At 35.3% G+C, this 72,089-nt stretch overlaps 1 protein-coding gene across 1 annotated transcript; it reads right to left on the bottom strand.

Moving 5' to 3' along the window:
• Positions 1–37,520: 37,520 nt before the first annotated feature.
• Positions 37,521–45,814, bottom strand: LOC129872415 (uncharacterized). Its single transcript, XM_055947407.1, has 6 exons — positions 45,530–45,814; positions 45,072–45,253; positions 40,059–40,109; positions 39,015–39,068; positions 38,256–38,307; positions 37,521–37,817 (listed from the first exon to the last, which is right to left on the bottom strand). Exons 1-6 carry the CDS (start codon positions 45,812–45,814, stop codon positions 37,521–37,523), a joined length of 921 nt encoding a protein of 306 aa, XP_055803382.1.
• Between the last annotated feature and the right edge of the window lie 26,275 nt (positions 45,815–72,089).

Raw genomic sequence — 72,089 nt, 5'->3', positions numbered from 1 at the left:
TAACAAACATGTCTAGGTACAGCTTGAACACTCAATTCATGTGGTCCATAAATGATGTAAGAGCATTTGTCAAACCGAAAGACATAACTAGGAACTCATAGTGACCATACTTGGTTCTGAAGATTGTATTTGGGATATCAAATTTCTTTACTTTCAAATGACGATAGCATGATCTGCGGTCGATCTTGGAGAAACAAGTGGCAACCTTAAGTTGGTTGAAAAGATCATTGATTCTTAGAAGGGGATACTTATTCTTTATGGTAACCTTATTCATGTGACAGTAGTCAATACACATCCTTGAAGAACCATCTTTCTTTTGCATGAATAGGACGGGAGCACCCTAAAGTGAAACACTCGGCCTAATAAACCCTTTATCTAAGAGATCTTTCAACTTCTCTTTTATCTCTTTTAACTCTATGATAGCCATTCTATATGGCGGAATAGAAATTTGCTAAGTCTCAAGAAGAATATCTATTCTGAAATCTATCTCCCTTTCAAGAGGGACTCCAGGCAAATCCTCAGGAAAGACTTCAGGAAACTCATTCATTATCAGAACTAACTGGAGGGATAGTGTCTCTAAACTATCATCTCTAACTCGGACAATGTGGTAGATACACCCTTTCGATACTAACTTTCTTGCCTTACGGTATAAAATGAATTGACCTTTAGGAAATGATGGACTATCCTTCAACTAAATAACTAGCTCAATCAAGAACTGAAACTTAACTAGTCAACCATGTCAAACTCAACTAAATATGCAGAAGTGTCTTTATGATAGACGTAGACTATAGAATTAATGTAGACTCTCTTAGCTAGAATAGACTCACCAATAGGAGTAGAAATGCTGAATTATTCTAAGAATCATTAAGGAATAATCCCAAAATTAATGGCTACATAAGGAGTCACAAAAAATAAGGTAGCACCTAGTTTAAGTAAAGCATAAACAACATGGAAAAAGACTCGAAGCATACTAGTGACAACATCTGGTGAATTATTTTGGTCGTGGTGATTAGCCATAGCCTACAAACAATTTGAACCTCCATATGTCCTCGAATTAGCATCCCTCTGATTACCTCAATTTGGCGATGCTGCTGAAGAAGATTGGTCTTTGTTGCCCCCATCACTTTGTCGCCTCATGGGACATTCTCTATAGAAGTGACCTTTCTGGACACACTTGTAACAACCCTTTAAGCCAGATAGACACTCTCCCAGTTGATCTTACCATACTTACAATAAGAAGATGCCCGCATAGGACCTTGGGCCATATTTTCTTGTGACTAAAAACCCTTTGCTTTGAAATTCTGTGACCTTTGATCATTTTTTGTGTTGGGTGCAGGTGAACTTGTTGCAGATGGTGTATAACTAGAAGACCTTTTCTGAAAGAAGAAACAATTACCATTACCTCCCTTCTGATGGTTAACTTCATTCCCCCACGAACTTAGCTTTCCTACTACGGTGTTCCTCTCTATCATTCTTCTTTTTATATTCAACTTGTTAGGCATACACCATGAGTCTTAAGGTGCCTATATCTGAGATCAACAAGGCTGTCTAATACTCTTTCTTTACATGTTTGCGTAAACCTAAAACAAATTTCCTCATTTAGGCTCTCATATCGGGAACCATTATTGGAGCATACCTGGACAATTGAATGAATTTGAGGCCATATTGCTTGACTGTCATCCCTTCCTGCTTTAATTTTATAAACTCCTCGACCTTTACCTCTCTCTGCTCTTGTGGAAAGAAGTGATCTAGGAACACATTCTCAAACTAATCCCAAACTGATGGCTCAAAATCCACACCTCTACTTTCCTCCCACTGGTTGTACTAGATGTTAGCAACATCCTTGAGTTGGTAGGAGACAAGTTAAACCTTTATTTCTGTGGCATGCATGGCTTTCAGAATCTTGCACTTGTCATCAATAAAGTTTTGAGGATCTTCCTAAACCTTGGATCCAATGAAAACTGGTGGGTTCACCTTAGGAAATCATGAATCCTATTAGCAAAAGATGGCTCTTGGGAATTGGAGCTCGAGACTGGGCATTCTGATGACCATTCTTGGACTCCATCAATTGGGTGAGCATAGATATAACTCGCCTAAATTCAGCCTCATAAGTCACCATGGGTTGCGTGGTCTGTGGAACTTTCTGAGTCCCATTCTCAACCTCATCCTCATTCTTATAAGCTGGAGCTTAGTTTTAGGTCTGCATTCCAGATGGTTGTGGAAAGTTCTCTTGGAAGACATGATCTAAAATTGTGAAATGCACAAATTAGAAGGACATTTCATAGATTTAAACTCTATAGCATGAACTGGAGTAAGAAATAAGTGAAACAATTCCTAAAGTCGTGTAGCCTTCCTACTATAGATGTGGAGCACTTCACACAATAAGAAGGACTCTACTAGGCTCAGCTTCATAGACACCCTATGACTCTTGAACTCTAGTCTTTGATACAAATTTTGTCGTGCCTCAAGCCTACATCCTTGATGTGGCTAGCACTTGGAGACTATTGCTAGTCCCAAGCGAACCACTTATCCTGACTAACTCATTTAGTGGAATATTTAACTCAATAAAAGAGTAAACTCGAGTGGGAACTCACATAACATGCTCATCAGTCCTCAAAATAATAAATTAAGGTACTCATTTAGAATATAAGACAATATTATCTCTCAATAATGAAAGTAGTATTTTGAGAATAGACTCTAAAAGACTCCAGTGACTCCACTCTACTCAGTTTATAAAACCTCTACTAATTGCTAAGAAGATGCCAAGACAAGCCTAAAGCTACCTCAATGAAACAATAAAATGACATAAAATTGACAAGAAAGAAGCTCCTCTAAATGGAAAGAGGTCTCACCAAAAGCTATGGAAGATAGATCATCAATGATGCGCCTATTGATGATCTCTAACACATGTATATGCATCATAAAATGATTCAGGTCGAATAATGTCAGTACATGGAATGTACGAGTGTGTAAAAATAGCAAAAAGAAACTTACATCAAGATACTAAACTCTGAAAATAGCTCAACTCAATAAAGCATACAATGTAATAAATAAGTGTTTTAAAAGATAAGCAATAATAAATACAACTCAGTATAATAAAATATAGTACTTTTAATTTATTTGGGAGATTCTCTAACCCACAATCATCACTTATGAGCTAGTGACGATACAATGAAGTGATGTCATTGCCATATCCGTCCAATACTTTACTAGGGTAAGGGACATCACATCATCTCTGGATCCATATAAAAGTTCCTCTTTTGAGATAATGAGGAGTCGTCTAAATGAACAGCATGATCCTATCCTATGTGAGTTACGTAGGTTATAGGGATTGAGTTATTTAAACTCTTATCTAAGTCGGTGCTCAATACTACTCCCAAATACATCATTATACTCATATACATATACATCAAGTGGGTGAAACACTCAAAATACATCTCATCTAGTCTCATTGGACTTTTACATCAATTTACATCAACTTCTTTTATCATCATCTCTTCTCTTAAATATAGGTAATATTCATCTCTTCAAATGCATTTAAAATATACATCGACTTCTCAAAATATGGCATGATGCTTGAAAATAGACATCAAAAGACTCATTCAAACTCAACATTATACTCAACTCATCATTCATTTAATATGGATAAAGCATCATTTTTTAACATCAATAATGCATAAATATGTAATGCAAACCTCAATTAGAGTTCATATGGATACACTACAACAAATGTGATATTTAACAAAAAAATTATTATTTACGATATAAAATTCATCACTAACTATTCTTTTTTGTGACAAAATTACATTTCATGCTTAAATACACGAGTCACATATTTTTAGTGATGAAACACAATATTTTGTAGAAAAAAAATTTTCTTATAAATTTTCCGTCAAAAAATAAGTTGGTGCCATTTATTGAGTAATATTAGCCACAAATATTAAGTTATCAGTGACATACACAAACACAAACCCATAAGCCTCGAACATCATCTCATCAAGTATAATATAATATACATACTAGAACTCAATAAAGCAGTACGTATAAATACAACAAGAAATCACTTTTTTGGGATAAGAAACTCGAATTCATGACTCAATTTGAGTTTATGAACATGTAGGTTAGGAGGACAAACTTAGTCCAATGTTCTGATAGCCTTACATGCCTGGAACAATGATTATCTAGTAAAAAATTGAAGACCTCGCTTGAAAACCTTAAACTCTATCTCTATTCTCTCTAATTCTTTCTCTCAAAAGTTGTGTTAATAAGAGGGAAAACCCTATTGGGTAAGATAAGGGACTAATTTTTGGTCCCAAAATGTATTGGGTTATATTGGGAAAAGGTGGGAAAAGATCGAAATATCCCTCATTAAAACTAGGCCGGGTAATTCACGAGAGGCCTTTCACGATCCATATAGCTCTTCACGGACCATGAAGGCATCCGTGAAGTGGTGTTTTAGAAAGTTCTTGAGGTTCAAGTCCCACAGAACACTTTCACAACTCGTGGAGACTTCCACGGCTCATGGAGGGTTACATGAAGGTAAGGGAAACTTGGCTCCTACAGGTTTCTTCCACGGAGCACTATACAGGTCGTATAGCCCTTCACAGACCGTATAGGTGGCTGTAAAGGTGGGGTCTATGATTCCTAGGGAAGGGTAGGTTCACGGATCAACTCTATAACTCATGAAAACACCATGGTCCATGGACCCTCCCTTGGAAAATTTCCAACTTGGCCTCAATTCCATGGCTCCCTTTATGGCTCGAGGTGCCTACCACGGTCCGTGAAAAGGTATTATGAAAAATCTCTGATCTACAACTTCACTTTTTTGATCTTTTTAGAGTTAGTTTAGGCTAGAAACTTCAGGGGTGTTACACCTTCATGGACCAAATGCTTGATAGTCTTGCAGGTCGCAGTTGGTATTATTTATTTGATGGCTATTCTGGTTATAATCAAATCTCCATTGCTTCAGAGGACTAAGAAAAGACAACCTTCACTTGTCCATATAGAACTTTTGTATTCATGCATATGCCCTTTGGTCATGCTCCTATGACATTTCAAAGGTGTATGTTGTATATTTTCACTGATATGGTAGAAGACACAATGAAGGTCTTCATGAATGACTTCTCAGTTTTGGGGGATACATTCAAATCTTGCCTTAAACATCTTGGGAGAGTTTTGCAAAGATGTGTTGAAATGAATCTTGTTCTCAATTGGGAGAAATACCACTTTATGGTAAAGGAAGGTATTGTGTTGGGCCATAAATTTCAGGAGATAGTATTCAGCTTGATCAAGCAAAGATTTAAGTTATTGCTCGATTGCCTCCTCCTCTTTTGGTCAAAGGTGTGCAAAGTTTCTTAGCACTAAGGTGAAACTAAGTACTGCATTCCATCTTCAAACCAAAGGGCTACGAATGGACAATTCAAACATTAGAGGATATGTTAAGGGCTTGTGTATTGGAGTTCAAAGGGAGTTGGGATAACCCCCTACCACTTATTGAGTTCGCTTACAACAATAGCTACCATTCAAGTATTCAGATGGCAGCGTTTGAAACTTTATATGGGAAGTGAAGTAGGTCTCTGATTGGTTGGTTTGAAGTGGGTGAGATGACCCTATTGGGTCCCAGTTTGGTGCTTGATGATTTGGAAAAAGTGAGAGTCATTAGAGAAAAGTTAAAGACGGCTCAAAGTCGCTAAAAATCCTATTCTGGTACTATGAGAAGGGATCTTTAGTTTAGTATAGATGAATGGGTATACTTGAAGGTTTCACCCATGAATGGTGTATTCAATTTAGTAAAAAGGAAATTTTGGACCGGCAAGTAAAGAGATTAATGAATAAGGAAGTTGCATCCGTCAAAGTGCTTTGGAGGAATCAACAAGTTGAAAGTTCTACATGGAAAGCGGAAGCAGATATGATGAAGAGATATCCTCACCTCTTTTATTCTAGTCAAGTCTAAGGTGCTAAGTTATTCATGCTCAATTGTTTAAGACTCCTACATTTCAGTTTTCCCAAGTATTTCATATGCATGCATGTTCATGAAGTTAAAAAATATTTAAAGTCATGTTTTATGCTAAGATTAAAGGTCTCATGTTTTATGCATATTTATGTGTCATTGAATTCATGTTGGATTACTAGTCCTATTCCGTGTTTGTTCTATGCTAGTGAATCTCATTCGAGGACAAATATTCCCAATGGGGAGATATTGTAAGACCCCGTAAGTTAAAAAGCTAAAATGAAGAAAGAATTTCAGGAAATAGAATACATCAGCCCCTATGACTCAACCTACAAGTCGTAGGTACTTCTACAAGTTGTAGGACTGACTCGTAGAAGAAATGTTGGGGTGGAGAATTGAACTAAGTAAAGAAGGAAATATACGAGCCAAGGTTATGAGTTGTAATATTTTTGACGAGTTATATCCACGACTCATGATGGAAGTATAGAGACTCAGTCCTTAAGGTCTCTCAAACCCTGTAGGACGAGTCCATTCTACGATTTGTAGAAGAGTCTACGACTAGTAGAAATGAGTCGTAGAGGAAGTCCCGAGGGTTAGATCTCAGGGTATTCTGAAACCCTACAAGATGATTCATTTTTATGACTCGTCAATCCTTCTACGATTCGTAGGGATGGATCATAGGGTTTGTCCGGCTCAATTTTAATAACGGCATTTTAGTCCTTTCCTATGTTTATCAGTGAAGTGTGGTCATTTTGGGACTGAAATCTACCCTACCTAAGGACCCTAATCCTTACCAAGTCTTTCATTTCTCACATTAACTCCCTCAAATAAAACCCTTTCCTCTCATGATTTCTCTCAAGGTCTCCTACATTCCCAAACAAAGTTCTAGGGTTTCCTCAAGAAAGATCAAGTGTCCATTTTCAAGCTTTCATTAGGACTTTATTCCCCAAATTATGTGGTTCATTATTCATGGGATTCTTCCAGTCTTGAAGCCCAAGTATTTGCTAACTTAGTAACTCAATTTCAATTGTAAAGTTTGTGGGTTTTCATATCATGATTCCAAATGCATATATTATTGAGTATTTGAAGTCAATTTACCTATCTTAGCTTATATTAGCTCTTACTTACATGAAATTGATGATTTTATCAAAGGTTCAATGTTTACAAAGGCCTATTTACTATGAATGTGAAGGTTCTTAAAGAATGATAAAATGATATGAATGAAGGATTCTTTATATGATAAGGACAATTCTTGCATAATTGAATCACTAAAGGCTTCAATGAGCTACCAAATGATGATTTGATGTCTCAAATCATATATATATATATATATATATATATATATATATATATATATTAATGTTACTATGATATGTATTATTCTATAGGATTTGACTTATCATCGAATGGGGCTTGAGGTTGGGTTCGATAAAGGAATCCTAGTAGCAACCTCTTTTCTCATTAACTATATGCCAACATAGAAGACCTTGTAGGCTTTTTAGGATAGTGGATCCACGTATAGCCATCTAAAGTTAAAGTTAAATAAATGAATGAAGTGATGGAGTTCTATCCGGTAAGTAGATTCCCCATTCCAACGTAGGGGGTTATGTTGGATTCCATGTAATAGATCCTATGGTCTTAAATGTCGGTTATGGTCCCATCCCACATATGTATACCTTAAACATTATTTATTGATTGATCATGCATGCATTGCATTATGTTCCATACTATATAATGTTCTAATATTTCTTCAATGTTAATGCATGCCTACATACTTAGTATATTCAAAGTACTAATGCATACTCTATTGCCTACATGATATCACCATGTAGGGACTGGTGTTGCTCCACACTCACCTCCGTATGGCTAGTTGGATTCGTTGAAGGCTACTATTTTTGTGAGTTCCCATGTTTCGGGAACAATATCCCTTTCTTTTCTAGCTTATGATATGTAAAGACTTTTATATACCTTTCATGGTACTTATTTCCATTTTAATTGAGGGTGATCTAGAGACATGTCTTAGCCCCCGCCAAGTCTATTAGTAGAGGTATGTTCGGACATAAATATATGATGATCTAAGGTTGACAATGGCTTTTACTTTTGGATGTTCTACCTTAGACCCTCTATCCCTTTTTACTTCCACTACTTATTTATTGTCATTACCTATGAAAAACTAAATGATTGCTAAGAGGCTTGGATGAGGTACCTCCGGGTCCCTAATTCATCGTGTTGCGTCTAGGCCCTAGGCTTAGGTTGTGACACTTAGTTGGATATTTTTATTGACAATGATCGCCTACACATTGAATCATAAAAAGTGTATTTGAGCGTTATCACCTTCCGGTAATGTCAATGATAACGTCCAAATATACATCTTGAAAAGAAATATAAATGGTCATTGGCAATATATTTACCCAACTATGAGTCAAGATCGATCCCAAAGAGAATATGGAAGAATATTATCAATAGCAAAATTTAACTTGATAGTCGTTATTTAAGATGGAGTGATTTAAACTAAAGGACAGCCTGCTGCACTAAAGCTCCCGCTATGCACAGGGTCCGAGGAAGGGCCCGACCATAAGGGTCTATTGTACGCAGCCTTACCTTGCATTTCTGCCAGAGGCTGTTTTCAAGCTTGAACCTGTGACCTCCTAGTCACATGACAGCAACTTTACCAGTTACTCCAAGGCTCCCCTTCAAGGGGTGATTTAAACTAAAACAAAAATAAAAAGAATAACAATAGCGCAAAACTAAATATTTTATTTGTATGTAGATTATTAGAAGTAATTAGGAATGTGTTTTCCATGATTTCATAACTCATCAAGAATATTGTATTAGTGATCTATTTTAGTTTTTAGCATGCAAGATCGGTAAGTTAAATTCACCTAAGTGGTAGTTCCCCTAAATGAGTGAATTCCACGCAACTTGGTCCATTTACGGGTGTATGCTTTATAATCCATACATTTGATCCCAAATTAGCTATCTCTTGATATGTTCAAGCTATTAAATGAGGATTGATAGCTTCAAATCTCCATTGTATAATCCACTTTCCCATTCGTTACCTCATTGGTCTTGCAAGTAAGAGTAAGCAGAGTTCTAACGTTTGCAATCATTAAAAAGCAATCAAAGTGAAGAAAGAAAAAACAATACATGCACAAAAATTATTTAAGAATCACTTTTTACATAAACTTACTTCAATAATTCATCATGATTCCCGCAAACCTAGTTATGCAATTTAGCTATTCGTAATTTGAAAATCACAATTTAGAAATTATAGAAAAAATCTTAATTATGAACTTGCAAATTGAATAGAATAATTCAGAATCTTGAATTCTTGAAGAAAATTTAATAAAAATAAAGAAGAAAAAAATAAACCAATTTTCTCCGGCCTTCACAGTGACTCTTTCAAAGTTCTCGAGCTATAAAATTCTAAGTCCTAGATTATGTGTTAGTTTTTGAAGAATTGTTTTTATTGACTATTTATATATGTAGAAAATCTTAAATAAAATAATTTAGTTCAAAACAAATTGGGAAACCCAATACTGAAAAGAAATTGGGTTTTGCATATTGTGCGATTGTTGGATGTTGTTGCTGAGCCGCCTTCAAAATTTGTAGATGTCTTCACTGATGGACACATGGAAATGAGAGAGTTTGCAATATGCTGCTAACCGCCTATATATAAATATATTATTATATTGAATTTAATCCATTAAGTTGTCTACTTGATTTCCTTTTATGATTTCTTGCTTTTAATTCATTTGTTCTCCAAATTTCTTCATCTTCATACTATTTTAATCTTAGAAATAAAATATTCTATATAATAATAATCCATAAAAATCATCCTAAAAACAATAATCAAAATATTAAATATAAGGAAAATAATAATTAAATATATATATTTTTGGCCTCACATCAACTCTCCACACTTAAACTTTTGCTCGTCTTCGAGCAAGCATTAAAGCTCATCTCAAACCTAACTAGGAATACCACCGCTTTGATTGATACAAACAATTAAGTCATGTAATAAATCACAATATCAAGTACACTTCCTTAACATTATGCAAGATAAAGAATAAAATAATAAACTTCTAACCTCATAACCTCAAATATGGACTCTACTCATCAAACTAGGTTTGCTCACCTGCCCCATCTAAGAAAGCTAATAAAATCACTTATCTATCATGAAACAAGTGCCCTCACAAGAAGAATTAGTCCACACACTCAATTTAAAGAATCGAATATAAATTAAGGACTAAGCATCAAAGAAAAAACTCTCACACTCACAAAAGAACTCACATGTATGCACAAAGAACCATAGACTTTCTCATTATGTACATCTCCACTAATTAACATACTTGAATAAAATCAAATAGGAACTTAACAGATTGTAATGTTGGCTAGGGGACAGGTAGGAAACTATATAATAGTGACATAAAACTTCCCTAAGCACTTTTTCCTCTTTTGAATTTCATCACCATTATTTTCTTCACTTTTCTTCAGACCTCTCTTTAATTATTTTCCAAAGTAATTCTCATCATATCAAGAATGATTTAATTTTTTTTCACAATTTCTTTTTCATGTCACAATCTTTCTAATAGGGTCTTCTTATCATTAGTAATCATTCTAATAGGGTCTTCTTATCATTAGTAATTTTTTTTACTCAACCATCCATTTTCTTCAAATTTAATAATTTTATCACAATTTATGCTAAAGACCTCAAGAAAGTAGTGTGCAAAAATTACGGATTCAAAAAAATGGATCAAGATAAATATAAGACTACCAAATGAAAGGCTACAGGCACAAAGGGGTTACTAGTGATATAATAGTTGAAAATGATAAAATTTACAACACAAATCAAATAAAACATATTATCATCTTCTAAACAAAGTAATTCTTTTTATTTCGCTTCAATAACATTTAGGGAAAGTTCTAGACTAAGATGCAAAACATGAAATATATACAAACAACCTCACCCCACATGACATAAGTCTTAATCAAGATGGATCAATTCTACTTCTAAGATAGACAAGATAATAGCAACCTATAAAATAAGAATAAGTTATATACAGAGTCACAACCATGAGCCTAGGTGTCAAAAAAGTCTATTTTTTTTATTTTATACTCAAGAACTCATAGAAAATTACTACTCAAACTCAAGCCAAAATTTCTAGTATCAAGCAAGTTAGAAAGCTCTTTTCTTTCCACTCCAAATAAACTAATTAAAATAAATTACTCTTTAAAAAATTATCCGGTTCAATGGTCCCCCCTTCGAAAAGAATGTAATGACTCTCCAAGTCATTTTTATATAAATGCCTCCTTCTCGTCATTTAAGAATTCTTATAACGACCTCAAGTCATATATGACTTGTTGGCACTTACTGCTCGATCGCCTGGTCGTTCATTTGAGATTTATGCTCATTTTTCTATTTTGGAGCTTTTAAAACTTGAATAGTTGATCAAAACATCAGATAAACGACCTCAGAATGGAATTTTGACAATTTCGTTGGCTCTAGAACGCTAACGAGTCACTGACGTATATATGTTTTAACTAACACTCTGTCAAATAATAGTATAGAAAGATGTATAACCCACAGAGATTGGTTTAACTATTCTACAGGCGTTTCTTATTTTAATTACTAATTGAGAAAATAAAAAATAAGTGAATGGTGAATTAATTAATTAATTAGTAATACAAAATCATAAAGTAGAGGAAATATTTTTTTTTTTTTTGGGGGGGAACAGACCCTACACGAGGCTCACACCTCTCGTGCACAGTCAGGGGTTAAGCAACACCCCCAAGCCTTAACATAAATAATCAAAAATAAAAATACAAGGAGGGGGACATAAACCTTACCTCCGATCCTATGGTGGTTCATAAGTCGGCTAACCTATTAAGGTCGGCTAACTCATCCCCGATACAAAGAAGAGACTAACTATAACTAGAAAGCAGTAAACCTGTGAGAGGACTCCTCCCGGTACAATTCAACTATGAAAGCATAAATGAGGAAATATTTTTTTAAAATACGTTAAAAGGTGTTGGGATCCTGACTTCACTTGATATTTTTATATAAAGCAAATTCTTTATTCCTCAATTTATATTTCTCATAAAAGCATAAATACCTCTCACGATTATATTATTATTTTATTACTTAAGTTGAACAATTAAATGCACACCTCTCGCCTATACAATTTAATCATCAAAATAGTAATAATTAAGAACTAGAAATTATGTACTTGAACTAAATCATACTCTTTTAAGTAAGTCCCTTTTGATTACCTTCCTTGTTATAACTAATTATTATACTATTCACCTCTCTCAATTATAAATAAGTGTGAATTTAATTATAACAGAAAATAGATATTAAAACATTAACAATCCATCAATACTCCAATTAACGCTACTACTTTTTCCGCCTCTCTCGATTACAAAATTAGTAATATGTTAATATGTAGTAAACAATAGATAGATGTTAATAAATAAATAACATTAACCTATAAAGCAGATAAAAATTAAATATACAGCTTAAGCTCAAGAAGTGAAATTAGGAATAATAATTACTATTAATTATTACGTTATTCACCTCTCTCGATTATAAATAAGTGTAAATTTAATTATGTATACTTTACCTAAATCCCATAGTGAAAAAGTCCAACTACAAATTATTCCTCATTTTTCTTAAATTACCCGATTTCCCTGATTTTTTTTTCCAGATTTCTGATACATTAGTGGTTCTTCTGATACATCATACTTTGGGTGTATAATAATTAATGTTGTTGATTTATTTATGGATAGTAATGTAATTTATGTTAGGATTGGTTGTTTCAATTAATTACCGTGCTAATTAAGGAAAATAATCCTTAAAAAATGTAACAGTTCTGAAGAGAAAGAAAATCTCAAAAAACAGAGCACAATTGTGAACAAAAAATTCAATCCAAAATTCGATTTTCATCAAGCGAATCGAGATGATATTCATCTCACTGATAAAACTTCAGACATAACAGCAAGAATATTGGACTCAAACAGGACCATTGATGCCATACCAGAACCACTATTGTACCATTCACAAGTGCAAGTCCTTCCTTAGGCTGCAACTCAAAAAATCCACCTCTAACTCCAACAACGCGGGACGCTTCCTCAGCATTAAGTTTCTCACCATTGGGTCCAACATCCTTGGAATTAGGCCTACCAGTTAGCAAACCAACAATGTAGGACAACGGGATAAGATCACCCGAGGCAGTGATCGTGCCACGTAGAGGCAAACACGGGGTTATGTTGTTATTGATCAACTTTGTAATTGCTTCTAAGATTTCAAATCAACAAGATATATCAAAAATATTAAAGCTTGACACATGAGAATCTATTACAAATATAAGATGTATCAGAATTATTAAATCTTGATACATGAGAATCTGATACATAAACTAGATGTATCAGAAGCAGTAAAGCTTGATAATGAGAATCTTATACATAAACATGATGTATCATAATCATTTCATCTTGATACATGAGAATCTGATACATAAACAAGATGTATCAGAAGAACTAAAGCTTGATACATGAGATTCTGATACATAAACAGGATGTATCTGTCACGACCCAAGCCTAGGGCCTAGACGTGACAAGGCGAATGAGGTACCCGAAAGTACCTCAATCAACCCTCTTAGCATTCTTTTAGCCTTTCATAGGTAATGATGATAAACAAGCAGAAATCATAATAGTAAATCTTCAACTTACATATGTCCAACAATACCTCTACCTATTAGATTTGATGGGGCTAAGACAAGTCCCTAGCTCACCCTCAATCATAATAGAAGAAATTCCATAGTAAAATATCTTAACATATCATAAACTAGAAAGATAAAGGAGTATTGTTCCCGGAACATGGGAACTCACCAAAAGTAGTATTCAATGGAATATCAACTAGCCACGTGGAGGAGAACGAGGAAGAGCACTGATCCCTATATGGTGATATCATGTAGGCAAAAGAGTATGCGTTAGTACTTTGAATGTACTAAGTATGTAAGGATGCATGAACATTGAGGAAACATTAAAAACATTTATGTAATATGGAACATAATTTAATGTATGCATAATAAATCATATAGATATCCTTTAAAACATTCATTTTGTGGGAAATTAACCATAATCGACATTTAAGACCATGCGAGCTATTACATGGAATCCAACATAACCCCCTACGTTGGCCAGGGAGACTACTTGCAAGGTAGAACTCCGTCAACTTCATTTATTTCTTTAACTTTAACTTTAAGGGCTATTTATGGATCTATTAGCCTAAGCCTACAAGGGCTCCTATGTTGGCACATAGTTAATGAGATAAGGGGTTGCTACTAGGATTCCCTTACCGAATCCCACCTCAATGCCTCATTCGGCGCTAAGTCAATCCCACGGAATAGTTTAATACTTCAAAATATTTATAGCATATAACTTGAGAATTCAAACATCATATTCGGTAGAATAGCTCATTAAAACATTTGATAATTCAAATATGCAAGAATTGTCCTTATTGCATAAAGAATCCATCATTAATATCATTTCATCATTCTTTCATTTCATAAGACTCCCTTTTTGATCATAGATATTGCTTTCATAAACATTTATTTGGAGTCAAAGCTTTCAAGTCAAACTTTATTAAAACCATAGTAAAACTAGGTGGGTTCAAATCACTTCAACTTGCAAATATGTATGTAAATAAATATTCATAAATACTTTGAAATCCATTAATTAAAAAATCATGCTTTAAACAACCCACCATGAATTTCAAGAGTCTTTAAATAGATAAATAGAGGAATTACTTGTAAACCATCAATTCATATATATGAAATTATGTTGCATCAAAATAGAGCAATAATCATTAGTTTAACCATGATTCATATTATTAAGTAAAAATAAGAATTTACCATAAGAAAATATTACTTAAAATCAAGAGACTTAATTGAAATAGTTTTTGGACTATATGGATGGAAGAACTCATGGATAAACATCTACATAACTTAAGAGTAAAGCTTAAAATAAATAAATATAATTTATCATATAATCAAAATGATTTAGACATGAGAGTGGAAGGAATACTCTCATTGAAGCCTTACATACCTGGAGACCGAAGCTTTAGTTGGTACCGAAAGACTTAATGAACACTCTTGAGTCCTAGCTTCTCTCCTCGCCGGAATGTTTTGTGTACTACCCGGAGTATATGAATCACTGGAATAGTATTTCTTCACTACTAAGAACTAAAACTATATTTGAGAATGTGTAAAGAAGTGTATAGAGAGAAGATTTGCTTGAGAAAGCTTGATGAATAAAATGAGGAAATAAGATGGGTATTTATAGGTGGGAAAGAGGGACCTAACAATAAATAAAATAATTATAAAGAAAACTCTGAAAATTTAGTGGAATATATTGATGTCATGGATGATGTTAAATGGAGGACAATTTATGTCATGAGTGATGTCAAATGTATCTAGATCTTTCTATGGTAGGTGAAATGAGTTATCTTTGACAGAATACTCTTTTTGGGAGCTGCGTTTGAATAAGATAAATTCCTTATTAGGATTTGGTGTCTTCATAAGAATTGTAGATATGAAAGGCAATTTTCATATCGTTCAGGAATCAACCAATTTGGATAAACTTACAGTGAGATATGATTTTTGCTTCTATAAACACTCATTTCCGTCACAGCATCCTACCTTATAAAATTTAATTTATTTGACCTACTTAACCTCCGTATCTTAAAATATGGTCCGCATAAAAGATGTAGGTAATGATCTTGTGGTTACTCAGAAATTTGAATCACTCAATTTGGATATTCCTATGAAAAGTTATGCCCAAAATACAGAGGCTATATCATGTTTAGGCGAAAATTGAAACATCGTATACAATGTTTTTAGGGGATGTTACATTATCTCCCCCTTGGGAACATTCGTCCTCGAATGAGAAAAGACTTAGATTGAGTAGAGTAGAGTGTTAACAAACAACCTATCATTAATGCAACAGTGTAATTTAAAATGTCATTTAAAATATATTTCATAATTTTGCAAGCATATGACAAGAAAAGTTGAGATGTAAAGATTTCAAGTAATTGAGCAAGGACAACTTAATACCTTAGGTTTGGGTAGAGGGGAAAAGATGAGGGTATCTCTTAATCATATCCGCTTCCGCTTCCCATGTTGAACTTTTTATTTGTTGATTCCTCCAAAGAACTTTAACAGATGCAACTTCTTTGTTCCTCAATCTCTTAACTTGCCGGTCCAAAATTTCCACAGGAACTTCTTCATAGGTCAAGTTTTCTTCAATATTCACTACTCCCATAGGTACAATAGAATTAGGATCACCCACATATTTTTTCAACATAGATACGTGAAACACCGGATGAACCATGGCCATTTCCAATGGTAATTCCAACTCATATGCAACCTTACCAACACGTCTCACGATTCTATAAGGCCCTACATATCTAGGGCTCAATTTCCCTTTCTTGCCAAATCGAACCACACCTTTCATGGGTGAAACCTTCAGATACACCCAATCATCCACATTAAACTCAAGATCCCTTCTTCTAGTGTCAGAATAGGACTTTTAACGACTTTGAACCGTCTTCAACCTTTCTCTAATGATCTTCACCTTCTTTAAAGCATCAAGTACCAAATCGGGGCCCAATAAGGTCATCTCGCCTACTTCGAACCAACCAACTGGTGATCTACATCGTCTCCCATACAAAGCCTCAAACGGCGCCATCTCAATACTTGAGTGGTAACTATTATTATAGGAAAACTCGATGAGAGGTAGATGATCATCCCAATTCCCTTTAAACTCCAACACACAAGCCCTTAACATATCCTCTAGTGTTTGAATCATCCTTTCGGCTTGCCCATCCGTTTGAAGATGGAATGTTGTGCTCAACTTTACCTTAGTACCGAGGCCTTTTTGAAATGATCTCCAGAAGTGTGAAGTAAATTGGGTACCACGATCTGAAATAATGGATAATGGCACACCATGCAACCTCACCAACTCTCGAATATACAACTTAGCATAGTCTTCAGCACTATAGGAAGTTTTAATCGGTAGGAAGTGAGCTGACTTAGTCATTCTATCAACAATTACCCAAATCGAGTCATGACACTTCCGGGTATGAGGCAAACCCACTACAAAATCCATATTCACATCTTCCCACTTCCAAGTAGGGATTTCAATGTCTTGAGCTAGTCCACCCGGCCTTTGATGTTCGGCCTTCACTTGTTGGCAATTTGTACATTCGGACACAAATCTTGCTATGTCCTTCTTCATGCCACCCCACCAATACAACTCCTTTAAGTCTCGGTACATTTTTCGTTGAACCAGGATGAATGGAGTATCTAGAATTATGAGCCTCCATTAAGATCAAACTCCTTAGGCCATCCACATATGGAACACATATCCGACCTTGGTAGTATAGAACCCCATCTCCCCCTTGGGAAAAGACCTCTATCTTCTTTTCCTATACCAACTTCTTTAACTCAATAAACTTTGGGTTAAGATCTTGCTTTGTTTTAACATCCACCACCAAAGAGGATTCAAACGTATTTTGAACAACCATACCCCCATCATTAGTACTACCCAAATTCACCCCTAATCTAGCCAATCGGTGAACATCTTCACCAACTCCCTCTTCCTTTCATCCACATGGGCCACACTCCCCATAGACACTCTACTAAGTGCATCAGCAACCACATTGGCTTTACCCGGATGATAGTGCACACTCATGTCATAGTCCTTAAGGAGTTCTAGCCACCTCCTTTGCCTTAGATTAAAGTCCTTTTGGGTGAACACATATTGAAGACTCTTATGATCAGTATACACATCCACATGCACCCCATAGAGATAATGTCTCCAAATCTTCAAAGCAAAAACAACGGCCGCTAATTCAAGGTCATGGGTAGGGTAGTTGCGCTCATGCACCTTTAATTTTCTAGAAGCATAGGCTATTACCTTGCCTTTTTGCATTAAGACACAACCTAAACCAATCTTTGAAGCATCACAATAAACTACAAACCCTTCTAATCCTTCTAGGAGAGTCAAAATAGGAGCAGAGGTAAGTCGATCTTTTAAGGTCTGGAAACTCTTCTCACACTCATCTGTCCATATGAATTTGGATTTCTTTTGGGTTAATTTTTTCATAGGAGATGAAATGGAAGAAAAGCCTTTGACGAACCTTCTATAGTACCCGGCTAGACCTAAGAAGCTCCTAATGTCTGAAGGAGATAATGGTCTAGGCCAATTTTTGACTGCCTCTATTTTCTTAGGATCAACCTTGATTCCATCACCGGACACTACGTGACCAAGAAATGCTACCTCCTTTAACCAAAATTCACACTTACTAAATTTTGCAAATAATTGTTTATCCCTCAATGTTTGAAGCACAACTCTCAAGTGATTTTTATGTTCTTCCTCACCTCGAGAGTAAATTAAAATATCATCAATGAAGACTACTACAAAGGTATCAAGGTAAGGTTTGAACACCCTATTCATCAAGTCCATAAACACCGCCGGTGCATTCGTCAATCCAAAACTCATCACCACAAACTCATAGTGACCATACCTTGTTCGGAAGGCTGTTTTGGGAATGTCACACTCCCTTACCCGTAGTTGGTGGTAGCCGAACCGAAGGTCGATCTTGGAGAAGTGACTTGCCCCTTGTAATTGATCAAACAAGTCATCTATTCTAGGGAGTGGGTACTTATTCTTAATGGTCATCTTATTTAATTGCCGGTAGTCTATGCACATTCAAAGTGACCCATCCTTCTTTCTTACAAATAGAACGGGAGCCCCCCATGGCGAAATACTTGGTCTTATGAACCCCTTCTCTAACAAGTCCTTTAATTGTTCCTTTAGCTCTTTCAATTCTACTGGGGCCATGCAGTAAGGAGGAATAGAGATAGGTTGGGTATCGAGGAGAAGATCGATACCAAAATTAACTTCCCTTTTAGGAGGGACACTAGGAAGGTCATTAGGAAAGACATCGGGGAATTCATTGACTATAGGAACTGACTCAAGAGAAGGACTTTTGGAGTTGACATCCCTAACCCTCATAATATGGTAAATACATCCCTTAGAAATCATTTTGCGAGCCTTAAGATAAGAAATAAACTGACCCTTCACCACCGAATCACGACCCTGCCATTCAATAACAGGCTCATTTGGAAATTGGAACTTGACTCGATGATTCCTACAATCTATGGAAGCATAAGATGCATGTAACCAATCCATCCCAAGAATGACATCGAAATCTATCATGTCAAGCTCAATGAGATCACAAGGAATAACTTTATGCAAGATAGACACAAGGCAACCCCTATAGACCTTTCTAGCAATAACTGACTCACCAACAGGGGTAGATACCAAATAAGGTTCTAATAACATTTCAGGTAAAACATCAAATCTATTAACAAGGAATGGAGTAACAAAAGATAAATTTGCACCTAGATCTAATAATGCATACACATCAAAAGAAAAGACCTTTAACATACCGGTAATGACATTGGGTGCATCCTCAACCTCTTGTCTCCCATACAAGGCGTAAAAGCGGTTGGTGCATTGGACACCTCCTTGGACTTGTTGACTATGAGCAATTTGTCCTTGAGTCCTACCACCACTATCTCTACAATCCTTAACATGGTGGTCCAGCTTGCCACACTTAAAGCATGCATTGGAGCCGGCTAAGCATTCCCCTTTGTGAGTCCTTCCACACTTCTTGCAAGTGGGGAAAGTTTGAGTAGCAACATTCTCTCTTGGAATCATTGGTTTACCACTCTTGTCCTTGTTGAACTTTGGAGGAGGAGTATTGGTGGAACCTTGTCCCACAAATCGTTGCCCATCTTGGCCTTTGCCATTGTTACCATGATCGGACCTTTGAGGGTTAAACCCTACACCATCCATTCTAGCCTTTTTGAACCCCCTTGATCTCTCTCTAAGCTTCTCTTCTTCGATTTGTTCTGCGTAAGTCATTAACCGAGAGATGTCCATCTCCTTGACCAACATGGCCGTTTTACACTCCTTGGACACCAAGCTTGAGACACCGGAAATAAACTTGCTCATCCTAGCTCTTGGGTCGGAGACCATGAAGGGAGCATACTTTGACAACTTAGTGAATTTGAGAGCATACTCCCTCACGCTCATACTTCCTTGACGGAGGTTGATGAACTCTTGGATTTTGGCCTCTCTTAGCTCCAATGGGAAGAAGCGGTCTAGAAAGGCACCTATTTCTTCATCCCTCTCAACAACCCATTGTTCATACCACACTCGAGCCACACCTTTGAGTTGATAGGCCACTAGCTCGGCCTTCTCATTTGGTGGCACACCCATGATAGCCATAATTCGGTACACCTCATTAATGAACTCCATAGGGTCCTCATCTAGTTTAGAACCATTGAACTTGGGCGGATTCATCCTTTGGAAATCCCGAATCCTAGAGGCTGGATTTTGCATTTGGGGAGGAGGAACACCTAGATTCCCTTGGTTGGCTACGACTTGAGCTAACAAAGTAATAACACTACGAAACTCAGCATGGGTTACCCCATCCTCATGATGTTGGGCGTTGGGAACCGGAGGAGTTTGGTCCTCATCGTCAACCCTTGCTCTTCGAGGTGGTCTTCCACGAGTATTTATCTAAAGAACACAAAATGGGTCGTTAGTTAAAAGAAAGCTTAGGATGCTCTAAGGCACGATATGAATTTGAAAGAAGTGAAAATTTTCCTAAACGCTTCATAGTCTCTTATTCATAATTGTGGCGCGCTTCACAACCATGAACAAGACTCTATTCGACGCGGTATGTTGGACTCCAAGGATTATTCAAAACCTCGAGCTCTGATACCAAGTTTGTCACGACTCAAGCCTAGGGCCTAGACGTGACATGGAGAATGAGGTATCCGAAATTACCTCAATCAAGCCTCTTAGCATTCTTTTAACCTTTCATAGGTAATGATGATAAACAAGCAGAAATCATAATAGTAAATCTTCAACTTACATATGTCCAACAATACCTCTAACTATTAGATTTGATGGGGCTAAGACAAGTCCCTAGCTCACCCTCAATCATAATAGAAAAAATTTCATAGTAAAATATCTTAACATATCATAAACTAGAAAGATAAAGGAGTATTATTCCCGGAACATGGGAACTCACCAAAAGTAGTCTTCAATAGAATATCAACTAGCCACGTGGAGGAGAACGAGGAAGAGCACTGATCCCTATATGGTGATATCATATAGGAAAAAGAGTATGCGTTAGTACTTTGAATGTACTAAGTATGTAAGGATGCATGAACATTGAGGAAACATTAAAAACATTTATGTAATATGGAACATAATTTAATGTATGCATAATAAATCATATAGATATCCTTTAAAATATTCATTTTGTGGGAAATTAACCATAATCGACATTTAAGACCATGCGAGCTATTACATGGAATCCAACATAACCCCCTACATTGACCGGGGAGACTACTTGTCAGGTAGAACTCCGTCAACTTCATTCATTTCTTTAACTTTAACTTTAAGGGCTATTTATGGATCTATTAGCCTAAGCCTACAAGGGCTCCTATGTTGGCACATAGTTAATGAGACAAGGGATTGCTACTAGGATTCCCTTACCGAATCCCACCTCAATGCCTCATTCGGCGCTAAGTCAATCCCACGGAATAGTTTAATACTTCAAAATATTCATAGCATATAACTTGAGAATTCAAATATCATATTCGGTAGAATAGCTCATTAAAACATTTGATAATTCAAATATGCAAGAATTGTCCTTATTGCATAAAGAATCCATCATTAATATCATTTCATCATTCTTTCATTTCATAAGACTCCCTTTTTTATCATAGATATTGCTTTCATAAATATTTATTTGGAGTCAAAGCTTTCAAGTCAAACTTTATTAAAACCATAGTAAAACTAGGTGGGTTCAAATCACTTCAACTTGCAAATATGTATGTAAATAAATATTCATAAATACTTTAAAATCCATTAATTAAAAAATCATGCTTTAAACAACCCACCATGAATTTCAAGAGTCTTTAAATAGATAAATAGAGGAATTACTTGTAAACCATCAATTCATATATATGAAATTATGTTGCATCAAAATAGAGCAATAATCATTAGTTTAACCATGATTCATATTATTAAGTAAAAATAAGAATTTACCATAAGAAAATATTACTTAAAATCAAGAGACTTAATTGAAATAGTTTTTGGACTATATGGATGGAAGAACTCATGGATAAACATCTACATAACTTAAGAGTAAAGCTTAAAATAAATAAATATAATTTATCATATAATCAAAATGATTTAGACATGAGAGTGGAAGGAATACTCTCATTGAAGCCTTACATACCTGGAGACCGAAGCTTTAGTTGGTACCGAAAGACTTAATGAACACTCTTGAGTCCTAGCTTCTCTCCTCCCCGAAACGTTTTGTGTACTACCCGGAGTATATGAATCACCGGAATAGTATTTCTTCACTACTAAGAACTAAAACTATATTTGAGAATGTGTAAAGAAGTGTATAGAGAGAAGATTTGCTTGAGAAAGCTTGATGAATAAAATGAGGAAATAAGGTGGGTATTTATAGGTGGGAAAGAGGGACCTAACAATAAATAAAATAATTATAAAGAAAACTCTGAAAATTTAGTGGAATATATTGATGTCATGGATGATGTTAAATGGAGGACAATTTATGTCATGAGTGATGTCAAATGTATCTAGATCTTTCTATGGTAGGTGAAATGAGTTATCTTTGACAGAATACTCTTTTTGGGAGCTACGTTTGAATAAGATAAATTCCTTATTAGGATTTGGTGTCTTCATAAGAATTGTAGATATGGAAGTCTAGTTTCAGATCGTTCAGAAATCAACCAATTTGGATAAACTTACAGTGAGATATGATTTTTCTTCTATAAACACTCATTTCCATCATAGCATCTTACCTTACAAAAATTAATTTATTTGACCTACTTAACCTCCGAATCTTAAAATATGGTCTTCATAAAAGTTGTAGGTAATGATCTTGTGGTTACTTAGAAATTTGAATCACTCAATTTGGATATTCCTATGAAAAGTTATGCCCAAAATACAGAGGCTGTATCATGTTTAGGCGAAAATTGAAACATCGTATACAACGTTTTTAGGGGATGTTACAGTATCAGAAGCACTAAAGCTTGATACATGATATTGTGATACATAAACAAGATGTATCAGAAGCAAACAAGTTTAATACATGAGAATATGATACAAAAACAAGATGTATCAGAAGCAGTGAGTCTTGATAAATGAGAATCTAATACATAAACAAGATGTATCAGAAGCAGTCAAGTTTGATAGATGAGAATATGATACATAGACTTTCATCTTATATTCGAGTTTGATACATGAGAAAAGATTAAAAGTATGCTAAATTGTTGAATAGCCAAATAAAAATGTTTACTATTAGTGCAAAAATATAATTATACACTCTACTACTACAAAATTCAAAAAAATACTACTCAACGTCCATTGGTTCTCCTTGACTAGATGAAATCTCTCTTAGCTTTTTTTGGATCATCGTTTTTGCTAACATAACCATCCTTGGCCTTCCGACAACCATAATTTTATAATAGTGCGGCATATCTTGAACGGAAGAATTCGGCATGTAGTGCAGTAGTTGGAATAGAAATTCTATCACTAAGATATTCAACAAAAATAGCCAGAAAAATACCACAATTCCTGCAAAAAAAGGAATACACAACTTTTTTTAAAAATAAAACTGACATATAAATGATTTAAATAGAACTTGAACTTGATACATAAACAGGATATATCAGAAGGATTAAAGCTTGATACATGAGAATTTAATACATAAACAAGATGTATCAGAAGCAGTAAAGCTTGATACATGAGAATTCGATATAAAAACACGATGTATCAGAAGCATTAAAGCTTGATACATAAACTAGATGTATCAGAAGCATTAAAACTTGATACATGAGAATCTGATACATAAACAAGATATATTAGAAGCAGTAAAGCTTGATACATGAGAATCCGATACAAAAGCACGATGTATCAGAAGTATTAAAGCTTGATACATAAGAATACGATACATAAACTAGATGTATCAGAAGCAGTGAATCTTCAGAAAAAACGACATTTAAAAAAAACACATCTTATATGAACTCATACCTTTGGGAGATTAAGGCGTGTTGTAACCCCTTTAATCTTCTTGTCTGCTTCTTTGGGTGTATGTTGAATAGGAGATTTCAACTTGAATTTCTCGCGTAGCTTATGCATCACTGCTGGATTATTACGACGTTTGGATCCAACCTCATCGTAATCTTCCCAAGATGAATCAGAATCTGGTGAAATAAGAATTTCTTGATTTTCATTCAACTGGTGAGACCAACATTAAAAGATGGAGCGGATTTCATATGTATCAGTGAAGAATATGAGTAAAAAAATAAAAAGTTACAAAAGAAAACAGAGGAAATCGAATGAGGTGAGATTCCAGATAAGAAAAAACTTGAATATACCTTACTTAGAAGCTTGAAATTGAGTAATAGATGGACTAAATTTGGAAAAAAAATTGCCGACAACGAAGCTATAGATTAGTCGTGAATTTAGGGTAGTTGAGTGAAGTAAAATGTGATGTATCTGTGAGATGGGGAGAGAGTTAAAAAAAGAGGGATTTTTGATATTTTTTCATATGGTAGAAAATATTAGTAAACATGGTATTATAATATACGTAAATAGATAATTTTCCCATTAATTATAACAGAAAATAGATAGGTGTTATTAAAACATTAACAATCCATCAATACTCCAATTAACGCTACTATTTCTTCCGCCTCTCTGGATTACATAATTAGTAATATATTAATATGTAGTAAACAATAGATAGATATTAATAAGCAAATAACATTAACCTATAAAGCGGACAAAAATTAAATATATAGCTTAAGCTCAAGCACGTGAAATTAGGAATAACAATTACTATTATATAGAAATATCAAGATTCATCCTTTTCCCAACACAAAGAAAAATTACTCCATAATAGAATTGGTACTACTAACGAAAATATTCTTCTCCATTAAATAAGAAAATAGAAGAAATATTCAAGAAGAATAATTCAACTATTTAATTAAAAGCAAGAACACCAATAATTTTCAACATCAATTAACTAATAAAGTAGTAGATGAGGAACTTAAAAATATTAGAAGTGTTGTGCTGCTCCACACTCCTCTTTGTAAAAATGAAAGCCTTTAGTTAAAGTTGAAGGTATGTCCCTTTTAACCAATCATATTTGGTTGTCACTATATTAAAAATTGCTTTCAGCAATTAGAAATTGTATTTTCCTTCTTTTTTTTTTATAATTTGTGGTTCCATGTAAGATTTCAACATTTCCTGCATATTCCCTTCTTTCTTTTTTGTTTTTTTTTTCCTTTTTAACTTGTGGGTCCCATGTAAATAGAGATTTTCTCAAATCTTTTCCATGTTTGCAATAGCTTCTCGTTCCTCTCTTTTACAAATCTTTATTTGTGTTGAATCTTTTCTTGTAAATCAGTACTTATATTTTTTTTGCCACATATTTCCTTAGTTGATGTTTTCTTATTAAATATTGGCATTTTCTGCAAGAACAAAAATAGAAATATTATTATTAAAATTAAATAACAACTTAATTTATATATGATATTTTTCTCTTCCCTCATACTTAAATATTTGCTTTTCCTCAAGCAAACAAAACTAATAATTTATAATGGCTAAAAGTAGCTTAAAATAAAATCTTAAAAACTCTAGAGAGAGGAATCGACTAACAAGTTCAACAACCTATAACCGTACTCATATTTACTAATTGAAAATTGAAATAACAATATTTTCTAATCCCATATGTGCCTTACCAAAAAGAGAGATGCCCATATCACACAATATATTGATAGAACAAAAAGTGCATATGTAGAAAACATTCACTCACTCTCGACAAAGAAGAATCTCATGTTATCAAAAATATCCATAAGCTTGACTATTATGTGGTTCTCCACTAATGTTGGAGTCTTTGAATTGAGATCATGTAGAGCTTTTATAAGATTGTAATGTAGGCTTAGAGACAGGTAGGATACATATAGATAATAGTGACTCAAAGGAAGCACTACATTTTTTTGGACTCAAATGACATTGCATTCCATTCCCTTTTGAATTTTTTTTCATTTTCCTCGTTGTCCTTTTCTATGGAGATGCAAACATTTTTTTTAGGAGAAAGAAAAACATTTGCTTTTCTTATAGTCTTCATGTTGCCGGATCAAAGAGTGATTTCTTTCACCATTTATACTTAATATAATGCATTTAAATCAATACTCAAAGTTCCTAAAAGAAAATGGGGTGAACATATAACAACAAAATGATTAAGGATTAAAGATGGGCGATCAACAAATAAGGGATAAATCAGTTAGGTCCAAAGGGGGATAGCTAGCGATGAAACTAAAAAAAGGTAGGTCTATTTAAGCAATGATTTAACAAGAAATGCTTACTTTCATTTCTAAACTCAAAATCTACCTAGAATTTCACCTCAAACCACATTCAAGGCAAGTTCTAGCCTTTCAAATTAGCATGAGAACTAGGTAATGTACATTAACCACACAATGCACTTGGGACTAGTGAACATCATAATTTCAATCACCAATAAGCAAGTATGAGTTTAGGAAAGGTAGTCATACAAGCCAAGAATCATGATCAATTAAATTGATCTTTCTCAAGTCTCATAATTTTAAAATCAAACCAAATTTAGCCAATTCATTTCTTAAAAGAAATCCTAAAAAGTGTTCGATTCAAAATACTACGATCATGGCAAAGAACCGAACCAAGAAATCCATGGAAGTACACAAAATAAGTTGCCTTACGAATATATATATATATATATATATATATATATATCTCGACCCCTATACTTAAATAATGTCATGTCCCCGTGACATAAAATTTTAGGAGTAAACGGAGATAAAAGAACTTCCCTAATTTATTTCTCAAGCGTTTGTGATAATTCGAAGGATGCACAGGACCTCTTCAATCTATCCCGCATGTGAGCTTGCTTGTATTATCGTACGTCTTTTTAATCTTGCTTTATGGCTGTAATTTTTTTTATCATCTTACCAAAGAAGTTTGAAAATAAAAGAAGATCTTTTCACTAGTGTTCCATCCTCTCGTCGAACATTTTCGCAAAATTTATTGTAGCAACCTCGACATTGCATTTTATTTAAGAAAAAGATATGTATATGTTTACACTTACCACTTTCTCAGCATAAATTTCTGCGGTATATAAGTAGAATATTTCAATATAGCATTTTGAGGTTTTAAACATAAAGTGTTGTCAAATTTTCTTTATATATTCCCTGCAACGCTACATATACAAGTGCACATTCAAAAAATAAAAGATAAAAGATGCCCTATTATCAGAATGTCACTCTTAAGTTGATGGAATAGGAAATAGTTCTGAATTCTGATGTAAGCATTTTTCTCAAGTAATACAAAAGTTTAGTTATCGAAAGCAAAAACAAATTCAAGAAAACCAACAATACTTGTTCAAACTTAGTAACATAATATGCATCAGTATATAGTAATTGTAGCTTATATGGACTCTATAGGAAAGGAGCAGCTAAAAAAAAAACAAAAAAAAACACAATCTTTTCCTCTACCCCTTTCACTTATAGTCCATATATATATATATATATATGGATTTTAACAAAAACTAACTTTCCGTAACTTAAGATTCAAGACCATATAAGGGATATCAGCAAAAAAAAATTGTTACCTCCCCCACACTTTAATCTCACATTGTCCCAAATGTAAGACTCAAGTTTGGAGGGTTTGTGGATTTCACTCTTTGTTTGTACTGCAACTGGCAGCATTTCCACTATTAGCACCTGCTTCCGACATTCCAATAATCTCTTCTAAATTCATTTCGATATCTGCAAATTCAGGATTAAAACCTCTAGGCGCAAATGCATGATTTCCCTTAATGCCCGTATGTGATACATTTTCAGCTACGATTCCTCCGTGTAAAGTGTGATTTCCCTGTAGTGGTGGCTGGAAATTTCTATGTCCTGCAAGAAAGTTGAAATCCATATTCTGAAATGCAAATGGAGGAATTGCAGGGACATTAGTTAGTTGCAATATAGCTATCACAGTATTTATCATATTCCCAAAATTTTGTAGGATAGTAGTAGTATGAAAACGTTGCTCTGTTTGTATTGCTCGTAGTGCAGCGAGTTCGTCCCTCATTTGTTGTTGTTGGTTGTAAATATTTTCCATTCGTTCCTCCAACCTGTAAAAGTATGAAGCAAATTCTTCCCTTCCTGGTTGTCGTCTTCCTGCCCCATTATTTGGTCCTGTTAGTTAGTGTGTGAACATTTTAACATTTTATTAAATTGCAATTTTAGCAATTATCCATTGATGACATTTAATGTCATCTTTATTATTCTTTCTTTAGTGCATAAAAATGTCTTTCATTATCATCTTTATTTAGTGCAAGACTAAATCATTCCATTATGTATTTTTAATCTAATTATCACTAATAAGTGGTGCACTAAATCATATTATTATGTATTTTTAATCTAATTATCACTAATAAGTGGTGCACTAAATCATAATGGTGCACTAAATCATAATGGTACACTAAATGATGATAATGATGGCATTCTATTATTTTTTCATCTTTGAATGATTTTCTCTCCTATAAATAGAGAGGTCTTCTTTGTTTTGAAAGGTAAGAAAAGGATAAGAAAAAATTGAGAGAGTTAAGTTTATATAAAAAAGAGAGTTCTTATTAGTTGAAGGGAGGTATTCTTTGTGAAGAGCTTTAAACTCAACTCTTGTCCAGAGTTTGTTGAGTTACATTTTTGTGATAAGGCTGTTGTATCCTGGAGGGGACAAGTCAAGAGGACTACTGCTGGACCAGTGAAAAGATTTACTGCAGTGGGCTTGAATCTCCTTAAAGAGAGCGAGATATCCGCACCTCAGCCAAGAAGTGAAGTTAATTTCTTCATTTTATTTTTCAATTGTAATTTGTAATCTTATAATTTCACCAACAATTTTAAGGAGATTCAATATGGCTACAATTGAAAAATCCGCGGATATCAAGATGGGAGATCTAAACAAACCATTTCGGTTTAATGGTAATCATTTCAAGAGATGGAAGGGTAAAGTACTTTTCTACTTAAGTCTTCTCAATGTTTCATATGTGTTAACTCAAAAAAATCCTAATAAAGTTGACATCCTCTCCATGGATAATGATGAACTTATTTCTCATCAAGAGAAAGTGGAAAAGTACAATAATGATTTCTACAAGTGTCGGTATTATATTCTGAATTGTCTATCTGATAATTTTTATGATTATTATGATAGAACTTACTCTAGTGCAAAGAAAATATGGAAAGCATTGCAGAGTAAATATGATACCGAAGAAGCTGGAGCGAAAAAATATGCTGCTAGTCGATTTTTTCGTTTCCAAATGGTGGATGATAAATCAGTGATAGACCAAGCTCAAGATTTTATAATGATCGTTGGAGAGCTCAGGTCCGAGGAAGTCAAAATTGGAGACAACCTTATTGTTTGTGGCATAATAGACAAACTTCCACCTTCATGGAAGGAGTTTCAAAAAACTATGCGCCACAAACAAAAGGAAACCTCTCTTGAGACTTTGATCATGAAAATCCGCATGGAAGAGGAGGCAAGGGGCCAAGATGCACTTTTACAAAATGAAGAGAGCAACATCACAACGAAGGTAAATTTAGTTACTTCAAAATATATTACTCCTGAATCTAACAAAAATACCTCTTTGAAGCCTAAGAAGAAAAAGTTCAAGAAAAATAATGGTAGACTTCCCAAGAAAAATAATGGTGAAAATAGCCAAACACAAAATCAACAAGTTTATGATAAAGGACCGTGCTTTGTCTGTGGCAAGAGTGGGCATATTGCTCGATTTTGCAGATACCGGAAACGTGGTCCTATACCTCAGGCAAACGTTACCGAAGAACCTTTTGTGGCAATGATTACAGACATAAACATGGTTGAGAATGTTGATGGATGGTGGGCTGATTCTGGTGCAAACCGTCATGTCTGTTATGACAAAGATTGGTTTAAAAAATATACTCCTTTTGGAGAGCCCAAAACCATCATGCTCGGTGATTCTCATACTACTCAAGTGCTTGGAACGAGAGATGTCGAATTGTGTTTTACCTCTGGAAGGATATTAACTTTGAAAGATGTACTTTATACTCCTTCCATGAGAAAAAACTTGATGTCTAGTTTTCTTCTTAATAAAGCAGGCTTTAAACAAATTATTGAATCTGATCAATATGTAATTGTGAAAAAAGGTATTTTTGTGGGAAAGGGGTATGCTTGTGATGGGATGTTTAAACTGAATGTTGAAATGAATAAAATTTCTACTTCTGTTTACATGCTTTCTTCTACTAATTTTTGGCATGCTCGTTTGTGTCATATTAATGATCGTTATGTTGGAATCATGAGTAATTTAGGATTAATCCCAGTGATTAAAAAGAATTTTGAAAAGTGTGAAGCTTGTAGTAAAGCAAAAATCACTAAAAGGCCTCATTTTAAAGTTGAAAGAAAAACTGATTTATTAGAATTAGTTCACACTGATATTTGTGAACTTGGAGGAATTTTAACTCGTGGAGGAAATAGATATTTTATCACTTTCATTGATGATTTTTCTAAGTTTACATATGTTTACTTAATGAAAAATAAAAGTGATGCTTTTGAAAATTTTAAATTTTTTCTCCATGAGGTTGAAAATCAGTTTGGGAAGAAAATAAAAAGAATTAGAAGTGATAGAGGTCGTGAATATGAGTCAAATGAGTTTAATTCTTTTGTTAAATCATTGGGAATAATTCATGAAACTACTCCTCCTTATTCACCTTCATCTAATGGTGTAGCGGAAAGGAAAAATAGAACTTTGGTTGAATTGACTAATGCCATGCTTATTGAGTCAAATGCACCTTTGAATTTTTGGGGTGAAGCTATTTTGACTGCGTGTTATGTGTTAAATCGAGTGCCTCATAAAAAGACTAAACTAACACCTTTTGAGTTGTGGAAAGGTCATAAGCCAAAATTGGGATATCTAAGAGTTTGGGGTTGTCTAGCCTTTGTGAGGCTAATGGATCCCAAAGTTACAAAATTGGGTAAGAAAGTTACTACTTGTGCTTTTCTTGGTTATGCTTCAAATAGTACAGCCTATAGATTTTTTAATCTTGAAGATAATATTGTAATAGAATCAGGTGATGCTATTTTTCATGAAAATAAATTTCCTTTTAATTCTAAAAATAGTGGGGGTCAAAGAATTGAACAAAATATTTTATCACTACCTAGTTCTTCTTCTTCCATTTTAAAAAATAAAGAAATTGATGATTTTGAGTTAAGAAGAAGTAAAAGAGCTAGAGTAGAAAAAGATTTTGGGCCTGATTTTTATGTTTTTAATGTTGGAGATGACCCTTTCACTTTACAAGAAGCTTTATCTTCGTATGATTCTATTTTTTGGAAAGAGGCTGTAAATGATGAAATGGAATCACTAATTTCTAATAAAACTTGGAAGTTAGTTGATTTACCACCAGGTTGTAAAACAATTGGTTGCAAATGGGTCTTACGAAAAAAGTTAAAACCAGATGGATCAATCGATAAATATAAGGCTAGACTAGTTGCTAAAGGGTTTAAGCAACTAGAAGGCCTAGAGTTTTTTGATACTTTTTCTCCGGTTACAAGAATTACATCCATTAGACTTTTAATTGCTATGGCTGCAATTTTTGATTTGCATATTCATCAAATGGATGTAAAAACTGTTTTTTTAAATGGAGAACTTAATGAAGAAATTTATATGGAACAACCTGAAGGTTTTGTTGAAGCAGGCCAAGAAAGCAAAGTATGTAAACTTACTAAATCCCTATATGGCTTGAAACAGGCACCAAAGCAATGGCATGAAAAATTTGATTCCTGCATGATTGAAAATGATTTTAAAACAAATGAGTGTGATAAGTGCATATATCATAAGTCTTGGAATAATACACATGTTATTATTTGCCTATATGTTGATGATTTATTGATCTTTGGCTCGAATATGAATGTTATTGATAATACTAAGAACATTCTTAGAAGCCATTTTGATATGAAAGATCTTGGTGAGGCAAATTTTATTCTGGGAATAAAAATTACTAGAACATGTGATGGAATTTTCCTTGACCAGTCACATTATGTTGAAAAAATTTTAAAAAAATATAACTTTCTTGATTGCAAGCATGTTTTAACTCCTTTTGATTCAAGTGTACACTTGTTTCCTGTTCAAAGTGAAATTGATGTGATAAATCAAAAGGAATATGCTAGCGTAATTGGAAGTTTGAGATATGTGACTGATTGCACTAGGCCTGATATTGCATATGCAGTAGGAGTACTTAGCAGGTTTACTAGCAAGCCAGGTAATGAACATTGGCATGCTATAACAAGAGTTATGAGATATTTAATTGGAACAAAAACTTGTGGTTTGTTCTATAAAAAATATCCTGCTGTACTTGAAGGCTTTTCTGATGCAGATTGGAACACTCTAGCAGGTGATTCCTGTTCTACCACTGGTTACATTTTTACATTGGGTGGTGGTGCTGTTTGTTGGAAATCAAAAAAAACAAACTATAATTGCTAACTCTACCATGGAGGCTGAACTAATTGCTTTAGCTTCAGCTAGTGAGGAAGCGAATTGGTTAAGAGATTTATTATTTCAAATACCTTATTTTGAAAAACCAATTCCTCCAATTTTAATTCATTGTGATAGCACTGCAGCAATTGGTAGAGTTCAAAATCGTTATTACAACGGTAAATCCAGACCTATAAGGAGGAAACACAGTAATGTAAGATCATATTTGACAAGTGGTACCATTAATGTTGATTATGTCAAATCTTGTGAAAATCTTGCAGATCCTCTTACTAAGGCCTTAACAAGAGAAAAGGTCTGGAACACATCGAGGGGGATGGGATTGAAGCCTATAAATACATGAGTCATATATGAGGAAACCCAACTTGGAGACTAGAGATCCTATAACCAGGTTCAATGGGAAAAACGAATCATATGATGACTTGTTGTGAAAAAATGCACTATTTTTATTCCCTCCATATGATGTGAGTGCATTGTTTCCTGTAGTAAATTGTGGAGGTTGAGTTTAAAAAAAAAACTCTTAATGAAAATCTGTAGCCCGTATGGGTGGAGTGTTAAATTTACAGGAGCACTCTCGACAGATTTCACCTATGTGAGTATGGAAGTAGGCCGCTTCCTATGAGAATTAGGCTTATTCTCAAAAGCACTCATAAAACCGGGATAGCACAAGGCCGTAATGTGCTGGCTTATAAAGCTCGTGACAATACCTTGATTATTATGTGTGAGCAGTAATATTTTATGTCCCTTAAGCAGTCATAGTTCAAGTCTGAGACCACTACGACTCTGGAGTAAAAGTTATTGTTTCACTAAGTGGAGGTTCAATGCAGAGCACACCTTCATTATGTATAGTAATCTTCCTTCAGCTGATAAACTCTCTTATACAATATTAAAATGAGTGGGGGATTGTTAGTGTGTGAACATTTTAACATTTTATTAAATTGCAATTTTAGCAATTGTCCATTGATGACATTTAATGTCATCTTTATTATTCTTTCTTTAGTGCATAAAAATGTCTTTCATTATCATCTTTATTTAGTGCAAGACTAAATCATTTCATTATGTATTTTTAATCTAATTATCACTAATAAGTGGTGCACTAAATCATATTATTATGTATTTTTAATCTAATTATCACTAATAAGTGGTGCACTAAATCATAATGGTGCACTAAATCATAATGGTACACTAAATGATGATAATGATGACATTCTATTATTTTTTCATCTTTGAATGATTTTCTCTCCTATAAATAGAGAGGTCTTCTTTGTTTTGAAAGGTAAGAAAAGGATAAGAAAAAATTGAGAGAGTTAAGTTTATATAAAAAAGAGAGTTCTTATTAGTTGAAGGGAGGTATTCTTTGTGAAGAGCTTTAAACTCAACTCTTGTCCAGAGTTTGTTGAGTTACATTTTTGTGATAAGGCTGTTGTATCCTGGAGGGGACAAGTCAAGAGGACTACTGCTGGACCAGCGAAAAGATTTACTGCAGTGGGCTTGAATCTCCTTAAAGAGAGCGAGATATCCGCGCCTCAGCCAAGAAGTGAAGTTAATTTCTTCATTTTATTTTTCAATTGTAATTTGTAATCTTATAATTTCACCAACAGGTCCAACACATGGGTCGAGTGCACGCAGACCAACGTTGATTAGGATAGCGCTTCATGATTGCATACAACCAACGAGCCCTCCTTGGTCGGATTTCATCGGTGTTTCGATTTGGTTCTAACCTGGAACTCAAAAATAGCATCCATACCTTGGCCACTAAACTGACATTTCTAGCCGGAAACGAATCTCTTTGATCATGTGAATCAACATGCCATTCAATTCCAAGCGGGCACAGATCAGGACCAATCTCATCCCACGTCAGATTGCGAAGTATAGTGTGCAAGTGCGTGTCATCCAGATGAGGGGTCTCATACAACCTATTAATAACACGTGCAGCAAAGAAAATGGTATGACCCCTAACAGTGGAAGTGTTAGTGGTGATATCCATGTTCGAGTAAAATTCTCGAACAAGCACTGACACTACAGGCCCGGGATTTTGAACAAACTAGTTCCAGTGAAGTGGTTCAATTGATGCAAGAACATGTCGAATTTGTTCGCTGTCTACTTCCATAAGTGCAATTCCGCGCTCTTCAACGAGATGACGACCATTTGCCTCTTTCTCCCATTCATTAGCATCATAAGAAATAAACCTACTCCTATCATATTTATTCAGAACTCTAGAGCACTGTGGGGCCATATTTAGGAGCAGAGGACCCTTTTTTATTTCTTTCTTGTTAATGTTAACATATAAAATTGTTTTTATATAACAAAAGAGTGAAGGTCGGTCTTTTTACTTTTTAAAATTGTAATACTAAGCATAAATAGTAAGCTCTGTAGATTACATGTGAAAAGCTTTAAAAGTAATGATTACTTTTACAAGATTTTTTTACAAAATCTTCCCTTAGAGCCCGTTTGGATTGGCTTTAAGTTTGTCAAAACCAACTTAAAGCCCCTTTTCAGTTTTTGGACGTGTTTGCCTAATGCTAACTTTAAGCCAGAAAGTTCTTAAAGTCAGTCAAAAATGAAAAGTTAGGATTCCTAACTTTTTTTTCCTAAGTGCTTAAAGTCATTTTCTTTGACCATGGAAATTACTTTTATATCCCTTATATTTTAACTAAATTCCCAAACTACCCATTTTATTCTTTTAATCCTAAAATTCACATAATTTTCCTCATTTAAGCACTTTTATCCAAACACTCAACTGCTTATTTATAAAAATAACTTTCAGCACTTTAAAGTTCTAAAAACACTTTATACATAAAAATTACTTTTTTAAGTCCATCCAAACGGGCTCTTGCTCTTAATAGGCAAGTACTTTTCTAGTTCTTTTTCCTTTTAGTGTAGGTTTAGTATTTTATATTATTTTATTTTGTATAATTATTATATGTATAGTAAGAATAATTGGTATACATGCATTCATACATACATACATACATATATATATAATGGAAAGACAACTTTTTTTTTTTGAAAATAAATAATATATAAAACTTAAAATTTTATTATATGGTAAAATAACATCACTCAAACTTACTTTTATATCATATTACTATATGCAAGTAGGAAAATATTTTATTAGTAAAGAAATGTTCTTAAGACTCCATGTAGATATGTATCAGTAGATAGCTATTACTATAGTTTTTCTACTTGACTTATAGAGATAAAAATAAAATAAAATATATTAACGTATAAAATTACCAAAGATGAAAATAATTCACATTAGAGGGGAAGAAGAAAATATATAGTTCTGAGTTTAACGTCGTCAACTCGACTTATTTGTATTCCCTTTTTAAGTACAAAGAATTGTCGAAGCTTGTTTGTCAAATATTTTGGTGACATAAGACTTTAAACGATGACCGTTTGCCTTAAATTTTTCACTGCCCTCTATATGTTGTATTTCGATTGCACCATAAGGGGTTACTTTGGTTATGATGTATGGCCCTGTCCATCGCGACTTGAATTTTCCTGAAAATAGTCTTAATCGACTATTGTATAATAGAACATGCTCTCCAACTTTTAATTCCTTATGGCGGATGAAATTATCATGCCAACTTTTTGTCTTTTCTTTTTATAGCTTAGCATTTTCATATGCTTCAAGTCTGAATTCCTCCAACTCATCAAGTTGTAACAAACGATTCTTACCTGCATCTGACAAATTTAGATTTAATAATTTTATAGCCCAATATGCTTTATGTTCTAATTCCACGAGTAAATGACAGGATTTTCCAAATACGAGTCTATAAGGAGATGTGCCTATAAATATTTTGAAAACAGTTCTGTATGCCCATAAAGCATCATCAAATTTTAGAGATCAATCTTTTCGAGAAGAACCAATAGTTGTTTCTAGAATTCTTTTCAATTCTCTATTGGATACTTGTACTTTTCCGCTTGTTTGAGCATGATATGGAGTTTCTGTTTTATGGGTCACTCCATATCATGATAACAAACTGGCAAATGTTTGTTTACAAAATGAGTTCCTCGGTCACTTATGATAACTCGCGGAGTTCCAAATCTAGAAAATATATATTTTTTATGAAAAGCACAAACATCACGAGCATCATTTTGTCTAGTTGCCATTGCTTCTACCCATTTTGAAACGTAGTCGACTACAACTAAAATGTATTCACAACCATTAGAAGGAGGAAAAGGGACCATAAAATCAATGTCATAAACATCAAATATTTCGCACACAAGAATAGAGTTAAGAGGTATCTCAACCCTTTTTGTAATGTTATCACTTTTCTGACAATTGTCACAAGTAGCAACATATTGTCGTGCATCTTTGAATAAAGAGGGCCAAACAAATCCAGCTTCTAGCACTTTGGCCGTTGGCTTTCTTCCTCCATAATGACCTCCCACAGCTCCATCATGACAGTGACTTAGGATGTTGTTCATTTTTATTTTCAGTATACATCGCCTTATCATGCCATCTGCACAAAATTTAAACAAGTAAGGGTCTTCCCAAAAATAATATCTTATCTCCTATTTTAACTTTTTTCATTGCTCATATGAAAAATCTTTTGGGATCCACCCTCCAACTAAATAATTGGCTATTTCGGCAAATCAAGGTGGTTGGTTTATATCTGTTGTGATTGTATAGATATGCTCATCGAGAAATTCCTCCTTGATGTATAATGTTTCAATTGGAGGATTTTCCAAACGTGACATATGATCATCTACCTGATTTTTTAACCCATTTTATCTTTTATTTCAAGATCAAATTCTTGCAAAAGAAGTATCCATCTTAGCAATCTAGGTCTAGCATTCTTTTTTGCTAAGATGTATTTTAAGGTTGCATGATCAGTAAATACTAGAACGAAATTTATCAAATGCAAATGCTACTGCCAATAATTCCTTCTCGATTGTTGCATAATTCTTTTGAGCTTCATTGAGGGTTCTACTGGCGTAGTAAATAGGTCTGAAAATTTTGTCTCTTTTTTGTCCCAATATAGCTCCAACTGCTGTAGCACTTGCATCACACATAATTTCAAAAGGTTGATTCCAATTGAGGGAGACAACTATTGGAGCATTCGATAGTTGTTCCTTGAGTATATCAAATGCTTTCCTACAATCATCTGAAAATTCAAACTTTACATCCTTCATTAGGAGGTTAGTTAATGGTTTCAATATTTTTTGAAAAATATTTTATAAATCGTCTGTAAAATCCTGCATGACTTAAGAAACTTCTAATGCCTTTAAAAGTGTTAGGAGAGGGAAATCCTGCTATAAGATCAATTTTTGCCTTATCGACTTCTATTCATTTACCTATGTTTTTATTTCCTAAAACAATTCCCTTTGTTACCATAAAATGACATTTTTCCCAATTAAGAACTAGATTTGTCTATTCACATCTTTTAAGTACCAAAGTTAAATATTAGAGACAATCTTCAAAGGTTTTACCAAAAAGTGTGAAATCATCCATGAAGATTTCAAGGAACTTTTCAGTCATAAATGAGAAAATAGCTATCATAAAATGTTGAAATATAGCTGGAGCGTTGCATAGTCCAAATGGCATTCTTTGATAAGCATACATACCTTGAGGACATCAGAAAGTAGTTTTATCTTGATCACCATGAGCAATTGATATCTGATTGTATCCAAAATATCCATCAAAAAAACAATAAAAATCATGACCTACAACTCTTTCAAGCATTTGGTCTACAAAAGGAAGAGGAAAGTGATATTTTCTTGTGGCATAATTAAGTCGTCTATAATCGATACAAACTCTCCATCCTATGACAGTTCCAGTAGGTATGAGTTCACTATTCTCATTTTTTATTACTGTTATTATCAAGACCCATCCCTGTGGGCCGCGACTGGTGCCCTATTTGGACACTCAAATGAACTTATATACCAAATCATCATATTACAGAATAATTCAAATTTAATATTTGTTTCACTTAGAACAGTAGGCAATCATTAATTTAAGTAGTCGCGCATGCAGAAATTAACATATCAAACCAAAAGAGGCGGTGAAATGTGCATTGCCGGATATGTGCAGATATACAAACATATGGGCTGTTTTGGCCGTTATAACGAAAGGGGCCGCATTAAGACACAAGTCATAAATAGACGAACATACGCGATCCATGACCCACATCTATGTCTACAAGTCTCTATAGAACATAGCGGAAATATATGATGGGACAGGGCCCCGCTGTACCCAAATGGTCAAATATACAGGAGTATGTACATAGAAAAACCATATACCGAAGTGCGGGCTCTGAGTCAAAGGAGCACTCTGTGGTAGTAGAAGGTGTGTAGCCTACACTGATAGATCACAAACGTCTGTACCTGCGGGCATGAAATGCAGCCCCCGAAGAAAGGGGAGTCAGTATAAAATATGTACTGAATATGCAAAGCACAAGCATAAAAAATATAAACTGTAATTGAAAGGAAAGGTAAATGAGCTCATACCAACCTAGGACATCAAAATCTGTACTAAAAACATATGTACATAATACAAATAAAAATCATGCATAAGGCTCAAGAACGTGGTCACCACCCCGACGCTGGTACCACAACACATCATACTCCAGAAGGTTTCAAGTCCCCGTACAAACCCCAAACACATCATATCATCACAGCATGCCATATCATCAGAACATATCATATGCCATATCACATCATGACACCATAGACGGTACCCAGCCCTATGGCGAGGTCTTGGGACCCGTAACACATTATATTGCTGAGTATATTATAGGGCGCACGTTTAGAAAGCCATCTCGGGTTTTGGCGAATGAGATCATAATAGTATGCACGAGCGGAGTAGTGAGAAACTAACGCAACACATGTATATAAAGCATTTCTGGAGACTCGAGATAATTATATGACAACAAGTTAAGTAGAACCAATCGAAGACTAAAGGGACACAGGGCTGTCCCGTGATAGCATTTCTAAAATCATATTTGCAGCCCCAAAATGGGTATTAGAACATAAGGGAATGATTAGGACATTATTATTTAGTAGGAAAAATCATAGACAAAAGTTATTCTTTTATGTCATATGAGAATAAACTAGATAGGACAAACTAGGCAAGTTTCGAAGTTAGTGGGTCCACCTCTGGCCAAGCCGAGGTGGCGTACATAAATTTCAAATATTTGTCTCTACGGAGCCATCTATCAAGGTTGTAGGATGATCCAATCTCATAAGTAGAAGTTACAGATGTTTGCACGTTTCTCTTTAATATGCATGAATTTTAAATTCAATTTCACTAAATGGATTTGTAGGAAATTTAAATTCGGATTTCCATGGACAGAATTTTCCCCGAGGCTCAAATTATAACTTACTACACTTAGGATATGCCAAAAGAAGGAAAGGTAGATCTTTACATACCTTAGCCGCTTTTTACGCTCACTCAAACTCAAATTCCGTTTCCTCCAAAATCTATAAATGGTCACAATTACCAAATGTAAGTTATATACCTTTAAGAGTTCAATTTTTAACCCCTTACTTGCCTACAAAAATTTGAGCAGCATCTCCCCTATAAGTTCAACATCCCCGAGAATTTAACTCGGCCATAATATCAACAAGAACACCCACAAGCATGCCGACAACATCAACAACTACTACAAAACATAATTTACACTAATAGTCTTTCTTCTTCTCTTTTCTTTTTTTTGTACATAAGGCAATAAATTCTACTCCAACTTTACACCTTCAACTAATATCGACATTTCATATTCATTCACTAACTCAAGACTACTTAGACACAATTCGAAAGTGATTCACATTATTCCACACAATATACAAAAATTCCACCAAAACCATAATCTACCCAAAACTTCTACGAACGCAACAAAGCTACCAAGTCGCATTGTCTTCTTCCAAATTCATTAAGAATAACAATAATTCCCATATTAGAATTCTACTTCCATAATTGCATAAAAATTATATTAAAATCACATAATCCCCTATAACAACTTATAACCAATTTCAAGGACATCTCGAATTATTAAACTTTTAATTACACCATAACCGCCATAACGATGCAACTAACAAGCTAAATAAAATTCAATTCCTCTTCCCCTCATCCTCACACCACACGGCCCCACACACTTGCACACTCATACGGTCACACACACACATACATCACAATTTCATGATTTTTATTTAATTCTAACACTTACAACACATACACTTCTTCCATAACATAAAAGATAGAATTCTTACCTTTTTTTTTCAAATTTCCACTTGCCACAAACATAGTTTTCTCGCTTACCCAATTATACCACGTTGAAGAGGACCTTGAACTTAATAAGAATTCGAGATGAAAGAGATTTTTGGATCAAAGTTGAAGAGCTTGGAAATTCCCCCCCCCCCCCTTTTGTTTTTCCTCACGTTCTGCCAAGAGGCCTTTTTGCTCTCACTTTCTCTTTTGTTTTGATGATTTTACTTTCTTGAAGTTTCTAGTAACTAGATGATATATTTATATAGAAAATATATGGGTAATGGGCCTTCTTAATTAATTTTCTACATGAGATTAATTTCCATGGGCTTGGGACACCCCATTGCTTTGGGCCTCAACTTTTCTTATTATTATTATCTTTTTATCACGATCCAACCCCGTAAGCCGCGATTGGTGCCCGAGTTGGACACCCATATACATATCTATCAGCTGTAGTCAAATCAAACTATAAACAAAGTGATACTACTCACAAATATCCCAATGAATTAAAACTTTTTCGTGTACGTATGACCTTTTTCATTCATACCATATCCTGAAAGGGAACGCATGATGACAAGGATGCCATAACACCATGACGTGTATAACATGACATACTCACAAATAACCTATATACACATGTTTATAGGCCTCTAAGAGTAATAATTGTATCATATGGTGGGACAGGGCCCCCACCGTACCCCTGAATAAATAACTATGTTCAAATGACCAGTACCAAAAGTTAGGCTTTAGAAAAGTGGAGCACTTCCAACATAGTTGAGTGGAAACCCTAAACTGACGGATCTCCAAAATGAACATCTGTACTTGCGGGCATAAAACGCAGCCCCCCGAAGAAAGGGGGGTCAGTACGACATATGTACTGAGTATGTAAAGTATGGACTGTAACAAGTAAAGCCATTACCAGAATAGAAGGTGCAAAAGTGAGCAAAATATCCAGAATATCAAAATGCTTTTCATAACCACAGATAATGTATACAGAAAAACATATGCCATATCCGGCCCCATTATGGGACTCGGTGAACAAATACAAAACGTGGTCGCCGCCCCTTCACTGGCGCCACAGCACATCATAACTCTAGAGTAGGGAATATCTCCGTAACTGATCATATCATATCAGATGGTCATATCAGATCATATCATAGCATAGGTGTACATGTCACATCATAACTCCACAAATCAAACCCATGTACAGGTTATACCTGCCCCCTCATGTCGGGGTACGACGAACAATACAGAGAAGTACGTACGATTACAAAACCTGACTCAGACTCGGTGAAGGAAGAATTGAGGCATCCACGAGTGGATTAGTGAGAAACTATATGCAATTTAAATCATATTTGAGACCCGACGAAATAATCAAAATGAGCTTTCGTTCAAAATCGAGACAAGAGTTATATCAAGTAACTTTTGAAAGTCACTATGGACTATGTCAAAATAAAACTTCAGGGAATCATATACACGTATTAAGGCATAACAAAATATCTTTTGAAAGTCGAGAAATTGGCCACCCTAGTGGCTTTAAGAATAGGAACTTCTTTGGAATCATATGAAAGTCATATACTTGTTTCGTAAAAATCATGCCAAAAAGGAAGATTAGCTTAACATATTTGTGCCCAAAACATGCCAAGAGATAGAATAAGCTTAATACACTTATGCTGAATATATGCCAAATGAAAGTCTAAGCCTTACATACTTATGCCAAAAACATGCCAAAAAAAGGAAACGTTAGCTTTACATACCTCTTACGGATTACTCTTAACACGTTTGCCTCATCGTCTCTTGAACCTATTTAATATAAAATAAATACGAGCATCAACAACCCTCTACTTTCCAGCATCTTAAGTTACATACCAGTATTAAATGAACTCTTCTCCTCGCTCACCTTCTCGACTAGTTCCTTAGTTAGTTAAGGAGTTAACGGAAATTGGGCAGCACCTCCCCTATAACATACCCTATCTAAATTTCCAACTAGATCCCTAATCACTACAGCCAATGAAAAACAACAACCTTCAGCTCATATACAACTAAAACATGGCAACATTACACAACATAAGCTCCAAACAACTTGCTGAAAATTACGATACCAAAATAGGGTTTCTAGTCTTTATTTTGAAAAACCTTTAATTATACAAAATGAAGGGTCATGTGTCTGTGACTAGAAGCCCCCACACCTCTTTTAGAATACATTTAGTCCCTGCAACACACCACCACACACCTACAGCAGCACACCACAAGCACAACACCTTGCTTCGACTACAATTTAACTATAACGACTTCAATTTAGCTTGCTTCGAATGTTGAACATTTCTATGACATTTTTACACTTAAATAAGAATACAAGGTGTGTAATAAACCCTATAAAAACACCATAAACTTTAAATTGGAAGAAAATACCTTACCTTACCCGAAATTGGCCCAAACTCGCCAAATCGCGCCTCGGAAACTCTTCAAACTTGCTGAAATCGCGCGGACTGCTTGTTATCCATTTGGTGCTGCTCCAAGCCCTGATTTTAAATAATTAACACCTTCATATAATTTCCAAATGCTTACCAAAACGTGTGAGAAGAGAAACAAGCCATACCTTAATAAACGGCTTCCCAAACTTGCCGAAAATTAACTTGGGAAACTCCTTAACATGCTGAGAGTTGCGGACTGTTCATGTCCCTTCTTTGCTGCCCCAAATAGTAATTTTACACTATTAAACCCCTTCATGTAGCCATGGTATATCTTAAATAATTAATTCACGGAACGAAATCATAGGGCTTACCTTAAATTGGAGCAACCTGTGGCTGCCTCTCTCTTGTTCTCACATTTTTGCTCTCCATTTTTGGCTAAGTCCAAAGCTGAAAATTACTCCTTAGTCATCCATACATCTATATATGCATCCTTAGGAGGTTCCACGTGGCATCCCCCTAGGGGTGACATGTGGCAGCCCCTTAGGGCGCCACCTCAATCCTGCCTCTAATCATTGGCTGCCACATGGCAGCATGTGGTCCACCCAAGCTGCTGCATCACCTACTTGACCCTAAGTAGGTGCATCACCTGCTTGTCCAAGTAGGTGCATCACCTACTTGCTTCGAGTAGGCGCGTTGTTTCCTTATTTCTCTTTCGTGAGCTCGTAATCTCGTCTTACTTCAAGAGCCTATGTATTTCTTGCTACTTAAGCTTGATGTGTAATCAAGTATCTTATTATGTAAAATGTCCCAAGTAATAGCTTTCACAAGTAAGTCGAGTCCTATGACTCACTACTTAACCTTCAACTTCTTCCAGATTCTTATAACCCTATTTCCAATCTTCTCTCATATGGAGTATCTCCTTCTCCTTTCTTTAGGATTATTTGATAGCGTTATAGATTACTTGACTCACATGAAGACTTCTAAGAAACTTAAGATCCTTCCCAGAAACTTAAGAAGCTTAACAAGCGTTCCAAGGTACCAAAGTACGGGGTGTAACACTTTTTTTTAGCCCAAATAATCATGCATCTTTCTTTTGTAATTCACAAAACAAATTTTTCAAGTTTCCTAATTTTTTCCCTCGGTCTTCCTCCATATTTCCACATCAATTTTCCCTAAACATCACACCGGTATTACATAAAATAAATCATAACCCCATTCCTAGCAAGTCAAAATTTTTTTTCTTTCTGAACGCGCAAAAGTGCGAGATGTAACATCCTCCCCCTCTTTAGAACATTCGTCCCCGAATGTTAAATTAGCCTTATTGGTTGGATTCTTTATTTGGGCAGCATACATAATTAATTACTAATTAATGTAATCAATTAGGAAATTTAAGTTACCTGATGGCATAAGGAACAGGTGAGGATACTTCTTCTTCATCTCGCCTTCTGCCTCCTAGGTCATCTCTTCTTGGTTATTATTTCACCATAAAACCTTGATAAGCTGAATGGTTTTATTTTTCAACGAAAGATGGGTTTGAAAATAGGTACAAGGTACATCTTTGGTATGTAACCTTCTCACTTGCCGATCTAAAATGGATACGGGCTGTTCTTCGTAAGATAGCACCTCTGTTATCTGTACAATTTCTATAGGGAATATTGAAGCATAGATACATGAAATACTGGGTGCACTGCCTCCAAATCGGATGGTAAGTCTAGCTCATAGGCGACTTTGCCTATCCTTCGGGTAATCTTATAAGGTCCGATATACCGCGGACTAAGCTTACCCTTTTTGCCGAACCTCATCACACCCTTCATAGGCGACACCTTTAGAAATACCCAATCGCCAATCTGAAACTCTAGTGGTCGACGTGGCTTATCTGCATATGATTTCTGTCGACTCTGGGTAGCCACTAACCGCTCCTGAATAAGCTTCACTTTATCAACTGCTTGCTATACCACATCTGGCCCAATTAATTTAGTCTCACCCACGTCAAACCAACCAATTGGGGATCTGCACCTCCTACCAAACAAGACTTCATACGTCACCATCTGAATGCTGGAATGGTAGCTATTATTATAAGAAAATTTAATAAGTAGCAAATAATCGTAACATATCTTCTAGTATCTGAAATCAATTACACAAGCCCGTAACATATATTCCAGTATCTGAATAGTGTGCTCGGCCTATCCATCGGATTGAGAATGAAATGCGGTACTAAGACTCACCTGAGTCCCTAATCCTTCCTGGAACGACCTCCAGAAGTTAGTCATAAACTGGGCACCTCTGTCGGTTATAATAGATATAGGAACCCTGTGCAGTCTTACTATCTCCTTAATATACAATCTAGCATAATCCCCACCCGAATACGTAGTCCTAACAGGAAGAAAATGGGCTGATTTCGTCAATCCGTCAACAATAAACCAAATAGAATCATACCTGTGTAGGGTGCGCGATAATTCTGTAATGAAATCTATGTTAATTATTTCCCACTTCCAAGCGGGAATTTCCATTTTCTATAGTAATCCAGTGGGCTTTTGATGCTCGATCTTAATTTGCTGACAATTAGGACACTAACTAACAAACTCTGCAATGTCTCTTTTCATCCCATCCCACCAATACAAACATTTGAGGTCATGATACATTTTAGTGGATCCAAGATGAACAGAATACCGAGTATTATATGCCTAACCCATAATTTGCTGCCACAGCCCTACAACGTCAGGTACACATATCCTGCCTTCACATAATAATACCCCATCAGACGAAATTTTGAATTGAGTCCTTTCCTTTTTAAGAGCCACATCCTTGTACTGTAACAGATTGAGATCCTCAAACTGATGCCATTTTACCTCTTCCATAAGTGATGATTCAGCAACATCTCGGATAGAAATACCGGTATCTCTAGAGTCGGCCAAATGAACTCCAAGACTGGGTAACTGATGAATTTCACAAACCAATTCTTTCTTATCTGGTGGCACATCAGTCAAACTACCCATGGACTTGCGGCTAAGTGAATCAGCTACCACATTGTCTTTCCCTGGATGATACAAAATATCGGTATCATAATCTTTCAATAATTCAAGTCATCTTCTCTGCCGCAAATTTTGCTCCTTTTGCTTAAAAATATGTTGGAGGCTCTTGTGGTCCTTATAAATATCAACATGGACCCCATATAAGTAATACCGTCACATCTTCAAGGCATGAATCATCGCGGCTAATTCTAAATCGTGAGTGGAATAATTTCTCTCGTGCGGTCTGAGTTATCGGGAAGAATAAGCTATGAATCAATGCATTAACACACAACCTATCCCAATACCAGAAGCATCACAATAAACGACATACCCATTTGACCTCTCTGGAAGAGCTAAAATTGGAGCTGTAATTAACTTTTCCTTCAGCAACCGAAAGCTGCGTTCACAAGCGTCAATTTAATGAAATTTTGCTGCCTTCTGAGTTAGCTTTGTTAAGGGTGCCGCAATCAAAGAAACATTCTCTATAAATCTTCTATAATACCCGGCTAATCCTAAAAAACTACGTACCTCTGTCGGTGTGGTAGGCCTGGGCCAATTCTGTACAACCTTAATCTTTTGTGTATCGACCCGAATGCCATCTGCTCTGACAATATGCCCCAGGAATGCCACGGAGGTTAACCAGAATTCACATTTGGAGAATTTAGCATATAATTCTTGTTGCCGAAGTATGCCAAGTACTGTTCTTAAATAATTGGAATGTTCTTCTGCTGATTGTGAGGAAACTAAAATGTTATCAATAAATACAATCACGAACATGTCAAGGTACGGCCGAAATACCCGATTCATAAAATCCATAAACACCGCTGGAGTATTAGTCAGCCCAAAAGACATCACCCTGAATTCAAAATACCTGTATCGGGTCTTGAAAGTAGTCTTCGGAATATCTACCTCTCGTACCCATACCTGATGGTATCCCAAACATAAATTGATCTTCAAAAAATATTTGGTACCCTGTAACCGATCAAATAAATTGTCAATCCGGGGAAGGGGGTATTTATTTTTTATAGTCACCTTATTTAATTGCCTATAGTCAATACACATCCGCAGTGACTCATCTTTCTTTCTTACAAATAATACCGGCGCTCACTAGGGCGATGTGCTAGGCCTAATGAAGCCTTTGTGTAATAAGTCTTTCAGTTTCTCCTTCAATTCTTTTAATTCCACCGGTGCCATTTGATACGGAGGGATGGATATAGGTTGAGTATTCGAAAACAAATCTATCATGAACTTTACCTCCCATTCAGGGGAAAGACTTGGAAGCTCATCCGGAAATACATCTGGGAATTCATTAACTACCACAACTAACGAGAGAGAAGGTGTCTCGGCTTTAGTATCATGTACATAAATCAGATGATAGATATAGCCTTTTTGAATAATCTTTTTAGCCTTGAGGTATGAAATAAACTTACCCCCCAGCGATGTTGTACTCCCCGTCCACTCTACCACTGTTTCCCCTAGAAACTGAAATTGAACTACCTTTTTCCGGCAGTCAACATTAGCATAACAGTAAGCTAACCAGTCCATACCCATAATAATATCAAATTCTATCATATCTAATTCCACCAAATCAGCTTTAGTGCAACAATCACATATAATCACAGAACAATCCTTATATACTTGCCTGGCTATAAGAAAATCCCCAACTGGTATAGCTACTTCAAATGGCTCTATAGATTCGGGAGTTATCCTAACTCTACTAGCAATGAGCGGAGAGATATATGATAAAGTAGATCCTGGATCAATCAAAGCATATATAGATTGAGAGAAAACCAATAATGTACCTGTGACAACATTTGGCGATGCCTCCTGATCCTGGCGGCTAGCCAATGCATATATGCGGTTCGAAGGACCGGTAGAATTAGAAACCCCGCCACGGCCTCTACCACGGCCTGCCGATACCGGAACACCTCATCCCGCAAGACATGCAGCTGGAGGGGTAGACGACGAACCAACAATTGATCATGTCGGCTGAACTACGCCACCTGAACCGCTCGCCAACAGACAATCTCACATGATATGGCCTTGATGGCCGCAAGAAAAGCAGGCTCCTGTAGTTCAATAACACTTCCCGGGATGTGATCTCCCACAATAAGAACACCGGGGCATAGGGGTCCTGGACTGACCAGAACCTCTGCTCATCTGTGAACCTAATACTCTAAAACTCTGGCTGGCCCTAGACGACCCTGCACTATTAAGCCATCTGCCGGCGGACTGCGTACCCCAGCCTAACAAAGAAAGATATCTACTAGACTGCTGCTAAAGCTGCCCGACTAAAAAATCTCCAGAATACCCCACTGATCTTGTCCTTTTGGGCGGCCTCTTGTAACGATCCCTACCAGACTGATCCCCCATATGCCGGTCCTTCATACCCTGCGCGTAGGCCTGTAGTTGGCCAATATCCATACCGACCTGAGATGCCATCGCCATACAGCTGCCAACCAAATAACGATCCAACCCTACCACGTACCGATGCATCCTATCCTTCATATCAGCTACGATAGTAGGTACATATCGGGCCAGAGAGTCAAACTCTAAGTTGTACTCTCGGACACTCCTACCTCGCTGCTTCAGCTATAAAAATCTATCAACCCTCACCCGCCACAACTCTGGAGGAAAGAAGTGGTTGGAAGGCAACTACAAATTCATCTTGTACAGTTGGGGGAGCACCCTCACCTCGGGACAACTCCAAGGACTCGTACAAATTAATCGCAATATGCCATAACCTGTGTGAAGCTAACTCAACAGACTCGATTTCAGAAGCCCTAACCAATATCAATGAGTACTGCATCTGCCAAATAAAATCCTGGGGGTCCTCCTCAGGCTTAGACCCGGAAAACTCTAGGAGGTTACATGTCAGGAAATCGCAGACCCTCAAACTATCACGTCTTTCATCATTATTACCTCTCAGCCCACGTCCGTAAGCCTGACCCGCTTCTATCGTCGTCATCAACTGCACAACCTTCCTCAGCACCCTATCTTCTACCCCAGGCTGAGGAGCTGGAGCCTTTAAAGCTAATGGGTGAGCTTCTCCAGGCTCCTCCAGTAGTGGTGTAGCAGAACCTTCTAACTGGGCATAATATCGGGCATACTCTGAGCACAAGCCCGAGTACCTCTCCACATCTGACTAGTCTCTCCTACCACTGCTTTACCCTTCTAGACCGCCATCGCCTTCTGCAGAGGCATCACTGAAAAATACAATAGTCGATTAGAAAAGAGTCATCCTAATAGCACAGCTCTATCGCACAATCTAAGATTTAAAGAAAGGTAAAACCCTAAATGTCCTATAGCCTCCTGTTTATAGATGTGGTACATAACAAACTGATAAACAAGACTCTACGAGATACGACCTGTAGACATTCCAAGGACAAACCGCTCTGATACCACTTTTGTCATGACCCAGCCCTGTGGGCCGCGACTGGTGCCCTATTTGGAAACCTAAATGAACTTATATACCAAATTATCATATTACAGAATAATTCAAATTTAATATACATTTTACTTAGAACAGTAGGTAATCATTAATTTAAGTAGTCGCGTATGCAGAAATCAACATATCAAACGAAAAAGAGGCGGTGGAATGCGCATTGCCGGATATGTGTAAATATACAAACATATGGGCCGTTTTGGCCTTTATAACGGAAGGGACCGTATTAAGACACAAGTCATAAACAGACGAACATATGCAACCCACGACCAACACCTATGTCTACAGGTCTTTTCAGAACATAGCGGAAATATATGATGGGATAGGGCCCTGCCGTACCCAAATGGTCAAATATACAGGAGCATGTACATAGTAAAGCCATATACCGAAGTGCGAGCTCCGAGTCAAAGGAGCACTCTGTGGTAGCAGAAGGTGTGTAGCCTACACTGATGGATCACGAACGTCTGTACCTGCGGGCATAAAATATAGCCCCCGAAGAAAGGGGGTCAGTACAAAATATATACTGAATATGCAAAGCACAAGCATAAAAAATATAAACTGTAACTGAAAGAAAAGGTACAAGCAGCTCATACCAGCCCAGGACATCAAAATTTGTACTAAAAACATATGTACATAATAAAAATAAAAATCATGCATAAGGCTCAGGAACGTGGTCACCACCCCGATGTGAGTACCACAACACATCATACTTCGAAAGGTTTCAAGTTCCCATACAAACCCCAAACACATCATATCATCACAACATGCCATATCATCAGAACATATCATATGCCATATCACATCATGACACCATAGACGGTACTCGGACCTATGGCGAGGTCTTGGGACCTGTAACACATCATACTGTCGAGTATATTATAGGGCGCATGATTATAAAGTTGGCCCGGGTTCCGGCGAATGAGATCATAATAGTATACATGAGCGGAGAAGTGAGAAACTAATGCAACACATGTATGTAAAGCATTTCTGGAGACTCGAGATAATCATACGACAACAAGTTAAGTAGAACCAATCGAACGACTAAGGGACACAGGGGTTGTCCCGTGGTAGCATTTCTAAAATCATATTTCCAACCCCAAAATGGGTATTATAATATAAGGGAACAATTAGGATATTATTTTTTAGTAGGGAAATCATAGACAAAAGTTATTCCTTTATGTTATACAAGAATAAACTAGATATGACAAACTGGGTGAGTTTCGGAGTTAGAGAGTCCACCACTGGCCAAGCCGAGGTGGCGCACATGAATTTCAAACATTTGGCTCTACGGAGTCATCTATCAAGGTTGTAGGATCCGATCTCATAAGTAGAAGTTACGGATGTTTGCATGTTTCTCTTCAATATACATGAGTTTTAAATTCAATTTCACTAAATGAATTTGTAGGAAATTTAAATTTGGATTTCCATGGACAGAATTTTCCCCGCGGCTCAAATTACAATTTACTACACTTAGGATATGCCAAAAGAAGGAAAGGGAGAACTTTACATACCGTATCCTCTTCTTACTCTCACTCAAACTCAAATTCCATTTCCTCCAAAATCTACAAATGGTCACAATTACCAAATGTAAGTTATATACCTGTAAGAGTTCAATTTTTAACCCCTTACTTGCCTACAAAAAATTGGGTAGCATCTCCCCTATAAGTTCAACATTCCCAAGAATTTAACTCGGCCAGAATATCAAGAACAACACCCACAAGCATGCCGACAACATCAATAACTACTACAAAACATAATTTACACTAATAGTCTTTCTTCTTCTCTTTTCTTTTTTTGTTACATAAGGCAATAAATTTTACTCCAACTTCACACCTTAAACTAATATCGACATTTCATATTCATTCACTAACTCAAGACCACTTAGACATAATTCAAAAGTGATTCACATTATTCCACACACTATACAAAAATTTCACCAAAACCATAATCCATCCAAAACTTCTATGAACGCAATGAAGCTACCAAGTCGCATTGTCTTCTTCCAAATTCATTAAGAATAACAATAATTTCCATATTAGAATTCTACTTCTGTAATTGCATAAAAACTATACTAAAATCACATAATCCTCTATAACAACTTATAACCAATTTCAAGGCCGTCTCGAATCATTAAACTTCTAATTACACCATAACCACTATAACGATGCAACTAGCAAGCTAAATAAAATTCAATTCCTCTTCCCCTCACCCTCACACCACACGGCCCCACATACTTGCACACCCATACGATCACACACACACATACATCACAATTTCATGATTTTCATTTAATTCTAACACTTACAACACATACACTTCTTCCATAACATAAAAGATATAATTCTTACCTTTTTCTTCAAATTTCCACTTGCCACAAACGTAGTTTTCTCGCTTACCCAATTATACCACATTGAAGAGGACCTTGAACTTACCAAGAATTCGAGAAGGAAGAAATTTTTGGATCAAAGTTGAAGAATTTGGAAAATTTCCCCCTTTTTTTTTCCCTCAAGTTCGGCCAAGAGGCCTTTTTGCTCTCACTCTCTCTTTTGTTTTGATGACTTTGCTTTTATGAAGTTTCTAGTAACTAGATGATATATTTATATAGAAGATATATGGGTAATGGGACTTCTTTATTAATTTGCTACATAAGATTAATCATGTATCTTTCTTTTGTAATTCACAAAACAAATTTTCAAGATTCCTAATTTTTTTTCCCTCGGCCTTCCTCCATATATCCACATAAATTTTCCCTAAACATCACACCGGTATTACATAAAATAAATCATAACCCCATTCCCAGCAAGTCAAAATAATTTTTCTTTCCGAATGCACAAAAGTGTGAGATGTAACAGTTATGCCTCCTTTCTTTGGTACTACCTGCAGAGGACATAACCAGGGACTATGTAACACCCCCTAAAATGCTATTGATTCATGGATCCTTTCATTCATGAAGTCCAAATGAATTATCAAAGTTTTCTATTTCATTCAAGCATGAAACTTTATGAGTTTTCATATCATTATTCCAAATGCATAGATTATTAAATATTTGAAGTTTAATCACCAATCTTATATTATCTTATGTTGGCTCTTAAATGCATTGAATTGTTGATTTATCAAAGGTCCTTATATGAAGGCATGAAAAGATTTTAAATTATTTTGATCATAATTATATTCTCTCATGCCTAAAATATTTTGATTATATTATGTTCTCTCATGCCTAAAGTATTTTGATCATAGTTATATTCTCTCATGTCTAAAGTATTTTAATTATAATTATGTTCTCTCATACCTAAAGTATTTTGATTATAATTATGTTCTCTCATGCCTAAAGTATTTTGATCATAATTATGTTCTCTCATGCCTAAAGTATTTTGATTATATTATGTTCTCTCATGCCTAAAGTATTTTGATCATAAGTATGTTCTCTCATGCCTAAAGTATTTTTGATTACACAAATTGTATTTATTTTCTTTAAGCTTTACTCTAACGTATGTAAGACTTTAATGAGAGTATTCCTTCTTGTAATACCCCCTAAAATGTTGTATGTGGTATTTCAATTCTCGATGAAAATAATAGCACTTCTGTATTTTGGATATAACTTTTCATAAGATGGTCCATATTAGGTGATTTAAATTTCTTCATATACCCAACATCATTACCTACAACTTTCATGAAGACCATATCTTATGATTCGAAGGTAATTAGGTCAAATAAATTAATTTTTACAAGATATAGTGCTGTGACAAAATGGATTATTTGTAGAATAAAAATCATATATCAATGTAGGTTAATCCAAATTGGTTGATTCTTAAATGACATGAAACTAGACTTCTAGATCTACAATTTTTATGAGACATCAAATCCTAATGAGGAATTTCTCTTGTTCAAACACAGCTTCGAAAAAGAGTATTCTGTTAAAAAAGAGCTCATCTCACCTACCATGGAAAGATCTAGAACCATTTGACATCATCCATGACATCAAAATCCTCCATTGAATTTTCAAGATCATTCTTTGTAATTATTTTTATTTATTGTTAGGTACCTCCTCCGCACCTATAAATTCTCACCTTATTTCCTCATTTTATTCATCAAGCTTTCTCAAGCAACTCTTCTCTCTAGATACTTCTTTACTCATTCTCAAATATAGTTTTAGTTTTAGTAGTATAGAAATACTATTCTGGTGATTCTTATACTCCGAGAGTACACAAAATGCTCCGATGAAAAGAAAAGGCTAGGGGTTCAAGAGTGTTCTAATTCGGAGTAAAGCTTCGAATTTCAGGTATGTAAGACTATTCATAGCATTGGATTGAGTTCGTCCATGCACTCAATATTTAAATTCATTGTAATTGAGTTATAATTGAGTTTTACCCTAATTCTTGAATTCTAAATGAGTTAATTCTTCTTCTATCGAATTAGATATATTTATGCATTGAAATTATTATTATTTTTACCTCTCATATTATTGGAATTATTGTTCATGGTTACTTTCCCATGAACCCTAATTGATTTGATATTCATTAATATTTTTACTCGTGTTTGAGTAAAGATGTTGGCTTTTAATATTCATTGACAAAAAGAGTGATTTGAATTAATACTATATATGTATTTATTGAGTTTTAAAAGAGCAAAAGAATTGAGTTTAAATGAATTTGATTCTTTGGATTAAATGATGTTTTGAACAAGATGTTTTGATGAGATGTAAATGATGTTTTTGAAGTATAATGATTAATAAAGAGTTAATGAGATGAGTCTGATGCTTTAAATTAAAGCCCAATGAGACTAGATGATGAGGTTAATATGAGCACATATTTTGGGAGTAGTATTGAACATCGATTTGGGTAAGAGTTTAATTGACTCAAACCCCAGAACTACGTAGCCAGTGTAGGATGGAGGCTATGCCTCTTAAGTCCCAAAAAGAGGACTTTGATGATTGGATCCAATATAGTGATGTCCTTTACCCTAGAAAGGTTTTGGATGAATATGGCAATGACATCGCTTCGTTGTATCATCACTAGCTCATAAGTAATGGTTGTCGATTAGAGAAACTCCCAACTGAGTAAGCATTGCTTATTATTATTATTTTTTAAAACTTGCATTACATATTGGTGTTGATGTTGAGTTCTGAGCCGAGTCTTCCTAAAAGGAGTTTCTTGATATCTGTCCTTATTTTCCTGTCATTTTACATACTCATACATTCCATATACTAACGTCATTTGAACTGCATCATTTTATGATGTAGATATAGGTGCTAGAGATCCTCAACAGGCGCATCATTGAAGATCATTATTTTTCAGCTATTTGGTGAGTCCTTCTTGTATTCAGAGGGCCTCTTTATCCTTTTATTATTGTTGAGTATTATGTTTCTTTTGAGGTTCCATGTACATGTCATTGGCACCATCTGATAGTGTTAGAGGCTTCATAGATAGAGTTTGATGATGTAATTAGAGTACTTCTTCTTTGAAACTACTTCTTCCAAGAATTTCTTTCTTTTATTTGATGTTGATGATAGAGAGCCCACATAAGTATTCTTATTTTCACTTAAGTCTTCCGCTGATGAACGCATAAGTGATGAGACCAAGTGGTTCTCATAGAGGCCAGAGATGGTTTCTGAGTGCCGGCCATGCCTAGGATACTCTCTTGGGGCGTGACAGACTATCAGATATCAAATAAATAATGCATGCTGCTAGAAGTTTTACCACTTCATTTTTAACAACATCTTGCATTTATGGATTTAATCTCCTTTGGGTTTGGACTATTGGTTTGTAATTATCTTCTATAAGGATTCTATGCATGCAAATAGTTGGACTTAATCCGTTGATGTCAGCTATAGTCCACCCTAAGGCTCTTTTGTGTTCTTTCAATACCACAATCAATCTAATTTCTTGTTCTGTAGTAAAAAAAGATGAAATAATCACTGAAAATAACTCAGATTCAAGAAAAACATATTTCAAATCAGAAGGAAGAGTTGAGTTTAATTTTTGATTGAACTTCTTCTAGTGAGACTTCCTTATTTTCTGAATTTTTTTTATAGTGTTCCAGCTTTTTCTTGTATTAAGGGGTCATCATCAATTATGGTACTTGACTTGGCCAAACATCTTTTGAGTGAATTTATTATAAACTGTCATCTTTATATTCATATGCTAGGCTATTTAGTAAATCAATTTGAAAACAAGCAGATGACTCATCCTCGGGAAATTTCATTAATTTTTGCATGTCAAATATTACTGTTTCCTCATCAACTCGTAGTATCAATTTTCCTTGGTAGACATCGATGATTGCTCATCCAGTTGTGAGAAATGGTCTACCTATAATTAATGGTACATCGGTGTTTTCTTCCATTTCAAGTACTAAAACATCTACTAAAAAGATAAATTTATCAACTCTTACGAAAACATCTTCAATTATTCCTTTTGGATTTTTAGTACTTTGATCAGCTAATTAAAGAGATACACCAGTGTCTTTCATTTTATCAAGTTCTAATTTTTCTGAAAATTAAAAAAGGCATTAGATTTATTGATGCACCTAAATCACATAATGCTTTTCAAAATGAGCACCTCCCAATGTACAAGGGATTGTCAAACATCCTGGATCACCAAGTTTCTCTGAAAGCTTGTTTTGAAGAATAGTACTACACTTTTCTGTAAGCTTAACTACAAAAACTTCTTCCAATTTTCTTTTACTTGACAAAATATCTTTAAGAAATTTAGCATATGAAGGCATTTGTGTCGAGGAATCTGTGAAAGGTATGTTAATGTAAAGTTGTTTTAATATTTTAAGGAACTTTGAAAATTGTTTGTCAAGTTTTTCTCTTTTCATCTTTTGTGGAAAAGGAAGAGGTACGTACAAAATGAGGATTTTTCATCAATTCATTTCCGTGCACTTTTCTTCCTTTATTATTTTGTTCTTTTGGAAGTTCAGATTCTTCTTTGTTCTCTCCTTTATTTAGTTGTACCATATTTTGTGAATTTTCTTAGTGTTTCATAGTAGAGCACCTTGAATTTGTCCACACATGAGAGTTTCTAATTGTCTTACCTGAATTTCTAAGATTTTGATGGCTGAATGTTGGTTTTCAACTTTCTCAGTAGCCTTAATGAATTCGTACATCATGTCCTCAAGGCTTACTTGGTGAGCTCTTTGGGGTGGTTATTGATATTGTTGAAAATTTTATTATCCTTTTACTTGATTTTGAAAACCAGGTGGCCCTTGCACCTACTGCTTTTGGTTAAAAAATTGTTGAGGAATTTCATCACCATTAGGATTACTCCATTGGAATCCCAGATGCTTTTACGCCATGGAACTATCAAATGAATAATTATTTCTATAACCAATGACATTTACCTATTCCTCATTTTGTACTGAAGCTTGACACTCATGATTAGGACGATTACCTCCACAAACATTACAATTTTCAAGTTGAAATGATAACTGAGAATTTACCTGAAAAGCATCAAATTTTGTTGTAAGAGTTGCAATTTTTGTGTCAATGAATTTAAAGCTTCAACTTGATTGACTCCTGCTTCTTTTTTGATAATTATTCTATCAGATGGTCACTGAAGCCACTGTATGGCTTCTATAGTGGTTTTGCTCATTATAGATCCTCCTGATGCTGCATCAATAACATTTCTAGCAGAGGGTTTAAGACCGTGATTAAAAATATATAAAATGTCATGATTTAAAATTCCATGGTGTGGACTTTTTCTTAACATCGGTCTTAGTCTTTCCCATGCTTGATATATAGATTCAGTATCTGTCTGCAAAAAAATATTAATTTCTTGGTTCATTTTAATTGTTTTTTCAAGTGAGAAATACTTGTTAAGAAATTTTTGAGTCATTTGATCCCATGTAGTAATGGAACCTATTGGTAAACTTCGTAACCATGTTTTGGCTTCTCCTTTTAGTGAAAAAGGAAAAAGTCGCAACCTGATAGCATCTGTTGTGACTCCATTATGCTTACAATTCTCGACTAGTTCAAGAAAGTCGCTTAGATGGGTATGAGGATCTTCACTTGTGTCACCATTAAATTGACAAGAATTTTGGATAGCCTGCATCAAGCCTATGTGGATTTCAAAGTTATTTGCCTTTATTGGTGGCCTTCTCACACTTGATTCTCCTTCAAAGTGATCTCGTCTTGCATAATCTCAAAGTATTCTATCACATTGTGGTATTACCTCATCAAATTGTTCTTCGATGTGATGTGGTGGAAATGCGTTGTTATTATTAGTAAGCTCCTTTTTCTCCATTTCTTTTTGTGAAGAAATTTGAGATTGAGAGGCTTGTTGTCTTCATAACAACAATAAAAAAATTTCAATTTCGGGATTGTATGTGATTAGTTCTCTTGAAGAAGAACGGGTCATATACTTTCTGAATTTTACATAAAACTTAAATAAATATTCAAAATAAAATATAATAAAAATAAAACTCAAATTAGTAGTAAAACAATTAATCTGTAGGAGACTTTGCCAATCCCCGGCAACGGCGCCAAAAATTTGATGAGTCACTGACTTATATATATTTTAACTCGCACTTTGTCAAATAATAGTAGAGAAAGATGTCGAACCACAAATATTGGTTTATCAATTATACAGACGTTTCTTATTTTAATTACTATTTGAGAAAATAAAAAATAGTTGAATGGTGAATTAATTAATTAATTAGTAATACAAAATCATAAAGTAGAGGAAATGTTTTTATTTAAAATATGTTAAAAGGTGTTGGGATCCTGACTTCACTCGATATTTTTATATAAAGTAAATTCTTTATTCCTCAATTTATATTTCTCATAAAAGCATAAATACCTCTCACGATTATTTTTATATTTTATTACTTAAGCTGAACAATTAAATGCACACCTCTCGGCTATACAATTTAATCATCAAAATAGTAATAATTAAGAACTAGAAATTTTGTATTTGAACTAAATCATACTCTTTTAAGTAAGTCCCTTTTGGTTACCTTACTTGTTATAACTAATTATTACACTATTCACCTCTCTCAATTATAAATAAGTGTGAATTTAATTATAACAGAAAATAGATATTAAAACATTAACAATCCATCAATACTCCAATTAACGCTACTACTTCTTCCGCCTCTCTCGATTATAAAATTAGTAATATGTTAATATGTAGTAAACAATAGATAGATGTTAATAAATAAATAACATTAACCTATAAAGCAGATAAAAATTAAATATACAGCTTTCAAGAAGTGAAATTAGGAATAATAATTACTATTATAAAGAAATATCAAGATCCATCATTTTCCCAACACAAAAAAATATTACTCCATAATAGAATTGGTACTACTAACGAAAATATTCTTCTCCATTAAATAAGAAAATAGAAGAAATATTCAAGAAGAATAATTCCACTATTTAATTAAAAGCAGGAACTCCAATAATTTTCAACATCAATTAACTAATAAAGTAGTAGAAGAGGAACTTAAAAATATTACAAGTTTTGTGGTGGTCCACACTACTCTTTGTAAAAATGGAAGCCTTTATTTAAAGATGAAGATATGTCTCTTTTAACCAATCATATTTGGTTGTCACTATATTAAAAATTGCTTTCACCAATTTGTAATTGTATTTTCCTTCTTTTCTTTATAATTTGTGGGTTCCATGTAAGATTTCAACATTTCCTGCACATTGCTTTCATTTCCTTCTTTCTTCTTTGTTTTTCTTTTCCTTTTTAACTTGTGGGTCTCACGTAAATAGATATTTGCTCAAATCTTTTCCATATTTGCAATAGCTTCTCGTTCCTCTCTTTTACAAATCTTTAATATCTTTATTTGTGTTGGATCTTTTCTTGTAAATCAATACTTATATTTCTTTTTCCATATATTTCCTTAGTTAATGTTTTCTTATTAAATATTGGCATTTTCTTTAAGAAAAAAATAGAAATATTATTATTAAAATTAAATAACAACTTAATTTATATATGATATTTTTCTCTTATCAAATGCCAAGTTGGGCCTAGATTGACCCTTCATGCACTTCGCGTGACTTTTGGTGTGAGTTTGTGCGGTTAGATGTTTTAGCTTCCAAGCTTTGACCTAAGTTAGACTTTGATCAACATTCTTGGTAAACATGCTCAAATGGAAATTCCTTTAGTGCGGGTAGCTCCGAAATGTCGGGTTTGGTATGAAACAACCTTTTATTCAATTCTTAAGACATCTGGTCTGATCCCGAGGCCCCTTGTAGATTTTAGCTAAAAATGGCACTTGAGTGTGGGACCTACTTTTCATCAAGAAGACCTCGTATAGAAGTTTTGACTGCATTATTGAGTCCAGAACATCAAATTTGGTGGGGTAACATAGTTTGTCTTCCCGCATGGAATTTTGAACGAATTCTGAGCACCCCGTCAGAGTGTTTTGAGACTTAGCCAAAATTGTTGGTACATGTTGCTGGTGCCTCTACTTTAGAGGACCTAACTTAAGTGACTAGGGAATCGCTTAAGCGAGTTTGGCCAGCTCAGGTCTAGCCACTTTAGTGGCCTGGCCTTCGCTTTAGCCACACCCACTTTAGCGGCTAGGGGCTCGCTTTAGCGTGGCTCGCCTCTTGGCTCATATCGCTTTAGAGACATAAGTGTTTCTTTTACGACACCTGGGGTATGTTAAGACCCATTTTTGGGACATATTTTCCCACAAGTTTGAGATTAATTAGAGAGCTTCTAGACTCGTGTCTTGGTGGAATTTGTTTATTGTTGCTGGATTTGTTTGTCAATCGTGTTGGGACTCTCAAGGGAGCATTGTAGCATCATTTCGGAGGTAATTCCCTTCCCCCTAGACCTTTCCTTGGCTAATAATGGTGTTCTTGATATTTTCTTATTGCATGAGTAATTGTGGGCTGTTTCAAGCCCTGAAATGTGTTATATTTTGTGACATAAGTTCGGAGAGCTAATTAAGACCTCTTTACGAAGTCATTTTTGGAATTTCTGGCATGAGTCCTACATTCCCGTTTTAGGCCCTACAATTGGTCTATCTCTATTTTACATAATTTTACCGTCTAAATGACCATATTAATGTTGTGTTCCTATTTTGATAATGTGGCAGCGTTTAGAGGCCACAAGAAAGAGAAAAACTCTAGAGACTTGATTTAGAAAGAGCGTAATCAACCTAAATGTAGGCTACGACTTCCCTCTCCTTAAATTGACCTTGAATATGTGAAATCATGGTTATTAGTTGGAATTTGGTTTGGTTATTCTCTTCATCATTCGTAGTTGTTTAGAAATCATGGTTTAGGATCATTTCAGGTAATTTGGGAACTTCTAAGCATGTTGTACCTATTTAGCCAGTATCCTTACCTTGTGACTTAGATTGTTCTTATTTTATGATGAAGTTGAGAGTATATTTGGCCTTAGTCTAGGCTTAGACTAGTGGTTTCCATAGATATTTTAAAATTTAGAGCCTTTAGGCCTTGTTCCTACTCCAAGGTTAACTCGGACAACTTAGCTCCTTGTGGACTAAAATAGCAGACTTGGGTCTAGTAGTAAAAGCCTTAGTTTAGGCATTGCCTCAGCTTTGATGAACTTCTATCCATCCCCTTTTTCTTATGGCCCGTACGATGTCGATTTGAGATTCTAGGCTTAGCTTGGCGACTTGGGATTGGGTATAGTTCTATCTTGGAGTGTTGGCATAGTTATATGAGAATGAACATCTCTCTATGATGGTTTTGTGATATCTAGTTTACATGAGATCTTATGGAAGCCATTATCATAACAAATTCAAGGTCTGGTCATTCTGGCCTTTTATCCTATACGGAGTTGATACACTTTAGCTATGGTCTATTGCCCCAGTGAGATTCATTTATAGTTTGAGATTCGGGCTCTGTACGTTTTAGTTGGGCTATTATTATTGGTTACTTGGAGACTATTACTGGCTACTTCAATATTCATCTACAGTTCGAGGTCCGAGCTCTATACTCCCTTGCTGGTCGACGACTATTGGTTACTTGGAGGCTACTCATGGTTTGAGGTCTGGGCTATGCTTCTTTGGCTCTATACCCATCGTTACCTATTCCTAATAGGTTTATCTATTTTGTGTCCTCGTTGGGCTTTTGGGGGTGCCCTCCGGTTTTTATTTAAACTTGTACAATGAGTTTACCTTCTGGGCTTTTGAGTCCAGTTAGGTGTAGTTTGCTTGTAGTTACTTTAGTTTAGTTCTTTTTATACACTCGTGTTCTTCCTACTTAGAATTCCACTCCTTGACCTCTTATTTCTGTTATTCGTACTTTTCATATCATTTTTACTTCTCAAGCCCAGTCAGCCTATGATGCCTACTAAGTACTATTATTTTGGTACTCATACTACACTCTGCACTTGTTTTCATGATGCAGGTTTGAGCACCAGCTACCAGCGTTGACATCGATCTTTAATAGTCTATTCTAGAGGCAACGGTGAGCACATGACATCCTGGATCTACCTGTCTCTATTTGTACATAGTTGACTGGTCTTTTGCTTTTGAGACAACTCTTTATTTATGTGGTCCACTTTTGGGACTTTTAATCTTTTGTGTAGACAACTCTCTACTTTTCACTTCCAAGTTCTAGGAGAGATCTTTTATTGTATACAGTTTTTTGGCTTGTTTCCACTTTATTCTCCTAGTTTTCTTATGAATTGTTTATTCCTATTAGCTTCTACCCTTAAACCCGTTACTTGTAGTTCTGGAATACGGGGTGTCTTACCTTGTAATATCCCTCAAAAAAATGCCCACAAAATACCTTATGATGCCTTGGAATTAGGTCGCTCATGTAACACATTATCCTTAATTTTTTTGGAAAATCCAAGTTTGGAATATTGATCAGGAGGTCAAAACCTACGGGAAAATAGTCTCGGTGGATTTTTAGGACACGTAGATCGGAAGAAGGATTTTTGAAGAAACCACAAAATAGTGTAATCCACGACAGGACTGCATCGCGGACCTGGGATAGTTTTTCGGCTGAGTTGGTCGCGACAGGTCCACGTCGCAGACCTGGGAAGGATTTCTGGATGAGTTGGGTTTTTTTAAGGGCGTTTTAGACTTTTTCCAAATTATTAGTTAATGAACCTACACATTTTTATGTACTAATTCAACTCTATAAATGTCATGACCCAACCCCGTAGGCCGTGACTGGGGTCCGATCTGAATAACAAAACAATACTATACATCAACGGCCAGTGCCAAAAACTAGGCTCTGATATAATAGAGTCTCTTCCAGTTGAGCTGAGCGGGATCCTAAGATGACGGACTCCCAAAACCTGTACCTATACTTGCGGGCATGAAATGCAGCCCCCCGAGAGAAGGGGGTCAGTACGACATATGTACTGAGTACGTAAAACATAACATAACACATCTAGAAGCATATCTAAAATAGAGAAGCAGGGGGTAAATTATCAAATCAGCAACTTATACCTGGGAAAGTAAAACCATGCATGCTCAAATTTTCAATATAGCCGGCCCTATCAGGGATCCGGTGAATCATATTTGTAGTACCATCACCTTCTTATTATAACACATCATCACATCATCATATATATACATACGTACCCAGCCCTCTAGTGAGGGCGCGATAAACAATGCAATGGAATTGTGCATGATTACTATTCCCAGCCCGGGCGCGATAAAAGAAGTGTTACAGTATACACGAGTAGAGTAGTGAGAAACAAAACACAGTTTAAATTATTATCGGAGACTCAATGAAGTCATCAGGTGAATCATTCCTGGAGATTAGGGAAGAAAGTATCTGACGTATACCCTCTAAATATCACTAAGGACTATGTAAAAGAGAGTCTTGCAAATCTTAGACTTATACCAGTATGAAATACCTTATAGCAGTCCGAGTGTTGGTTATCTTAGAGCCTTTCTTTTTATGAAAAATATCTTAGTCGAATCAATCATTATACAGTTATATAGAAGACTCGAGGAGTAGGAGTTTAACTACTTTAAAAGTCTTAACATCTAGAAGTGATTCAGAGTCCTGAAGTCATATTCAGAACCTAAGAGTGAAGTTGCTCCGAAGATTTCATCATCCATAGCCTACATCTAAGACATGCCAAAAGGAAGAGAAAAGATAGGCTTTACATACCTATGTCAAGAACATTCCAAGAGAGAGCTTCACATACCTTTTATGAGTTACTCTTTATCCCGTTCGCCTCATCGTCCTTTGAACCTATTCAACATGAAAGTAATACGAATATCAACCACTCATAACTTTCCAGCATCTTAGGTTGCACCTTAGTAGATATAGGTGTAATTTCATTAATTCAGTACTTAAGGTCTTCCCTCGTCAAACGAATCAAAAAAAAGAAGGTTGGCTTTTCGCCATGCTCCTTTTTTTCAGTTTCATGGAACCTATTTCCTTGTTCGTCTCCTCAACTAGTTCTTTAATTAGTTAAGGCGTTAAGAAAATTGGGCGGCACCTCCCCTATAATGTGCCCTATCCAAATTTCCAATTAGATCCCTAAACACTACAACCAACCAAAAACAACAACCTGCATCATATGTTTAAGCAATTCACACCAACAATATACAACATAAGCTCCAAACGACTCGCTCAAAATTATGATATCAAAATAGGGTGTCTAGCCTTTATTTTGTAACACCTTTAATTATACGAAACGAGGGGTCATGTGGCTGAAACCATAAGCACACCTACCCCTTTTATAACAAATTTAGGCCCTGCAACAAAACACCACACCCCTGCAGCAGCACCTCACAAGCACAACCCTTTACTTCAACGACAATTCAACTATAACGACTCCAACTTAGTTTATTCTGAACGTCAAGCATCTCTATGATGTTTTCACATTTCCAGGTACTTAAACAACATATAATACACTTCTTAAAAATACCATAAACTCCAAATTAATAGGAGAAACCTTACCTTACCCGAAATTGGCTAAAACTGCCAAATTACAACTCGGAACTTCTTCAAACGTGTTGAAATTAAGCGGGCTGTTTATGTCCCTTCTACGCTGACCCAAATTGTAATTTTTGGTTATAAAACACTATTATATAACCATGGGACACTAAAATAATTAATTTACGGAACAAAACTCGGAGGCTTACCTTGGCAGCCCCTAAACCCGTAGCCCTCATTTCCTTGTCTCCAACGTTTTCCTTCAGCTTTCTCTTGTTTGTTCCAAGTGTAAAGCTGAATTTATGGTTCCGTATACATTTTAAGATACATATATACATCTCCACATGCTTTAGGAACACCATAGATAATTAATTTGTGGAGAGAAAGTTAGAAACCTACCTTAGTTTCTTCTAAACCATGGCTGCCTCCTTTGCTCTTCTCACGTTTTTCCTTTCTTTTTGGTTGCTGTTTTGGACAGAAAATGTGACTAAGAGTCACTTAACATATAGATATATGTTGCCTTAGGAGGTGACACATGTCAGCCCCTAAGGGTGACACGTGTTCGGCCCATATTGGGCCAACACATACATGCTGCCAATAAGGGGCTGCTACGTGGAGTGGGGTCCACCTCCCCCCAAGCAGGTGGGTCACCTGCTTTCTTGAGGTGCTGCCACATGTCACTCCTCCATTGGCTGCCATGTGTCATCTTTTCTCCTTCCTCGTGGGTTCCTAATTTCATCCTATTTTAGGAGCCTATGTAATCCGTGCTACGTAAGCTTGGTATGTCCTCAAGTAGCTCAAGTATATAAGTCTTCTAAGTTAGTAGCTTACGTAGGTAAGTCGAGTCCTACGACTCATCACTTGGCCTCCAATTCTTTTCGGATTCTTATGACTCTATTTCCAATCAATTTTTTAAGGTTTTCTATCAAATTAAAGTATGGTATTTTATGAGTTTTGTGATCTCTATTACAATTTCATGAATTTTGATTTAAAATATGATCATGAGTCTATTTTGATATAAATTGATGGTTATTGAATTAAATTGAAGATGTTTTCCGTAAATTCTCCTAGTTTGATTTCTAGGGTCATGATGTAAATTATGAGTATTTTAATTTATACTTCTAAAGGATATTATCTATATGAATTATGTATCTGTTGATATAAAGTTTATGCTCATGCATATATTCAAGTTAATTTCATGATTTTCAAGTAAATTGATCATGCATTCATGTCATACCCTAATTTCAAGTACAAGCTATGGTTATGATTTTTCAAAGTATGTATTATGACTATGTATTTCCATTATGATCATGAATTATAAGTGTCTCAAATTATGGTTTTTCATGCAAGTTATGAAATAAGGCGACATAAGGCCTAACAATATGAATTATGCAAATATAATTATAATGATGAAAGGGCAAATTCTCACATTATAAGTATGTTATGAAAATGAACTACTCTATGATTTTAAACCTATGATCATGACTATGATATATGAAATTATGATCTTATGTTATGTATGTATTCTGTGGGATTTGACCTAACACCGAATGTGGACTTGAGGTGGGGGCTCAAATTAAGAGGTCCTTATATAAAGTCTCTTGTCTTATAACTACGTGCCACCATAGGAACAAAGGGATTAGAGGCGAATACCCAAATCTCTAAGAGGTGAGTAACCAAAATATCAAGGCTTGGAGGTGAGTACCTGGGTCTAAGAACTAGGGGTGAGTACTCGGTTCACACAACTGCTTAGTGGATCCACTTAGGCATGTAGGAGTCAACCTTGGCAAGTAGTCTCCCCCTTTCCTCCGATGTAGCGGCAACATTGAGATTCCATGTTATAGCTCGCATTGTCTTCTTGTCGGTTATGGTTCCTATCCCATATATGTATGATCTCTTAAGTATGTTATGATTTTGACTTTATATTTTTAAATGCTTTGGTCAATATGATTTTATCATGTCTTTACGTATTCCATCCTATCACGTGTTTTACTTGACCTTTGCATTCCATGATTTATGTTGCATGTCACGCCCTCATACTTAGTATATTCCAATTTACTAATGCATACTTTTTGCCTACATTGTCACATAATGTAGGGGTTGAGGTTGAAGATCTAAATCGTCCACGGAACTAGTAGGCATCCTCTATCCGGCGATGTTGTGGTGAGTCCTCATTGACCGGGGACTAGTTTCAAGTTGGTTACTATTTTCTTTTCAAAAGACTTTTGCTTATGTTGTATATTGAGGGTGAGCCAGGGACATGTCTTAGCCCCCGCCCATACTCATGTTTAGAGGCATCTAGTTGGACATATATTTGAGTCTATGTTGTCATAAGACATTTTTAGATTTCTATTCATGTTTTAGACTCTCTTATGATGTTTCCGCTTTTATATTTTACCTTATGTATGCTTATGATATGTACAAGAGGCTTGGTTGGATCTCTTTGGGGTTTTGATCACCGTGTTACGACTAGGCCCTAAGTCAAGTCGTGACATACCTACAGTATGGTTATAGTAAGTTTCATCATGACTCGAGAAATCAGATCGTGTCAAAGAATCGGAAAGAAAAACCAAGAAGTGGGCGAAGTATGCTCTAAAAATTCTAAGAACCTTTAAAAAATATTTTAATCTAAAGAATAAAAGAATAATCTTTTGTAGTTTTGGACTTTGTCAAAAAAAATCAACCAAAACCAAATAAATAAATAAAATCCGATAGCATACTTCACCCCTAATGAAAGACATTTCACCCCACGCTTAAAATCATGCTTTGTTTCCAAATCAATTTATAGAAAAGAAAGAAGAAGTGTAGCGACCCTCTTGGGAGGTGCCACTTTTTAAAAGAAAACTTATATAATACTTTAAGAAACTTAATGTAAGTCATACTGATCATAATCTAGTAGTGAAATTAGGCTCATTCAAACATGTTGAAGGTATAAATTTTGCCTGTTAAAAATTCGTTTGATCTCAAATATAACCAAATAAAACTTCTAATTTATGGTGGAACAACCTTTCAAATAATTTAAGAAAATACCTTATGAGATTTTTATGTATCATTCCATACCACTACAGTTCACGTTATAAACTATTCCCAACCTTGTGAGTACCAAAGTGAATTGTTCATGCTTCTTACAAACATCTCCAAAGCAAATAGTAAATTTAGTATATTACAAGTTTTGGGTTTACACACCCCAAAACAACAAAACATGTCACCAAATTTAAGTTACAAACTATAATATCTTGATCAAACTAGCCTTCAAAATTACATATAAATCTACAACCCATAGATCATATACACCAAGACTACTACAAAATATAGTTGACTATATGCAAATGCGATGTTCCTTAAAGTTCCCAAAAAACTCTAACTCCAATGGCCAGTTTCAAGCATCTCCTCGGACATTTTCTGTGATAGATATAACTATCGCTAAGCATATAGCTTAGTTGTGTAAACCCTACAAGTTTGAAACCTTCACATTCTCCAATTACTTTTCTCAAGTCGTGGAAAGCAACATTGAAACATAATACATAAATCACTAAACAAATATATCAAGAGTATCAAGTTTGATATTTAAAGGTTTAAGGATCAAGAACTCATAGAACCATATTTACAAGAGATTAAATAACACGTTTCTTCCAATATATATGTCATGTTGTCACACCAAATATAATCAAGTATCAAGAAGAATCGAAACCCTGTATCAAGAAGGGTAAAGACCCAATAATCAAAAGAACCAAAAACCACATTAAAAATGGGTTTCTAGTTTGTACTTAATATGGAAAGCTTCCATACTTAAGACAAACCAAAAATCCAGAGTCAAGATGGAAAAAAGTTTGAATCAAGATCCATGCCAATAGTGACAAATTCCATAAGAATGTCAAGTGATCGAGCAATTTGTACAAGTGGGCGAGTTAAACAAGTGTCTTGCAAGTCTAAAAAAATACCAACATGATAATATAAAATTAAAAGAAGGTAAATGAGGTACCAACATAGACTTTCAAATATACCAGCAGGTAACAAGAGTACAAGTACAAATTTATACACGAACCTTGGCTTTTTAACATATAAACAACCCTACCACAATTCAAATCATGGATCAATACGTGCTTCAATTTCCTCAAACAAATCTCTTAGCTTGTACAAGAGTATAAATACCTTGAATACAGAATAAAGTATCCATTTAATATTCAACAATTTTATAAGGTGAAAACGAATAATATAGATACCAAAAGTGAGCCTATCTTGTGCTAATCACACCCTATTCCCAAAACTGTAAATCTGGACAGTCTAACTGCCTTGTGTTATGACTAAAGTTTCAATAAGTAAATGGAAAAACTAGACTTTTTAGCCTTTAATAAAATTGTAGATATATGTCTTAAGATTGCACAAAATCAAGAATAACAGAAAATACATTTTGTAAAAATAGATGTAATCAAATTACTAATAGTTGCACATAGGGGATTTCTAAATCAAAAATCTGGACAGAACTGGTCCTAAGATGCGTCAACTTTTTCGATTCCATAGCCACAAAATTAGGATCCAAAATTAGAAAGGAGGTTTAAAAATATAACTTACCAAAGTGATATTTATCACTTAAAGGCTACTAGATGGGTGGCTTCCCAAAAAGTGGAAAGTGGGCTGCCCAAAATATGTGCGACCGCACGCACACACAAACACACACACACACACACACACACACACACACATATATATATATATATATATATATATATATATATATATATATATCACCTCCTTTTATCAAATTAAGAGTAATTATAATTAGTATATTACGTAAATACCCCAATACAATTCCTTAAATTACAATTGCAATTTATGGTAAGCAAATTTATAAATATCGCAAAATTTTAAGTTCCTAAAGTGTTAGTAAAACATATTCTAGTTGCTAAGTAATATTCCATCGAAGTGTGAATATTATCTTAAATAATTAGGGGAGTTACAACTCTCACCCGCTTAAGAAATTTTATCTCAAAATTTACCTTACACTAATCTCGAAACCAGTATGGATATTGGGTCCTCATGTCTTCTTCTCACTCCCAGGTGTCTTCTTTTTGAGAATGATTCCTCCAAAGACTTTACTAAGGGAATTCTCTTGTTTCTATGATGATTTATATCATGAGCTTTAATCAGGATATGTTCTTTGTTATACGTCAAGTCTGGAATAACCTCAACCTTGGGTCTCGATAAGTTACAATAGAAACATGGATCATATGTTGTTTTACAATCTCATTAATGTATAATTCATCTAAATACTCAAGTGAGTAATCCATTTTGACCGGCAAGAAGTGAGCCCTCTTTGTTAGTCTATAATGACCCTCCAGGTCATTTATGAGTTAACACATTCATTTTGATATTTAGAGCATTCCTATAGAGACCACAAGTCATATATGACTTGCTGGCACTGACTGTTCGGTCGCCTGGTCGATCGTTTGGATTTTAGGCCCATTACCCTATTTTGGAGCTTTTGAAACTTAAAAAATTGATTTTATCATAACATCAAGTAAACGACCTCAAAATGGGATTATGATAGTTCTAGCTCCAAAATGGCCAAAATAGGCTAGTAGCATGGTTAGCACGAGTATCAAGGGATTTAATCTGAGTTTGGGGACATTTGGCATTTTAGCCTTTAAAATTTAGTCTAAGGTTGACTTTCGTCAACATTCTAAGAAAATGCACTCGGATGAAAATTTTATCAGCATTATTAGTTCTAGAATATTGAGTTTGGTCAATAACGACCTTTTGTTCGCTTTCCAATGCTCCAGTCTAATCCTGACGCCATTATGGAAGTTGGGTAAATATGTCACTAAGGTGTGGGACCCACTTTTTGTTAAAATAAGCTCGTATGGAAATTTAAAATATATTGAGTCCAGAAAGTTAAATTTAATAGAGTAGCATATCTCGTTTGCACGCATGAGGTTCCGTATGAATCCTAAGCACCCTGTTGGAATTTTGGACTTGGCCAAAAGTATTGTTGCAGCACTTTGCTGGTGTAGGCCACCAATGGACTTAGTGTTCACGAGGCCCTAGGCCGCAATCGCGAAGGTCTAGTCATTTGCCTTCCGCATTCGTGTAGTCCCTTCTCACGATCGTGATTGAGTGTTGACCGCATTGACCTTTATTTGTTCTTTGTGATCGCGAGGTTCCACCTTCATATCAAAGTGGTTAGTCCATCAGTGGGCCGCGATCATGAAGAGTATTTTTTCTATTCTCTTAAATAAGAAATGAGACGCGATCAGCCATAATTCTAAAGGTCAAAATAGCAATAACTCTCTCAATACAAGTCCATTTCAGGTGATTCAAAGATTGGGGTGTCTAGAATCTTCATGGCTATATATAGGAGTGTTCGAGAATAGTTGGGGAGGCTTCATTTGATGTAAAAAGGCTCTTATAGCTACTGCCGTGTTGTTATTTTTAAGCTTAAAATTGGGTTTTCTTGCATGTTCGAATTTGGGGCTATTCCGAGCCCCAAATTGTGTCCCATTTTGGAACCAAGTTTGGGGTGGTATTTAAGACCTTTTCATGGAGTTAATTTCAAAATTACTAAGGCGAGTCACACATTTCCATTTTTTCTCCGAAATTGGTTCGTCTCTAATTTTGATGAATTTAGTGTTAAATTAACCGTAATAATGATGTGATTCTATTGTAGATAGCATGACAGTATTTTGAGACCATACAGAAGGGAAATCCTCCGATTACGTGATTTGTAGCATGTGTGATTGGCCTACAGGTAGTCTATGATTTCCCTCTCCCTAGACTGAGCATGATCTAGCATTTGTATGTTAATTTGTGTGAATTTGGGAGTAATTATGGTTAAGCATGCTAAATTTCTAGAAACCATGCCTTAGGCTCTATTTTCGGGTACTACTTCGGGTTATTGGAGCTTGTCTATAGTTGCTTTTCATCATCCATAACTTGGGGTGTGCATTTCTGTGGTTTGTTTCTATCGTTGGAAGCATGTTTGGCCTTATTCTAGGCTTATACTAGTAATTGCCATATACTTGCATACTTTTAGATTTGTTAGGCCTTAAAATATCTCCAACGTACCTTTAGAGGGCTAAGCTCCTTGTAGACTGATGTAGTAGACTTGATCTGATAGTCTTTTCCTTAGCTAGGCAGTAATACTGCTTTTGGGAACCTATTATCAATAATTCCCCTATTTTCGTTGGTTTTGGATGTGGTTTGGGCTGGAGTGATTTATTGATGACACTCGGTTTGGGGGTACTCCCTGTGATGCTTGATTAGCCATTGATCCTAATTATGAATGATTCATCTTTATTCATGGTTCAAGTCCCCAATTTACTCCACCGGGCGTAGTTCAAGTCCTTTCCTTGGTATTTTAGTCTTAATTCAAGTCCCTAACTTTCTTCAGTCGTGGTTCAGTCTACCGCTGCTTATAGCCTTGGTTCAATTCTATAGCTCTTTTAAGCCTTGGTTCAAGTGCATAGCTACCTTTTAGCCTTGGTTCAAGTTCATAG

This window comes from Solanum dulcamara, chromosome 11 (assembly GCF_947179165.1).
Source record: "Solanum dulcamara chromosome 11, daSolDulc1.2, whole genome shotgun sequence".
NCBI classification, from domain to species: domain Eukaryota; kingdom Viridiplantae; phylum Streptophyta; class Magnoliopsida; order Solanales; family Solanaceae; genus Solanum; species Solanum dulcamara.
This window is presented reverse-complemented; position numbering and strand designations above follow the sequence as displayed.

What these genes read in the sequence shown, in the direction of transcription:
- LOC129872415 (XM_055947407.1), bottom strand. Translation starts at nt 45,814, where the DNA reads ATGGAAATTCCCGCTTGGAAGTGGGAAATAATTAACATAGATTTCATT. An exon ending in AAGGGTAAGCTTAGTCCGCG is followed by an intron (nt 40,110 to 45,071) that starts GTATATCGGACC and finishes GACCATTTATAG; the next exon opens with ATTTTGGAGGAAACGGAATT. An exon ending in TACTTTCTGATGTCCTCAAG is followed by an intron (nt 37,818 to 38,255) that starts GTATGTATGCTT and finishes CTCCTAATGAAG; the next exon opens with GATGTAAAGTTTGAATTTTC.